The sequence below is a fragment of the Daucus carota genome, chromosome 6 (genome assembly GCF_001625215.2).
Source record: "Daucus carota subsp. sativus chromosome 6, DH1 v3.0, whole genome shotgun sequence".
NCBI lineage: Eukaryota > Viridiplantae > Streptophyta > Magnoliopsida > Apiales > Apiaceae > Daucus > Daucus carota.
The window spans coordinates 5,350,046-5,422,134 of record NC_030386.2 but is presented as its reverse complement, the minus strand read 5'-3'; the positions used below and the strand labels follow the sequence as shown (position 1 = coordinate 5,422,134).

The window sequence follows — 72,089 nt, the reverse complement described above, 5'->3', positions numbered from 1 at the left end:
GACACCTCAGACGTTTTCTTGGAATTTAGCTTCTCAATATCCTGTTTCAGTTTCTTGACTTCCTTTTCCAGTGGTTCCTGCACAATAACACAACTATGAGAAAGAAACGCGTAAACACAATATAAAGTGAATGATATGACAAGAAAAAGAAGTTACTTTGAGCTCAGCACATTTCGGAGACAGTAAGTCAATCCATTTCTTAAGATCTTCCAGATCACTCTCAGTAGTTTCTGCAAATTCATTCATGTAATATAATCAAATATAAGAAACTAAACCAACAGCATAAGAAAAACAAAGAGAGAGGGAGAGAGGGGGAGAGAGGGGGAGAGAGGGGGAGAGAGGGAGAGAGAGAGAGGGAGAGAGAGAGAGAGGGCAGCACCTGATACAAGTTTGTGCGTCAAAGAGTGGGTTTGCTTCACAGACAGAAACAACCGGGCTTTGGCGGACTCTACAACCCGCTCCATCTCCCGGACTTTATTAAGCCTCCGGATCTGAAATTACATAAAAACAAGTGGAAATCAGAACCCTAAAAATCAAGAAGAAGAAGAAAGAGTGAACGAGAAATTACCTGAGAGCGTTGTTGTTTGATGCGATTAGCATCAGAAATCCGGCTTTGATTTAGCAATTGAATCCTGTCTTGAAGAATCTCAAGCTCAGATTGTTGCTTACGAATCAATGATACAAGCCCATTATAGATTACATTCCATTTTTTGCGGTTCGAATCTTTCATTGCTGCCATCGAGAGAGAGAGAGATGTATATATGCGTTGTATGTAAATTGATGTTTTCAGATAGACGGAGAAGAAGAGCGTTTAGGTATTTCAAAATTGGTTGCAACGGTCGGAATCAAAAGGATCCGGGTGAGTCCGATTTTATATCTTTGGTGGTGCAGAGCCCACTCATGTGGCTTTTTAATATATTTGTATTTGTATTTATATATAATTATTAAAATTATTAGAATATGGTAAAAGGTTATGCGAAATTTGTATATAAGTATTAATCATATGTAATATTTTAATTAAGAATAAAATGCGTTGAAGTAATAAAATTTTTGTAAACTTCCTACGATTTCGGTTCAATACATATTATGTATAATAATCTGTTAAGAGTTTTTAATAAATTAAAGATACTCTGAAATCAATTAATATTTTATTTTCATCGTTATATATATAAAAAATTTTAATTTTTTTGACAATTTTAAATACAAATATACTATGCATATTTATTTTCTGAATATTTATTACATATGATTATTGAATGAATTATATTTCAAAATATAAAAAAATTAAAATTTAATTTATTTTTAAATAGGTGGTCATGCCTGATCCCCGAATACAATGCTAATCCCCGACCCGAACCCCGGACGGGGATTATTTTGATCCCCGAATTCAACGCTAATCCCCGACCCGAACCCCGGACGGGGATTATTTTCCTCCCCGATCCCCGCCTCGAACGGGGAACGGGGAACCCCGCAGGGATTTGGGGAATTTTATTTTTTAATTAAAAATAATAACTCTACAATATATAATATATATTTTAAATAAAAACAAACTACTAACTCCTAATATACTATATTTTCAATATATTTTCATAAAAATCATATTAAAATTGATTTTTAATATATATAAATGATAATTTTTAAATTATAAAATATATTATATTACAATATACTTATAATCGATCAAATAGAAATAAAAATATATTTTTTTAATTTTAATAATATAATAAAAGCTATCTATTTTTAATAATATATTTAGTATAACGTATATAAATATATTATTATTTATATATATACACAACACAATCGGGGTCGGGATCGGGGCAAGGAGACAACATTCTCCGACCCCGACCCGATCCCCGAAATTTTTATAAAATCTTCCCCGTTCCCCGCCCCGTCTCCGAATTTTTTTTCGAATTCCCGAAAAATTACAAATAAATGTAATTTCATTTCTTGTTTTTTTTTTTTCTTTCACTGCAAGAGCAACTACGAGACATTGTTGCCTCTCGTACAACCAGACTTGTCAAAGGAAAGAACAAGCCAAACACAAAGGGAAGGAGAAATTGTAGGTTCAAAATTGGGGGTGGACGAATGTGATTGCAGAGAAGAAAGTATTATTAGAGTTGGACGGTGATATGGTGTAACCCGAGTCTTGCCTACCCGGGTTCATACATGGGCCCCGACACCAGTAAGACCGACTACCACACAGGGCAATCGAGGCAATCCCCAATCTTACCCGGGTGCACAACCACGGCAGGACTTCTTACCCGGGTATATCGAAGCTTACAACTTACCCGGGCACACCCGTACCAGCCGACACTTGCTGTACAAGGCACAGACTGACACGATAAAGACAAACATAACGGTCAACTACTGGCGATAGAGACAAGCCAGAGAACATTCCAAAATACTACTTCTACGCTGACACCTGGACACGTGTAGGGGATCAAACCCCTACACGTGTAGGACCAGGATCCAGGTACGCACCCCTGAACCCTAATCCTTGGCCTATAAATAGACCAAGGATAAAGAGTTTAGGGGTTAACTTAACTTCACTCTTTACACTCATATCCTCACACACACTTACACTCAGCATACATTAAAACACTCTCAGTCACCAGCCACCAGCAACCACCACACATACACCTTCACCCACCACATATAGATAACACACTTTCTCTAGTCTTTATCCTTCCGAAACCTACGCTTACTCTCACGCCGGAGGCGCTTTGGGGCAAACCCCCCCCCCCCCCCCCGCCGGCGTTGTTTTGTAGGCTCCCATCCAGCAGCTGCACCACGGAACCACCAGTCACGGCGGAGGAAGGACCGGGATCGGAGATTGGCGTTATCATTTGGCGCTAGAAGGAGGGGAAGGTGTCCTCTGTCCTGTGGTCACGGTGCCACTGGACTCATCTTCTTCAACAAACCCCCGAAACGGGGGTCCGAATCACACCAGTAAGCTTTCATAAAACACCCAGCTCCTCAAAACCTTCAGCCATGGCTTTTCTTGATATGTGCATGATAGAAAACCTCACCTGACCAAAACCCTAAATTTGTCTGTAGTAGAGCATGTTAGCAAACCCTGTCTGAGCAAAACCCTAATCTTGTCTGTAGCACATAAAATCTTTTGTCTCACACCTGCACACATTTTGTCACTTAACTATTTGTGGTATTTCTGAAAATAGTAAGTTGACTACTCGTGCACACTATTTTTGTCATCCTGTCACTATCTATTGATAAGTGGTATTTATACACACTTATAGGCCTTCATTTCCACTTAAATTGGTTGGTTGTACTTAAGTGTTTAGTGTCTTTTGATGTGTTTTTAGTGTTTTTCTGTGCAGGTCACGAGTTGAGGTGATGAAGTGATTTTCTATCATTTTAGGTTGTTTTTGGTGCATTATTTGCAAGAATGGAGAATTGTGGATTCATCACGACTTGGGATTTTGTGGGTACATCTTCTACAAACCCTCACGAGAGCACACTCGTCCACTAGAGCTATCTAGGGGTTTAAAGGGCTTGTTGCATGTGCTAAATGCAACCGTGATCACCTACGGAAGTGGTACTAGAGCGAGGAAGGGCATGCACGCGAGAACGAGCTAAAAAATGAAGAAACGGGCTGCCAGTGGCAGACAGTAGCGCCCCCGCGCTAAATCTTAGCGCGCCCGCGCTAGCTACTGTCCCACTAGCGCCCCCGCGCTAAATCTTAGCGCGCCCGCGCTACATTGAAGCCAACTAGCGCGCCTGCGCTAGTTTAGCGCGGCCGCGCCCAGCAGAGTTGTTCCGGGCTGATTTTTGGAGCTTTTCTGATGGATTTTAGCAGCGGTCAAGGCCCGGTTGACTTGGTCAATGCACTTTATAATTTCTCGTGTGTAAAACCCTAGCCTCCAAGCAGTTTTAGTAGAGAGAACAATATCATAGTTTAGTTTAATCATTCAAGCACATTATCAGTTTGTATTGGATCGTTCTTCGCGAGGAAGTGACAGTTTCGAGCGAGATCGTGAACATCAAATCTGTAACGTTGTGTTATTTATTATTAATTCAAGCATTTTTATTCCGTTTAATTCTTGTCTTTTATTTATCATGCTTTCATTGGAACCCATGATGTCGATTAGTTCGATTATGAACTAACCGCCTTCATGGGATTCTAATGGATTTATCGATGTAGTCTAGTAACGAATATTAATTACTTGATCTTGCGACGTACGTTGATTTCTTTGCATGAGCCGTGCTTATTCTTCTTAGGAGCGTAGCTAACTTTTAAGTTGTTTGTTAATTCTTTCTGAAGCGAGAGTGGATGATTGAATTTAGAACTTTGCCATGTAAACATAGGATTATGTGAATGAAGCATAATTTGTGGTAGACTTGAACTATTTTTATCACCCTGTGTAATCACGATAGATGACTTGCTTTTAAACCTCTCTGCTTACACTACCGCTATAGAGATATAGGGTCTGAGCTTTGTTGGTGTCCATGAAATTTCTGTCTTAATTGCGGATTTTGATTGGTATGATATGTGTGCAACGAGAGTTGGCATGTATTACTTTCGTGTTGTCTGATTAGGATCAACAGTCACATGTTAATCAGTAATTTCAATTCTAGATGAATTCGATAATGAAGTTAGAATCCCATGTGTTTTCCTATTCTGAATTTGATTAGTAAATTTAGCTATTAGTATAAAAGAACACATCCTTGTTAATTGTCTTAGCAGTGAAAATTACTCATACATTGTTGCATAGGTGCGTATTCTTAATTCACCAGTCTCTGTGGGAACGAACAAATATATTACTTGTGATCACGTGCGCTTGCGTGTAGATTTTTGCGAACAAGTTTTTGGCGCCGCTGCCGGGGACTCGGTGTTAATTAATTAGTTTATGTACTTGTCATCAGTGTGCATTAAAATTCACTGACTAGGATTCTATTCTCTTCTCACTTTTCTTCTTTTCTTTATTTCAGGTACTTGAGTCGCGTTTATGCTCACACGTTCTAGAGCTCGTAAGGAAGCAATTGATTCATCTTCTTCTTCTTCTTCTGATTCTGAAATAATGGAGTGTGCAAGGACAACAGTTGATGAGGCGTCACAGGAACTTTCTCGTTTGAATATCAATGATAATCAGGCTGACACGATTGAGCCAGCGATATCAACCAGGGGTATTCGAATTAAGCCATCAATCATTCTTAGGCTGCAGGATACTATTCAATTTGGGGGGTCTGTTCTTGAGGACCCAAACCTGCATCTAAGGAATTTCGAGGAATTCATTATTGCATTGGATTTCAATATCGGACCTAAGGATCTGGTGAAGCTGAGACTCTTTCCGTTCACGCTACGTGATGTAGCACGATCATGGTTTTTATCTCTCTCGGCAAGCACTACTAATAGCTGGAACCAGTTGGAGAAAATATTCTGTACCAGGTTTTATCCTCTAATTAAAGTATCAGCTATCAGAAACACCGAAAGTAAATTCTCTCAATTCTCGGGAGAATATCTTTGTTTAGCTTGGGACCGGTTCAAAAAGATTCTCGCAAATCTCAATGAAGATGGCATGCCTCCTGGAATGGCAATTCATTATTTCTACAGGGGTCTTAATGATCAATGTAGAGCAGAGTTAGACGTGGCAGCTGGAGGAAACTTGTGGAGCAAAAGCTTCGAGGATGCTTACGAACTGATAGAGAACCTGGCTGCTGCTGAGCACAGAGACCTAAAGTGGAAAATTCCAAAAGAGGAAGAATCAGAGAATGATGAAGCGGTCGAAGTCACTCAGGAAATTCAGATGACTAACTGGCACAGAATTAGAGCTCACTCAAACTCAATTCCTAATGCATGTGGAGACACTTGTCCTCTACTCTCTAGCAGTGCGAGTAGCCAATCTGTAATTCAATCACCTGCTGATTCAACATTGAATGAAGTACAGTACCGAAGGATAATCCGGCGTATTGATGCGGTGGAAGAACGAATTGGTCGCTTTGCTGATATATTAACGGACTCTCTTGTTGAAGCATTCTTGGCATTAGATGTTAATGTTACTTGGGATTCGTTTGGTTATGGAACGAGGTATCCTCCACAGGATACTTCATCAGAATCGGATTAATTCTGGACTTCACGTCGAGCTAACGACGTTAAACAAGCGCTTCGTGGGAGGCAACCCACGCATTGGAACCACATTGTACCATTGTAGACCTCAAAAACACAAAAATCGAGAAAAATCAGCCCCCGGTGTCAGACACTAGCGCGCCCGCGCTAGTGTCCAGCGCGCCCGCGCTAAGTTGCACAGCGCGCCCGCGCTACACTTAGCGCGGCCGCGCTACTGACTGTCGGGGTTGGCGATTTTTCTCCCAAAAATATTTTCTTTTCGTTTTTAAAAGCCCACAATCCTAATTTTGCATGCCTAGCCCGAAATACATCCCATAAAACCCTAACTCAGCTCTCCAATCCTTATATAAACACAAAACCCATCTCCAATTCCCATTATAATTCTCTAAACCCTAATTATATATACACATCCATACACACAACTACCTCCAATTCTCTCAAACCCACTACACACAAATCTCTTGCAACTCTAAATCTCTATCAATGGCGCCCAAAAGAGCCCGAAGATCACAAGGACCAAGCACCCAAGCCCCTACATCTAGCGATTCTTCCTCGATGGGTGAGGTTGAGTTCACTTCCGATGGTGCACGAACCGAATTTCAACGGCTTATGAATAAGTCGATAGTTAAGGAGAGAGGATTCTTACCCACGGCGGAAGATGGTGAGCTCTTGAACATGATTCAAGAACGGGGTTGGGAGTCTTTTTGCGAGGCTCCGGAGGCGGTTCCCTTGGCTATTATTCGAGAGTTTTATGCTAATGCCAAGGAGAATCGCGATGGATTCACGGTGGTGCGGGGAATCCGTGTTGATTATAGTGCGGAGGCGATCCGTAGAGTTATTGGGGGGCGTGCCAAGCGCCGTAATGAAGAAGATTGGGTTGTGGAGAGGATCGGGCGTGCCAAACGCCGGTTTGATGATGATCCGATAGATTTTGAGCGGTTGGTGTATGACATGTGTGTGCCGGACACGACTTGGAAGATGACTGCACCTCCTTTGCCGGCACATGTTTCTTTTCCTGCAGCCGCGTTGAACCGGTATGCGAAGGCGTGGAACGCCTTCATCTGTGCTAACATCATGCCATCTTCACATGGGCATGAGGTGACAGTGGATAGAGCTATTCTGCTCTTTGGGATTGTCTCGGGCAAGTATATTGATCTGGGACATGTTATTCATCAGGGGATTCTGAGGTTCTTACAGGGAGGAACCACTGGTGCCATTCCATATGGCACAATTGTTACGAAGCTCTGTCGATCGAGTGGTGTGCGTTGGCCAACCAACGAGCAATTACAGTTGCCGGCAACACCTATTGATCATTCGGCGATCAGTCGGATGACGGAGTGGGATGGAGGAGTTCCCCACCCTCGAGGCCTAGGATACATATATGATGAGATGCCAGGGGGACGTCCAGCATTTGTGAGGAGGGAGCAGACTAGAGCTTCTGGAGCTGGTACTTCTCAGACGGAGAGGAGCTCCGAACCGATGGGAGATGTTCATTATCGCCGACTAGCGAGACGGATGGACACCATGCATGACATCCACCAGAGGTTTGCGTTTGACTTGACACAGGCTCTAGGTAGTGCTTTCCAGGCACAGGGGGTCACAGTTCAGTGGCCAGTATTCGGAGCAGGGATGCAGTACCCTCCACCTGATTCACCTCCAGCAGAGGAGGGGGAGGACTCGGACTCCGAGTAGGTATGTGGGTGCTCTAGCCTTTTTATCACTTTCAATGGGGACATTGAAAATTTTAAGTTTGGGGGTGGTAATCTAAGGAAGAGCATATATTATATTTTATTGCATGTGTTAGTTAGTTCATGTAGTTCACGTTTACTTTATTTTTCTCATGTTTTCTATATTTTCTCATTTTTTTATTTATTGTCGTAGTTAGTATCACGAGCATTTGCATGAATTATGAAGTTAAGCCAAGTTAATTGCCTATGATGAGTTATGTGCGTAGTTCTTGATTAGTAGTTTCAATTGCAATGCTAGGTTAGTACTTGGAAATTACTTGTGTTGGAAATTGTAATTCACATATGTTCTTGAGATAGGATTTAGACGAAATTCCATGAATTCTAGGATTGAATTGAACACCCTTCAGCTTAAGTCTGTAAATCTTAAGTTTGGGGGAACTGAGGAGTAGATATGCCTTTCTAGAAAAAAAAAAAGAAAAAAAAAAGAAAAAAAAATAGTAGTAAATAAATTCACTAAAAAAATAAGTGGTAGAATTAACTAGGTTGAGCTTATTAGTACTCGAGTAATTAAGTCTGAGGGGACTTTGTGCCTAACAACCTAAAGCCCTTCGTGGTTTGGGATTGTTGACCCAACGCTCGCTACATGGGTACTAGTGCATAAATCTTTAGGGATCTCAACCATTGCACGGTTAAATAAACCACTAGAATAAAGTGAATAATTGGTGTGTGAAGTCTTGTGGTGTTCGTAACGCATTTACACTGCGAAGCGCTCTGACCTTAGACCGAGCAATTAATCACCAATAAAAAGAGACAAAAAGAAAAAAAAAATATAGTGAATAAAATAGAAGGGTGTGGACATTCTTTGGGACCTTGGCTTTAGTTGGACTTGAGTGACGGGGTGTTAGTTTAAAACTTTTACGATTCTTGATTGGGATTCTGTGGGAGTAGTAGTTTTTGTCTTGTCTCAATAAAAGAGCATGCTTGCACACATTGGCACTCCACACTTGTAAATAGAAGAGTAATTGACTTAGTAGCGAGAGAGATGAAATTCGAGAACATTAGCACAATCTGAGGTATTATAATTGGCAAGGCAATTACTTCATAGTTTACTCATTCATCACGTAGTTGCATTCATGCATTGCATTGTATTATTGTATAGTGTCGTTGACGCTTGAGGACAAGCATCAGTTTAAGTTTGGGGGTGTGATAAGTGGTATTTATACACACTTATAGGCCTTCATTTCCACTTAAATTGGTTGGTTGTACTTAAGTGTTTAGTGTCTTTTGATGTGTTTTTAGTGTTTTTCTGTGCAGGTCACGAGTTGAGGTGATGAAGTGATTTTCTATCATTTTAGGTTGTTTTTGGTGCATTATTTGCAAGAATGGAGAATTGTGGATTCATCACGACTTGGGATTTTGTGGGTACATCTTCTACAAACCCTCACGAGAGCACACTCGTCCACTAGAGCTATCTAGGGGTTTAAAGGGCTTGTTGCATGTGCTAAATGCAACCGTGATCACCTACGGAAGTGGTACTAGAGCGAGGAAGGGCATGCACGCGAGAACGAGCTAAAAAATGAAGAAACGGGCTGCCAGTGGCAGACAGTAGCGCCCCCGCGCTAAATCTTAGCGCGCCCGCGCTAGCTACTGTCCCACTAGCGCCCCCGCGCTAAATCTTAGCGCGCCCGCGCTACATTGAAGCCAACTAGCGCGCCTGCGCTAGTTTAGCGCGGCCGCGCCCAGCAGAGTTGTTCCGGGCTGATTTTTGGAGCTTTTCTGATGGATTTTAGCAGCGGTCAAGGCCCGGTTGACTTGGTCAATGCACTTTATAATTTCTCGTGTGTAAAACCCTAGCCTCCAAGCAGTTTTAGTAGAGAGAACAATATCATAGTTTAGTTTAATCATTCAAGCACATTATCAGTTTGTATTGGATCGTTCTTCGCGAGGAAGTGACAGTTTCGAGCGAGATCGTGAACATCAAATCTGTAACGTTGTGTTCTTTATTATTAATTCAAGCATTTTTATTCCGTTTAATTCTTGTCTTTTATTTATCATGCTTTCATTGGAACCCATGATGTCGATTAGTTCGATTATGAACTAACCGCCTTCATGGGATTCTAATGGATTTATCGATGTAGTCTAGTAACGAATATTAATTACTTGATCTTGCGACGTACGTTGATTTCTTTGCATGAGCCGTGCTTATTCTTCTTAGGAGCGTAGCTAACTTCTAAGTTGTTTGTTAATTCTTTCTGAAGCGAGAGTGGATGATTGAATTTAGAACTTTGCCATGTAAACATAGGATTATGTGAATGAAGCATAATTTGTGGTAGACTTGAACTATTTTTATCACCCTGTGTAATCACGATAGATGACTTGCTTTTAAACCTCTCTGCTTACACTACCGCTATAGAGATATAGGGTCTGAGCTTTGTTGGTGTCCATGAAATTTCTGTCTTAATTGCGGATTTTGATTGGTATGATATGTGTGCAACGAGAGTTGGCATGTATTACTTTCGTGTTGTCTGATTAGGATCAACAGTCACATGTTAATCAGTAATTTCAATTCTAGATGAATTCGATAATGAAGTTAGAATCCCATGTGTTTTCCTATTCTGAATTTGATTAGTAAATTTAGCTATTAGTATAAAAGAACACATCCTTGTTAATTGTCTTAGCAGTGAAAATTACTCATACATTGTTGCATATGTGCGTATTCTTAATTCACCAGTCTCTGTGGGAACGAACAAATATATTACTTGTGATCACGTGCGCTTGCGTGTAGATTTTTGCGAACATCTATACTATTTGTGGGCACTACCACCAAAACAGCAACCATATACCCTGGGTGAGTTCTTGAAACCATGGCAAAAAGAACACGCTCCCACCTGGGTCTTCCCTAGAACCCGGACAACCCTCAGACAGACCAGGATAACCCGAACCAGGATCATGCCTCAGGACCCCTTTTCACCCATGTGAACCCGGACGAGAACCAAGCAATCAACCCCAATGATGCCCGGGTCACGATCGAAGCGAACCAGTACAAGTACACCGACGTCCCGGTCACCACCCTCCACCTATCCCAACTCACCAATGTAGAGTTGGCCGAAGCCATCCGGCAGTACCATGACCGCCGGGAAAGCAACCGCAGACTTGAGGACATCGGTGAATCCGAGGACTCCGGGAACAGCCGTCAATCCCGGGGTTCCGTATTCGACCGGATCGGAGACAAAGCAAAGAAAAAGAAACAAAAGGAAAGTGAGGAAACCCGGTTGAAAATTTTGGCTGAAAGGAAAGAACAGATCCGAAAAGAGGAAGAGGAAAAACTTGAGCAAAAAATCGCCTTCCGGATCCAACTCGAGGAGGAGAAGTTAACAAAAGGATCCCGGTCCAAGCGATACCGGAAGGAGACAACACCCGAACTCATCTCTGATGAAGAGGATGAGAGACCGGGGCAAACCAACTTGAGAGACATGATCAATGAACTCAACCGGAAAATCGGGAATGATGCCGGGCTTGAAATTGGGGGAACCCTGACTCCCTTCAGCCACTCCTTGGAATCCATACCCCGACAAAAGGGTATGAAACACTACAACTTTGAATCTTTCAATGGACTGGGAGACCCGGAGGAACACCTGCACTACTTTGAACAGATAGCCCAGATCTACTACTACAATGATCTGACCAAATGCCGCTTCTTCGCATCCACATTTAAAGGGGGGGCCCAGAGATGGTTTAGCCGGATCCCCTCCCGAAGCATTGGGTCCTGGAAAGATTTCAGGGAAGCCTTCCTCAGAAGGTTCCGAGCAAACAAGACACACGAACTCCATATGCATGTGTCACCTGGAAACAGTTCGTCAGTATGACAATGAGGCACTCTCAGACTACATGAAACGTTTCCAGGAAGCAATCAACAAAATTTCCAACCTGGATGAGCGTGAGGCTCTGAGCATATTCCGAAGGAACCTGGACCCGGAACAAAATGAGAGATATGTGGTCGAGTTGATCAACAAGGAACCCCAGAGCCTGGCAGCTGCCTATGCCATGGCCGCAAAATTCATCAAGGAGACCGATGTGCTCCAAGCAATGAGGATGACCCGACAGGGAAGTTCAAAAGGGAAGCAGGTCGAGGATAGACCCCGGAAAGAATATCACCAGGATAAGAAATTCAAACCGGACAGACAGACAAACTTCATCCAGCAATCAGGTTCCAAGAGGACCAGCCAACAGGGATCCGGGTCCAGAAGTGACCCCGGTCCAAACAAAGCAACCAGGGAACCAAAACCAGAGCCCGAATGGACTCCTCTAAACAGATCCCGCGAGGACATACTCAAGGAGGTCAGGGAAAAACCCTTCTACTACCCACCAAAACCCATGCAGACTCCTCCTGAAAGCAGACCCACCAACAGACACTGTGACTATCATGGCACCCATGGTCACAAAACCGAAAACTGCATATCCCTCAAGTACTTCATTGAAGAGCAGATCAGTAAAGGAAACATGGGACAATACGTAGCCCGGAACACGGCTGACAAAACAGGAGGATCCGGGAAGCAGAAAAACGTTGTCAACGTGGTACTGGGCGGATCCTGCTCCCCTCCCCCCAGCCCGAACTCCTGTCAAGAAATCATGTCCATCCAAGCCTTCCCCGAACAAGTCATCTCCTTCAGCAGCAAGGACTTCGAGGGAGTCACCCGGGGTCACAATCAGGCCCTGGTGGTAACCTTGGATATAGCCGAGAATGAGGTCAGACGCATCCTAGTCGACAACGGCTCTTCAGCAAACATCTTGTTCAAACATACCATGGACCGAATGCAACTAGGGAACATCCGGATGAACGACTACAGGGAGGACCCTTTATATGGATTCGGGAACAGCATTGTCCCGGTCCTAGGAACCCTTTACCTCCCGGTCCGTTTTGGCACAGCCCCAACCCAGGTTGGCAGATATCATCTGCGAGATCAAATACCCGGAGTGGCTAGCTAATGTAGTCATGGTAAAGAAAGCAAACGGAAAGTGGAGGATGTGTGTCGACTACACGGATCTGAACGCTGCATGCCCCAAAGACCCTTATCCCCTACCTAACATTGATCAGCTTATTGATGCCACGTCAGGACACCTGATGTTAAGCTTCATGGATGCTTTCTCCGGATGTAATCAGGTTAAGATGAACCCAGCAGACATAGCCAAAACAGCGTTCATAACCCATCGAGCGGTCTATGCCTACAAACTGATGCCTTTCGGACTAAGGAACGCCGGGTCTACCTACCAGAAGGCGATGAATGAAATTTTCAAAAACCAACTTGGAAGAAATTTGGAATGCTATGTCGACGACATCATATCCAAATCCACATCAATCCCGAGTCACATTTCAGATCTCAGAGAATGTTTTGAAAACATGAGGAGAACTAAGCTAAAGCTCAACCCGGACAAGTGCACCTTCGGAGTAGAAGCCGGAAAATATTTGGGTTTTATGGTAAGCAACCGGGGTATCGAAGCCAACCCGGAGAAGATCAAAGCTGTACAAGAGATGCAACCACCTCGGACTCAGAGGGAAGTCCAAAAGCTAGCAGGGTCCTTGGCGGCACTCCGAAGGTTTGTCTCCAAACTCGCCGAAAGATGCCTACCATTCTTTGAATTGTTAAAAGGGGCAAAAAATCAGAAGTTAGTAGAATGGAGCCCGGATTGCCAAAGAACTCTTGACGAAATAAAAGCATACCTGTCCAAACCCCCGATCCTGACAAAAGCCTTACCCGGAGAACCTCTCTATCTATACCTGTCAGCCGGACCTTTGGCCGTTGGGGCAGCCCTGATCAGGGAAGAAGCCGGGCAGCAGAAGCCTGTCTACTATGTCAGCCAGGTCCTCAAAGATGCAGAGACCAGATACCCCAACTTAGAGAAATTTGCTTTCGCGCTGATCACCGCCTCCAGGAAACTCAGACACTACTTTCAGGGAAGAGAGATCAGGATTGTCACAGACCAACCTCTAAGGAAAATCATTCACAAGCCTGACATCTCCGGGAGACTAGTGAATTGGGCAATCGAACTTAGCCAGTTCAGCCTAACATTCCTACCCTGAACAGCAGTCAAAGCCCAGGTCCTAGCCGATTTCGTAGTGGAATGCAACTTTCCAGAGAACCAGACAACCCCCATGGAAACTGACCTGGAAGCCCCGGGAGAACTCAACCCGGAGTCTTGGATACTTCACGTCGACGGCTCCTCCACAACCGAAAGGTCAGGAGCCGGGATAATTCTGAAAAGCCCGGATGGGTTTGTAATCAAAACAGCAATCTCCTTCAACTTCGCAGCAACCAACAACTAAGCAGAGTACGAAGCCCTGTTGGCGGGATTAAAATTGGTCCGGACCTTGTCAATCCGGAACCTTACCATCTACAGCGACTCGCAAATTGTGGTCAGGCAGACAAACGGGGAATACCTCGCCAAAGACCCAATTTTGACCAGATATCAGGCCTTGGTGAAAAGCTACCTCACTCTAATCCCCGGGTGCAAAGTTTTGCAAGTCAACAGGGAAGAAAATGCTGAAGCAGACAACCTCTCCAGGTTGGTCCAAAATTCGGCGGACCTGGAAAGCTCAGTCTATTTCGAAGAGTTACACAAACCAACAATAGAGCAGGAAGAAATCTTTGAAATCAACAACGACCCTACCTGGATGACTCCCCTGATCAACTACATAGAAAAGGGAGAGTTACCCGGAGACAAAGGAAAAGCTCAAAGACTGAAGGCTAAGGCAGCCAAGTTTTTTGTTGAAGGCGGGATCCTATTCCGACGAACTTACTCAGCCCCGATCCTGAAATGTATCGGTCCAGAAGAGTCCGAGTATTGTCTAAGAGAAGTCCACGAAGGAATATGTGGAGACCACATGTCGGCCAAAAGCTTAGCCTACAAAATCATCAGACAGGGGTACTACTGGCCGACTATCCACCAGGATGCAATGGAATTTGTGAAAAAATGCAAGAACTGTCAGCTGTTCAGCAACGTACCCCGGGTAAGCCCTGTCCTACCTTCTTCAGTTCTATCCCCGATCCCTTTTGCTGTTTGGGGGATAGACATCATGGGACCTTTTCCCCGGGCTAAAGGAGACCTCAGATACCTGCTTGTCTCCATTGATTATATGACCAAATGGGTCGAGGCCAAGGCAATGAGAACAATCAACCAACAAGATGTCATCCGGTTCATGGATAACATCTTAATGAGATTCGGGCTACCAAGAGTCCTGGTCTCAGACAATGGACCCCAGTTCATAGGGTCGGATTTCGAAAGCTACCTGGCCGAAAGGGGCATCAAGCACAAAAAGTCTTCAGTCGCCTATCCTCAAGGAAACGGCCAGGTAGAAGTTACTAACCGGATCCTCCTGAGAGGAATTGAAAAAAGGCTAGAAGAAAGCAAGAGCAAATGGCCAGAAGAACTACCTCATGTCCTCTGGTCATACCGAACTAGTCCTCGGACAAGCACCGGAGAAACTCCCTTCAAATTGGCCTATGGAACGGAGGCAATGCTCCCAATCGAAGTCGGGTCACCTTCCCACAGAGCGATCAACTTTGATGAAATTGCGAATGAAGAAGGACTCCGGGTCAACCTGGACTTGGTAGATGAGGTCCGAGATCAGGCAATCGCAAGAATGGAAAAGTACAAAGAGAAGACCCAGGATCATTTCAGCAAAAAATCCCGGGTTAGGAATTTTCAAACAGGAGACCTGGTCCTACGAGACACCGAAGCCTCTGATCCAACCAACACTGGCAAGCTGATGCCTAAGTGGGAAGGCCCTTACAAAGTCAAAGAAGTCCTAAGGCCGGGCACCTACAAATTGGAGCATATGGACGGGTCAGAAGTACCCAACACCTGGCATGGTCTTAGGTTGAGGAAGTTCTATCAGTAAAATCAACGAGCAGGAAGGATCCTAGAAGACAACCATATATCCCTAAAAAGCAATCATGTACTTTTGATCATTATCAAAGCTGTGTAACCGTCTGAATATCAATGAAGTCTTTTGCTACTAATGAATCTATATTGTTATTTACTTAGAAAATTTCTAAGACAACCAAAAACATATTAAAGCAATCACCCCGGGAAAGATCTACCCGGGTCCATCCATTTCATTTACTTGGAAAAAATTCTAAGTCAAACATATTTAAGCAATCACCCCGGGAAATCAACCCGGGTAAGCATTGCCCGGGTCCATCTATTTTATTTCCTTAGAAAAATTTTCTAAGTGCAAACACATATAAAGCAATCAACCCGGGTAAGGATTGCCCGGGTCCATCTATTTTTATTTACTTAGAAATTTCTAAGTGCAAACACATTTAAGCACTCAACCCGGGTAGAAGTTACCCGGGTCCATCCACTTTTATTTACTTAGAAAAATTTCTAAGTGCAAACATGTTAAAGCAGTCAACCCGGGTAGATGTTACCCGGGTCCATCTATTCTTATTTACTTAGAAAATTTTCTAAGTGCAAACACATTTAAGCACTCAACCCGGGTAGAAGTTACCCTGGTCCATCCACTTTTATTTACTTAGAAAAATTTCTAAGTGCAAACATGTTAAAGCAATCAACCCGGGTAGATGTTACCCGGGTCCATCTATTCTTATTTACTTAAAAAAATTTCTAAGTGCAAGCATGTTAAAGCAGTCAACCCGGGTAGACGTTACCCGGGTCCATCTATTCTTATTTACTTAGAGAAATTTTCTAAGTGGAAACATATCCAAGCAATCATGTAAAACAGATAAAAGCATCCACAAGGCAAAAAGCACACATGAGTGAAAATGGCGAGACAATATTTGATAAAGAGCATCAAAACAAACATCCACAATCCCGGGTCTACAAAGACCTCGGGCAAATATTCAAATCCAGCAAAACAAATTCAGAAGTACAAAAGATCGTTTCAGTGAACGTTTTCAAAATCAAAGAAGACAAGGACTAATTGACAGGAGGGTCATTCGCCGGGGGAATGCTGACATTAGAACCCGGGTCAACAGGAACATCCGAAGCAGTGGAGACATCCGGGTTGGCACGAGCAATAAAGCTAGGGGATGGGCCTTCGTAAGGCTCAGGTTCTCCCTTCCCGGCTTTTATGTTATCCTTCGCAGCAAGATATAACTCAATGAAGCTCTGAAGGTTAGCCCCCGGGTCAGATTTAATATGTCGCTCGGCCACATGCCAGCACCGGATCACCTCGGCCGCTGCAGCCTGGTTAAGAGCATCAGCATAGGCTGTCGACTTCTGGAACTCAGCGATGACCACCCCGGCCTCCTTCCTCTCCTCTAAGATCTTCTTCAGGGTGCCCACCTCCTCCTCGAACCCGGACGCCTTCTTTTCGGCATCAGCAGCCCGAGCCTCGGCATCGTCTACCTTCTTCTTCCACTCGGCCTGCATCCGGGTCTCGACCTCCTTCACCCGCTTATCCATCTCAGATTCCAATTTCTCCTTTGCCGACCTCTCCTGAGCTAAGCTTGACTCAGCTTTCCGGGTCCTCTCCCCGCACGCATCAGCAGTATCCCTTTCCGACTTGATAACATCAAAGGCCATGGTGTTAAACCCGGCCAGCCGAGCCCCAAGCTGCAAACCCGGATCCATAAAGTTAATAAAGAAAACAGAGCACCAACATAAAAAGAGAAGGAAAGCCAAACCACATATACCTGCCCCCAAAGACTCCCGATCTCCCGGAAAACATTCACCAACCCGGTGTCATCCATCTTCACCCAGTCCTCATCAGTCGGGATACCAGACATCAACTTGATTATCTCCCTGGCCGAGTACTTGCCAGCACCAAGAACAACCCGGGTATCCTCCCTCTCCGGGTCCTCACTCTCATCAGTGTCAGACTCGGACTCCGCCATTATCTCCTTACCCCGGCCAGCCTTGGCCTTAGGAACCTTCGCGGGAGCCTTCCTCGCCGAGGGTTGTTTCCTCTTTGTCCCCCGGGTAACCAGATCCGGGCTGCCAGACTCTTCGACCTCCACGGCCACCCCGAGAGCAACCTTTTCCGCAGCAACACTGGACTCCCCACCGGTCACTTCTTGCCGGGAGGATCCGGATTCATCGTTTTTTCCCGATCCAGATTTGGACTTAGAAGCAGGTTTTGGAATTGTATGGGTCCCCCCCAAATTCCTTAAAGCTACAGCAAAAGAATCGTTCGCCATCTTCTTCCAGGCGTCCTTAGCAAAGTACGGCAAGCCTGCAAACACAAGTAAATACCCGGGTCACATAAACAAGTATAGACAAGCAAGTAATCAAAAGACACAAGTACGAGAGAAAGAAGGGATAACCCGGACAACAAAGATGCCCGGATCGCCAAGGAGGGGCCGAAATACAAATAACAAAGCAACACTCCATTTAAGCAACCAACCCGGGTAAACATCACCCGGGTCCACCTGTTTCGTTCTACTTGGGGAAATTTTCAAATGCAAGGTACAACACACAAATACAAGAATATAAGGAGACAGACAAGGGAAACTTACATCCCCATTCATGCAGCTTATCATATTGCATAAAAGTATCCCGGGTCAGTTGCTGCCCGAGACACCCACAAAATTCCATCAGCTGGTCTCGGAATTCCCCAGAAGCACCCGGGGCCCCGAAGTTCGTTTTCACTAACTTATCATCAGTTACCAGATACGGCATATAATGAATATCAAGACCCTTAAGCATCAGGATTTCGCGATTCCAATTCTTCAAAGAAGTCTGATGCATCACCGGTTTCAGGAACCCGGGTCCCAAACCACATTCCTTGGACCGGAACCGGAGCTCATACAACGGCTTTTCCCCGGACTTCTTAAATTGGAAAAGCATATGGAACAACTTGAGAGTAGGCTGATACCCCATTTTGTTACAAGCGCAAAGAAACCACGTCATCCATTTGATCGCGTTAGGAGTGATCTGCATCGGGGAGCATTTATACTCATACTTGCATAGATGGCGAAAAAACAGATGCCACCTAGGATTCCACCCGGATCTCAAGTGTTCCATCCACACTGGAACAAACCCGTCAGCCGGCCGGTGGTAGATCCTCTCCTCGGGTTCTGGCCACCGCCATTCGACCGTATCCGGAAGCTGAAATGAGACCCGGATCAATCGATCCTGAACCTTCCAAGGCAATTCCCTAAAGGAACTCCTAACGGGATACGGAGCCCGGGCAACAGCGTATGTTCTAAACTCCTCGTCGAATTTCTTCTTATCATAAGGGCCCAGAGGACCGTTGGGGTGCTTAAACTTATAAAAAGACGCGATTCCCCGATAAAACTCCCTCTCATCCGCTAGAGGGGCCTTGGTGATGAAGTAGGACTTCGTGTCCATCCACATGCCTTCCGGGGTCATGATAACCTGCTTCCCCTCGGTCTTGGATATCTTCTGGAACTCAGAGACAACCCCGGATGAAGCTACCTCCCTCTCAGCCATTTTTTCACGGGCCCGGTCCGCAAGAGACTGATTCTCGTCGGTTTCACTGTCACTTGAATACTGTCCGGGTACACCAGAAAAGGCAACAATATCTCTCCTGACCCTCTTATGGATCCGGACCATATACCTAAAGGAAAACGAGAGCCCAGGTCAGTTCAACATTCAACCAATTTTATTACAAATTTTATATAGGTCCGGATCCTGTCCTAAACCTATGTGAAATACAACCAGCCAAGAAACTACTAGGGTACGACTATAGCTACCCGGGTTCACCAAGGAAGCATATACACCACAAAAACCTTACAAACCTACCCGGTCCCTCCCCTTTTTCAAATTTATGTGGGGAGGAGAATACCACATACAGCAATGGCAACCGGGTACACATATTCAGCACAAACCTTGTGAATGAGCCTTAAACAAAGCAACCAAAACTCCCACACGGATCCTAATACCCGGGTCAAAAGCCCTACCATGCACAGTTATACACAACCAATAAACACCTAAAACAGCTAAGTCCTAAAGCTACCCAACCCGGGCACAATCACCCTACCCGGGTTCAGTTCGAGACCCCGCGAAACCCAACAGTCGCAAACAGACACCACACAAAATTCAAATCCAAATCAAGAATCAAAACTGAAACCCCCAACCGATATACACATATACACACATATACACTCAAGAACATTCATGCTCAAACCCAGACAAACCGAAACCAAAAACCCAAAACCCCCCGCTCCAAACACAGATTATAAGCCCAAAATCCACCAAAAACACATTCAAACATAAACATATTTGCAAACTAACATTTTCGCAAAACAAATCCAAACACAAAACACAACATTCAGGATCGGAAGGCTACAAGCGGTTACGATTCAACGGATCCGTACATGCATATACTCGTAAAGAAAATGGTCGAAAAGGGAAGAAGATGAGGCATAGAGGCTTACTTGAGTGGAAACCGAAAAGAGGAGATTGTAAAACTCCGGCGGCAAGATGTCAGCAAAGAACTCCGGCGAAAATCCCAACTACGAGTCCCAGAGAAAATGAGAGCAAGAATGAAACGAAGTGAAAGTAAAAAATGATATGGGGGGTTAGACCCCCTACTTATAGCCAGTACCGCCTACGTGGCAGGAACCCATTGGCTGAGCTGCAATTATTACAGTTGTAATAATAACTCCCTCAAAAGGCGCGCCACTCCAATTTTCAAAAAACAAAACGGCTGCAGACCCCTCGACTTCCGAGGAACAACAATCGGTTCGACTCCCCTCAAACCCGAGTACAACCCCCCCCACAAGACCCGGACCCAACCTCGACCCCGAGAACTCAAGGAAGAACTCAGAAGCAAAAACCTCCAACCCTCCACCCAGGTCTACCCGGACAGGGGGGCAAAAACCTCCAACCCTCCACCCGGGTCTACCCGGACAAGGGGGCAAAAACAAACCCTCCACCCGGGTCTACCCGGACAGGGGGGCAAAAGCAAACCCTCTACCCGGATTCACCCGAGTACAGAAACATGAGCAAACCCCCTTACCCGGATGCCCGAACAGAAAAGCAAAAGCAGCAACTCTACTCTACTCCCTCACATAGGAAACCTATATAAGGGAGTGGGGGGCAAATGATATGGTGTAACCCGAGTCTTGCCTACCCGGGTTCATACATGGGCCCCGACACCAGTAAGACCGACTACCACACAGGGCAATCGAGGCAATCCCCAATCTTACCCGGGTGCACAACCACGGCAGGACTTCTTACCCGGGTACATCGAAGCTTACAACTTACCCGGGCACACCCGTACCAGCCGACACTTGCTGTACAAGGCACAGACTGACACGATAAAGACAAACATAACGGTCAACTACTGGCGATAGAGACAAGCCAGGGAACATTCCAAAATACTACTTCTACGCTGACACCTGGACACGTGTAGGGGATCAAACCCCTACACGTGTAGGACCAGGATCCAGGTACGCACCCCTGAACCCTAATCCTTGGCCTATAAATAGACCAAGGATAAAGAGTTTAGGGGTTAACTTAACTTCACTCTTTACACTCATATCCTCACACACACTTACACTCAGCATACATTAAAACACTCTCAGTCACCAGCCACCAGCAACCACCACACATACACCTTCACCCACCACATATAGATAACACACTTTCTCTAGTCTTTATCCTTCCGAAACCTACGCTTACTCTCACGCCGGAGGCGCTTTGGGGCAAACCCCCCCCCCCCCCCCCCCGCCGGCGTTGTTTTGTAGGCTCCCATCCAGCAGCTGCACCACGGAACCAACAGTCACGGCGGAGGAAGGACCGGGATCGGAGATTGGCGTTATCAGACGGTGGTATATACAAGATATCGTATATGAATCGAGGTGGGAGGGGAGGTCGTAACGGAAAAGCGTAGGGGAGGTCGAATGATTTAATCGACAAAAAATGTGTGGATAATGAGCCTGTTTGGTTTAACGAAGCGGTTTAACTTCTGCTTTTTGACCTGTTTATATGAATAATTAGAAGCAATTTTAAGAAGCCGAGGATACCTAGCTTTTATCTCACAGCTTCTATTTCTTTCCAAAACATTTTATTAACTTATTTAATTCTCAATTCTACTCCACTTCCTTAATTTAAGTGAAAAATCACTTTTTTTAAGTTAACTCAAACGACCCCAATATAATTGTATTAATGTGATTGTTTTTAGAGTTGTATTAGAATTGAAGTTCCAATTTTAGTTTATTTGATTTTTTTGTTTTTAAGAATTAGTTGTATTAGTTGTTGTTTGATGAATATTAGAGATTTAATTTAATTATTTTTTGTTAATTAGTCCCACGAGCGTACTCATTTTAGTTGAATTTGTGATTACTTTCAGTATAGTTAGTTGGATTTGTTTTCAATAATGTTAAGTTGTATTTGTGATTGCATATATGGTTGCTAGTGGAGTTGTTTTCAATAATTTTAAGTTGTATTTGTGATTGCATATATGGTTGCTGGTGGAGTTGTTTTCAATAATGTTAAGTTGTATTTGTGATTGCATATATGGTTGCTAGAAGTTGGAGAAACGGGTGCGAATGCAACGTCTGTATTGTTATATTTCTTTAGAAAATGATATTTTACAAAATTTATTTGAAAGATCATATTTTTACATTTTCTAAAAATTTATAATATTTTATAACAAACGTTGTAGACTTAGATATTTATGAAAAATCTCCAGGTTAATATTATTTCTTTATGAATTAAGTATTTATTATTTTAAGAAATAAATATTTAACATAATTTTTCAAGAGAAGTGACTTATGTTTGTTTGTTTTTTTTTGATTAAAAGTGACTTATGTTATTCGTATATCTCCCAACCCTACATTTTCAGCCGCCAAATAAAGAAGGCTCTTGTACTGAGCCGGACACATATTTCAAATTTTCAAATTAGGTCTAAACACAAACGGCTCTTTCTCTCTCCGAACACAAACGTCTCTCTCTCACGCACACACACACAATGGAGAAAGCAGGGGCGACGGTGATGGATCCAGAGACGGCGTTCTTGGCCTCGAAAGAAGAGACGGGCAACGAATGGGAATTATACAAGGAGAACGTCCGGCCATTGAAAAGAGGACGTAATGTCACTCTTCTTAACCACGCTCTCAGATCTCAATCCAATAATCATCTCAAGAAATCACTTGTCGATCATCGAAGGTCAATTCAATCATTTTCTTTCTAACTTATTGAAAGCTCGACTTTAATTTTGTGTTAAATTAGTTCTTTCATGAAATTATAGGAAGTTGATTGAAGCTATTAATGAGTACGACGGTGATGATCCTCTCCACCCTTGGATTGAGTGAGTGTTTTTTGCATTTCACTTTATTTCTTAATTCTAGGGTTTATATATATCCTGCTTTTGGGTCTGATTTGATTGCCTGGTGGATGTCCAAATACATACCTGTTGGGTCTGATTTTGATTTATTTTTTTCTTATTCATTCTTTAGTTTGTGGGCAACACTTTTAACTTTTGCTTGTCAGCTGACAATGTTTAATGTGTCCCACTTCGAGAGTTATTTTTAATCTTTGGGTGAATTTTGAGTTGATATGTCACTTGCTCGGCTTCCCTAGTACGAAAATCATTAGTTTTGTGGTATTTTTTATTTACATATTAATGGGTTTGATCAGTTCTAGTTTGATATTTTTTCGAAGGTGCATCAAATGGGTTCAAGAGGCTTTTCCTCCAGGGGGAGATTGCTCGGGGCTCGTCGTGATTTATGAACAATGTGTGCGTGCCTTTTGGCATGATACACGCTACAAGGATGACCTTCGATACCTCAAAGTGTGGTTGGAATATGTATGATCTCAACTTATTGGTGCTCTTACAATGCATGCTAACCTATATTGCTCATGTGTTGTGTTTAAAATGGCATTGCAGGCTGAGAATTGTGTTGATTCGGAAGTAATATTTAGTTTTCTGGATGCTAATGAAATTGGACAGACACATGCGATCTTCTACATATCATATGCTTCTCAATTGGAGGCAAAGAACAAGATTAAAACTGCAAACGACATATTCAATCGCGGTCTATTGAGGTACGCTCCTATCTTAATATGGATACATAATTTCTCTTGGCCATTTAATCTACTGATTTTTCAAACTTCCTATTCTATTGTAATGCTTCTTACTCTTTAAAAACCCAATATAATAACACTTCGCCCAAATATCTAATAAGTTCTATTAATCCTTAACTTCGGGTATATCACTTATTAATTAAAAAAGATCAAAGCTTAATCTACTCTTGAAATAGTGATATGATGTTGAGTTCTTTTCACTTTCCATTGCGGATATCTCTTTCTGTCCCTGCGAGAATTGATCTTCTCCATGGACTTGAAGCAGTTACTAAACTTTCTGTATCTTCTCAACATTTAAATGGCCGTGTTTCCTCACTGGTAGCCGGTTATAACTAGTTATATTGATTGTTTAATGGGTTTTTTACTTCTGAGTCTCTGTTTACTGAATATGAAACTTCCTGTCCTCTTTCTGGGCATAAAAATGTTATTTGGTACTGAATGTGCGTATGTCATTCATCCCCCCTTGATTTCATTTCCTGAGTGCAACATATCAACATATGTAAGAATATATTGTTCGAGCGAGTAATTACAACAATTATAGCAAGTTTATTTCATATTGCACTGAAGTTGCTTGTGTCATTGGCTTTTCTTTGAAGTTCTTTTCCTTTTTACTGATAAATACCTGTATTAGTTACCCATAATCCAGTCTAATTGTGATTTTCTGTCTTCTAAGCCTTTTAATGTAACTTGTTATGTACTAGGAATGCTCAACCAATTGAGAAGTTGAACGAAGCATTCAAAAAGTTTCTTGCCCGTTCAATGAGAAGCCCTAAAGCTACAGAGGTGCTTATGTAATTTATTAAGTTGGTTATGTCACTCCAATTTAGGTTGCCTGTAATTTATTCAATCTTTTACTTGGGAGAAAGGAGCTTACTTTCTTTAAATTGTTAAATTCCAGGAAGATTTTACAGAAAATTGTCTACCAGTTCGAAGCTTTGGAACAGTCTTGGCAAAGGGAGAAAACCGTAAGTTAAAATTTTGTCTTGCTCGCCGTTCTTAAATTCCCAGCTCATATTCTTTCTTCTTCAGGTATTCAAACAACTGGGAATTCTGGTCTTTCTAGAAAACGGCTGAAGCAAGATAGGTGAGCATAATTTATAGAATACAAAATTTATTTTGTAAATCAACTAAGGTTCCATGGAATTTTTCATTTGTGTGAGCAATTATATCATTCGCTTACCTATGTCACTGATAAGATTGACAACATGTCATTGGTGATAGCTTGCATGATATGCTTCAAAATCCGATTATTTATTTTGCTTTCAGGGCTCAGGGAACTTCATTATCTGTTTACACAGATGCCAACTCTGCTGCCAGTTTTGGTCATCAATCAGAGTTATCAAAATCAGAAGTAAAACCGTGGCACACTCTTGGACCTCGAGCAGAGAGAAATAAAGAGAATAATGCCATCCCTACCAAGTGGACAGCAAATAAGGTTGCTTTAGCTTACTAATTTTAGTTGTCATTGAAGCCGTTTACTTGGTATAATACTTATCCCCGCACTTCTTTTTTCTTTTGCTAAACCATTCTTGTTTTTTTTTTTTTTTAAAAATTTTCAGATCCCAAAATTTAGTCATACAATTGGTGTAGCAACTGTCAAACCCTTCATTGAAGTCTTTGTGGATGAGGAATGCCAAGAGTGAGTAATAATGTTCCTGTGTATATATACTCTATATACTCCTTAAAGTATCTCTCGTTACGGTTTACTATCATCGGTTCATTTTAATACAACTAATTGTCACCTTTATCAGTATTATACATAAATATAATATGCCTAAAGCTCCAACCTTACAATACATACCAAGTAGAATACATAACATAATATTACTGTATGTTCTATGACTCTTTTCTAATTTCTGGTTGCTTGCTAACTGTTTAACAGGACAAATAACGCGAATAATAAAGATCAGAGGCCATCTGCCCTTCGCCTTAAAAACAAGGACATTAAGGACCTGAAAAAGTAAGAATCGGTGTATTACAAAGCATATTTTCTTGTTGACAGCCTACTAATCAACTGTGTTTTACAGGGAGACAGAACTGTTGAGAGAACGCCCCTTGCGTCATTTTCCTCCAAGCTGTCTACCTCGATGATCAGTGAATAGTGCTTTTTTATTTGTGTTGAATTACTACAGTCTACATTTGATCAGCTTTAATCTTGAAAGCTCGATACCCTTTCTATTGTCATTACATTCGTTGCTTGAACCATATATTTTTCATGTTGTATTGAGCAACTTTGATGGATTTCTCAGTAATCCACATGTAAGATGGTAAAATGCAGCTCTGCTGTTGCTGATAGCTATATTGTTGAGTTTGTGTAATTGGGTACTCCATCCAAAATCCATAGTTTTAATTGCTTAAAACATAGGAGAAGTTATTGAATAGCGCTTATTTTTTGCTCATTTTGTTGGGAAGGCTTGTATCGAACATGCCATTACAGGATGTGCAATATTTTTATGTGAACTCTGCAGATCACAATTGGTTAGGGTTTGTGAAGAATTTGTTTACTAAAGAAGATTTACATTTAAATAACTAGACAATTTTGGATTAGAATAGGGACAAGAGCATTCCTTCACAAAGTGGAGGGTTTGAGTTGTATAGTTAAGGGTGACATGAATGGATTGGTGGATGAAATGAAATTATTACACATTTAACTAAATTATAGTTTAAATCTCTATCAATTCCCTCCATTTTCATTCACCTTAACCAAACACAACACAACATTAACAGATTGGGAAAAATTGTTGATAACTATATATAGAAATGAATAACTAAATTGAGATAGAAAAAAGGTTTTCAAATAGGACATCTAAAATGGAATGAAGGAGGTAACCGGACTTCTAAAACGGAATGGAGGGAGTAACTTAGGATAGCTCTTGACAAGATTGGAACTATTGACTATGAAACTTAACTCAACTTATCAAGAAATAGTAAAAATCAAATTTTTGATGCAAAGTATAAATTAGAATAAATAATACTTTTAAGAAAAATAGAGGCAAATGTGGAATTTCCAACTGAATTTATTTCTATATACGTACTCGGATAATACTCAAAAGAAAGAAAAGAAATGTTTTACTTATGAGGTGTTGGAATTGAACAATGATTATTAGTAACATATATCCGACATAAAAAATCGCTGCACGACAGAAAATCCTAAAATGAGTCCGTTTTCTGCTCGACATTGTAACGACCCTGTGTATGCATCAAAATCTTAGGATCAAGCCATCAACAATTTCTTTTCGCTGATAGTATGAACTAGTATAGGATTATCATTTGTCAGGACCTGAACCTTTGTTTACCCATTTACAAATATCAGTTATGTTTTGACTGTTCTTAAGGTAGTATAAATAAATTATCTCAACTGCAGATACAATGACCCTCTGGTATAGAGCTCTGAAGGTACTTGAGGGGGGCTACTCGTTACTCCACAACAGTGGACATGTGATCTGTTTGCTTTATATATGATATAGTTTTCTAGACATCCTTTAAATCTTTGTGCTTTAACTAAGCAAGCACTCTTTGCCGGAGACTATGGGCTTCAGGGTCTTCACATTTTTATTCCTGTATATACTGCTATATCTTATTCCAAGTATATATCTTCTTTGGCATTTCATTGCGGGTTGTTAGGGACTTCAAATGAAGAATCGGGGGCAGGGGGTAAGCAAGCGAAAGAACTGGCATGAATATTCTGAGTGGACACCTAATCAAATGTCATCAGCTGCCCCTTATTTGGTTGAAGGTGGTCTGGATCTGTTATTTGCAGAGCCGGGCCTGAGGGTGTGCGGGGTGTTCAACGGAACAGGGCCCTCAAATGATAAGTTATTTGTAGGCTCATTAGCTATTGATAACCTCTTACCTTCTGGCATTTGATTAATCCAATCTTCAGCCCCACTCTGTGGGGATCAGGTTTTAAAAACTTGGGGCAATATTAGGCTCATTGTTCGGCAATTCTTAAAATTTTGTACAACAACGGTTCTCAGGTTTTTCTGGTTGTCATATGAACTTCAGCTTTACTTGTGCACTTACGATTGTTATGCTTGAATAATTTTAGTACCTGTGAGACACTACTTAATTTTGTTGTCCCTCTTTATATGTTAATTGTACAAGGATGAGAGGAACATTATTTTAATTACATGAATCCTCCTTCCAGATGCACAAGCTCTTTGTTTTAAGAGCAAAAGTTTTCTATAAAATGATTCTTTGTTGTGCCAATGAGTCTCTGTTCCGGTGAACGCACACAATTAAAAATTGCCTATATAGAAAAGGATAAGAGAAGGTAAAGCCAAATAATGGGGCCGTTTGGGGAGCTTAAAATAAGTATTTCTTGCTTAAAATAAAAAAGTAGAGTAGAAGTTAGAAGCAAGCTAAGACTTATAAGTGATTAAAGTGTTTGGGAAATAAGTAGAAGTCCCGAAACAAAAGCTAGCATTTCTAGCTTTTTATAAGTGCTTCTTGACTTTTTACACAAACAGTAGAAATAAGTGCTTCTAACTTATAAATCAGAAGTTGAGCTTAAAAAGTGTAAACAAACACCCCCAATAAGTTTGCACACTAATGGCCCTGAGCTCTACTTCTCTTTCTTATAAGAAGTTAGCAGCTAAGAAATCGCCACTTTATTTTGAATGTTCCGGTCAATGCACTATTTTCATATATGAGAAAATATAATAAAAATTAATATCTCCATCTCCTAGTGGGGATTGTTTGAAATTAAACAGATGAAGAAACTAACCACAAGAAGAAAGTACACCATAATGTGAGTGAGATAGAAGCTAAAGAATAAGTCCACAGCATAATAACAGAGCATTCAGTTTCACCAGATCCAAACATCTGTGTAATGGTACCTGCGACGTAAAACAGACAAGTTATGGCACCAAGTAAAGTGACATGGAGATTACGTCTAAATAAGTCTATCGCTAGAATAGACTAGAATACGAGGTTGATTTTTTTAAGTGTCAACAGATGTAAAAACAAAAACAACATGGGACAACTATTCTATTATCGAAATCATTAAAAGAAATAACAACTGAAAATAGGAACTCCCACAATGAACACTGAAAATATTTTGTCCAAATGGTACAGAGTTTTTAAGAGAACATTTATAGCATATAATTGACTCATACCCATATTCATAGCAGGTGGAACTGCGTACTGAATCAAAAGCACGAACTCGTACAAAGGGTCTGCCTTCACCAAATTAAGCCGCATTAAACCTTTGACGATGCCAATGCCTGCTAGAGGAAGGGCTATATAACGAGCAACCACTATGCCAAAAACCATGGATTTCTGAGTTCCTGTTGCGCGTAAACCTAAATTCATGGAACATCACAGAGTTCTTTTATTAACATATACAGCAGGAAATTATGTTGACATAATAGGCTAGCTAGTTAGTGATCAACAGTAACAACTTTTCCCGCTACTTTTTATTTTGCAATTAGTTGTATATATTAATAGAGCACTTGTATAGTTGAAACTACTTGTAACATTTTGCTTTCGAACAATAGTAGATGTAAATTTTCCATGTTGTTAATCACATATTTGCTTGATTAGTACCAGATTAACAAATTCACGGACGGAAAAATTGAATTTATGACGCTTATTACCTCTGAGAAGGTTTGCTCCAATTATCAAACTGAGAGCTGGAATGGCTCCCTCCCTGCATCCAATGAGATTATTGGAATAAATTTAGAATAAAGGAACACAAGGAATCAAATACAACTTTTTGCAAGTTAGAAATGGACTAGATCAAAACTAATCCATACATGCTTGGAAACTTTATGAAACTATACTTTTTTGTAATCCTGTTTTGGTCCTTTGGTTCTAAACAACTTCAATAGAAATCATAGTAATATAAATCATCTACTACAAGGCTAGATTATTTGATGCAAATGCAATTAAGTGGGTGAACTTTTACCCTAGTAAAATAGTGGAGTCTTCGATTACACGGAGAGGAGCTGTATCACCAATCATCAATTTTCGGAGCCAAGGTACAACTCCAACTACAAAACCTACAATCTGGAAAAGTGAAATGCAAGTATTATATTGCTACCTGAAGTATTGTATTGTCCAATCTATAACAATATATATGTTAACATATACCATCGAGTCATATGTGTAACCTACACTTTATAAGATGCAAAAATTATTTGATTCTTACCGCTGCATTGGTTGAAGGAGCAAATAACTTCTTCAAATTGAGAGTTTGTGATATTTCCAACATATAATGCTTTATTTTATCTGTGAGTGACAACTATAAGACAAAACCTCAAATAAGTATATCTCCTTCTAAGAAACATATAACAGTTACAATAAAATAAATTTACAGGACGCAAACAAAGATTTACATGTTTTCTTAGCAAACATGTGGAACCAAGATCATTATATTTTAACATGGTCGAACAAATAAACAGTGATAAAATAATGTTTTTTCTTTCATTCATGAATAAGCGTCAATTAGTATTCAAGTTACCAGAGTACAGCCTCTTCTGCCATGTTATAGTTCTAACAATGCTTCTATAGTTCTGATAATGCTAGAAAGCAGCCTAGCAATATCATATTAGGATTACACCTTTGCATAGCTTGGTCAAAACCAAATATTGGGGAGTGACCTTGTATTCTTAATTGTTTTTCTGATGGTATAAACTGCGCTGCATTATAGACATAGTTAGGTATATGTATTTTGATCTGGCATGTAATGTGCATAGGTGAAACATGATTTAATAAGAAGGATCAGACATCCCCAAAAGTGAATGCAGATATGATTTTCCTTGTTTCAATATGTTATATTTAGTATAATTTAAACCAAGAAAATTGACATAAAGAGAGTTTAAAACAGTGAGCAACCTGATTCTTTTTTTCAAACCTAGCGAGAGGCAATGCTTCTGTGTTGTGTTCAATTGTTACAGCGTCAACCTGAGAAAGCAGTGGTTCACTGAAGCCTATCGGCTCTGTCATGGATGATGCTATTGAAGAGTTGCCGACAGAAGACCCATTTTTCCCTACTTGTTTTAAACTTGCCTCTACAGATATGCGCACAACGTTATATGCATATACCCAAAGATAAATAGCTCCAATCTGAAACGCAACAAGAGAATGACATTGATATATGCTTCTTGCCATAGTGCAGGTAATGCACCTGCATGCTATTTAAACTTCAGACTTATGCTTCTTGCCATATGTATATGAAGGAAACTCTTCTTATCATAATAAAAAGAGGCATAGATAGTTTAAAGTTAGATAGACATATGTGTTTACAAAATGCATACATACCGCCATTGATAGTGAAGCATAAGCCATTGCGTATGTACTACAGACATCAGCAGCTCCAAAAGGGGTTCCGCTTTCTTTACAAACTGCTGGGATGATAATGATTAGAATGTTTCCCAGGTTTCCTGTAATCATCAGATGATGGAGAATTCAATGGTAATTTCAAATTAACTAGTACAATAAAAATGTGTATAGCTAAGCCATTCAACCTTTTGATCATATAACTGTCAAAAAAAAAAAAAAAAAAACCTTTTGATCATATAAGCAATTTTTAAGTTCAGCTGTTGACAATCACATTTACAATCTAGAAAATATAAGTCATAATCTGAAACACTAATAGTTGCCGGACAAGTGCACTACAACTATATAGTATAAGCAAAATTTTCAATACTAAAAAGGGCCTCTATATTTTGGGGCCGAGGCGATCGTCCATATTGCCCACCGTTCAGGGGCAGCCCTGTTTGCACCCCACATGTAACTCATCTTTTAAACACTATTCGTGTTTTTAATTATGCAGTTGTGAAAAACAAGTCGCGTCGTCTGGTTACCAGGAATCGGAACCATAAACCCATGTGTTAGTGTTTTGATTAGCCATTTTGTGGTATGGAATGGAAACTCCATTCCCACTTAATGGGTAAATTATTCCTTCCACACCCCATGGGATACTCAATCCCATACCCTTCATTCTCGTACCCCTCATTCCCATCTACCATCCAAACACCCCCTTAATAACATCTCCCCTAGTAATGTTTCCCTGGGTTGTACAAGTTGGTAGCATAGCTTGAGACTGGTGAGATTGTGTAAGTGTAGGTTATCACACACATGATCCTCCAGCATTTGTATATTGCTGCACTTCTAATCTTCAGCCCTGTAGTTGTCAAATGTTTCCCAACCTCACGAATAAACTTTTTTTTTGGATGACAAAATGACAGTGAAACAATTATTCCTTAGGCAGGGGATTCTAATATTAACACATTCTCTATCTCCTCTGCAACATAGCTAGATTGATATTATTACTAGTACACGTAAACTTTATGAACCAGTAACCTATAATTTTTTTACATTACTAAATACATCTTCATCTTCTCAAGTAGCATTAAAAAGAAATGGCTTTACCGGCAGCACAGCAACCTATAACAAGTCCCCGAAGATGCGGTGGAGGTTTAGTCAGCAGATTAACCATCCAACCAAGGCCAGAACCAACAATAAATGCGAAGAGGATATTTACAGGCATGAACCACCTATAGATAGCAAACAAAGCAAAGCAACTAAATCAGAAGAACTTACTCTTAATTAGTTTGATTAAAATCAAGAATTTAAATGATAATTCCTTTGATTGTAGCCTAATTGCTTTCAAGTACTAATCAATTTTATATATGTGCAGAGACTTTGGTGGTGAAAAAGAAATCATGGTATGTGAAACTATTAGTGAGGATCTAGGTAGTCTGTGATGACAGAGGGTCACAGAGAGTCCAACTCGAGTCTCCCATCAGGCTAAACTCTGATATCATATTAAGTGACCGATTCCTCCAAAACCTCGAGATGTTGGGAGGAGGTCTTACCAAGATCATATCGTATTCTAACAGAAGACACATGTAGCAGCAAAAGAAACTCACAGCTTAATCATGCTTTCATATGTAATAGTGTTTGCCAAGTTGCCACCGATAAGTGCTGGGCTGAAAACATAGAATACAATCTGTGCACCAACACAACTATGAAATCTGTTAAAATAGAAACAAGAAGAAAATTACTAAAAATAGAATTCTGTGTACTTAAACTTGCCCTGTTCATACTATTACGAGCATCCTCTCCGAGTAAATCGATGGTGTCTAGTGCTAGAAACGAGCCGAGTGCAGTTAGAAGTAGCACCTTGAGCACCGGCATTGAAGCAGCAACAAATAGGTTTAATAGCTCCATCTCTGTAATAATTTTGATGAATTCAAGAATATTGTGTAACGCTGTGAAATATGCTGATTCGAGCTGTCCTTATGATCTATATATTCAAGTGCTGTATAACAAAGCTATTGAATTATGCTAGTACAGTGCTACTAAGAATTATGGCACGGAAACAACTACGTCCAACAAATTGGGAGCATACGTACATGAAAGTACTCTGTGTATCAAAATACACTTAATTTAAATATTTTAAACGTAAAGATGATAAAAGATATTTTAAGACAAAATTTATTTTATTTTTTTAAACAAAGATATAGATGTTAAATTTTTGTTCAAATTTATTTTTTGAAATATAATAAAAGAAATTATGAATGGTACCGTTGTGTAATTAGCTTCTCCAAATGGTACCATTTCGTGTTTTTGACTTAAAGGTGGTACTTAAAGGTGGTACCACTCAGTTTATGATCTTTCAACGATACTACCATTCCGTCCATCAAAACGTTAAAAACGTTAGTTGACCAATTTATTTTATATTTTCCTTTAAAAACACATAAAATACAACTGATATCCGTATTTTTTTTTGTGTTCTTGAGTTTTTGAAGATTAAACAATATTTTGATCATGTTGCCGGTGTCTGTTATAAGAGTATGGGTAACTAAATCGAAACTTGAAACGAGCTCTATCCATCACAGCATTCATCATCGCGTAAAGCTTCGTGATCACAATCAGACCATAAACATAAAGAGAGGTCGCGGGACTACACCAGACCTTTGGCATTATATATGAAGCTTCGGAAAAGCAACAGAACTCATATTTAGCTTGGGAATTCAGCTGGGTATAATTCAGATCATCATACCCTTGCCACCATGCTTAAGTCATGTGCTGCTATTTCAGACATTAAACCAGGCAAAACCCTTCACAGTCTGGTTGTCAAGCTAGGTCATAATTCCTGCCAATTTGTTTACAAGGCTATTCTTAACATGTATGCTAAATGTAATGTTTTTGATGACTGCCTAAATAAGGTCGAGAATCATATTGACATAATCAGAACACAATAAAATCATCTAAAAACACTATCTTAACTAAATAAACAACCAATGTTACTTTGCAAGGTTTAATCTTTTTTTGTTAATTTCATTTTGATAGAGCTCGTCTTAAGTTTCAATTTGATTACTCATGCTCTTAAAACGGACACCGGCAACATGATCAAAAAGTTATTTAATCTTCAAGAATACAAGAACACAAATATGGAAAATACGGATATCAGTTGTATTTATGTGTTTTTTAAAGGAAAATACAAAATAAATACGATCAACTAACGTTTTTAACGTTTTGATGGACGGAATGTTAGTATTTTTAACGGATTATATACTGAGTGGTACCACCTGTAAGTCAAAAACACGAAATGGTACCATTTAGAGAAACCAATTACATAATGATATCATTCATAATTTCTCATATAATAAATAAAAATTATATTTTTTACATCTCAAAATATATTTAACAGTCAAAATAACATTTAATTTGGGAATAAACGTAAATTATACTCGAGTGAGTTTGTTAGGCGGAGTTGTAGTAGTACAAGACAGAAAATATCTGCGCCATTATTGGATTTGATGTTTCTATTCAGTATTTACGGTGCATGTGAAAACCACAAGATATTTTAGATTACTTTATCACTTGTCTTCTCATAATTTGCAATTCAGATATATAATTGATAAATTAATACTCTAGTAATATGTTGAGAGCATTCCATTTAAACATATACTCCCTCTGTTTTTTTATATGACGCTTTGATTTTTGGCACACATTTTTAAGTGCTTTGACCGGGTAGTTAAAAATATTATTTTTTGAATTTTTTCTTTTTGAATAAAAATTTTGATTATATATAATTATTCAGAAAAAAAAAATTCAAAAAATAATATTTTTAACTACCCGATCAAAATATTTAAAAATGTGTGTTAAAAGTCAAAACGTCATATAAAAAAAACAGAAAGAGTATATATTGAGTGATCATTCCATTTAAACTGCCTATTTTCACCATAAATTTTCAACTGGTAAAACTATGACCACGCAGTCGTATGACATCGGTTACCAAACGTACGGAAACTCTTTAAAACTCTTGATTAATAATTTTTCCTTGTTCTGTGCACTCGCCGACCAATAAACAAAAGGAATAAAGTGGCTAGTTTTCTTTTTCTCTCTTCTCTCTAGCCGCCTCCCTCTTTTCATTCCCGACGGGGCTTCCATCGGTTTTCCGGTGGAAAGCCTCAAATCTTTTTGTTTGATTGCTAGTTTTTATTGTTCTTGCTTTTTCGTTGATTTTCTTAATAAATCTCCTTCTTCAAGAGGGAAAATTTCTTAGATCTATATCACCGGAACTTTTGATTTTCGTTCTTATTCGCTTCAAGAGGGTTTTTTGGATTTGTGGGTGGATCGATTATCTCCTACGTGTCGTGGTGCAGATCTAATTGCTTTAGTTTTTAGTTGGATTTTCTCTAGTTTGTTTTGATTATAATTTGATTTCTCTCCCTGGTGAGAGTGTGTGATTTTTCTCTCCTCTTTTGTGAGAGTTGGTTTGGATTCATCGATAAAAGCCTTCGAGAATTGCATTTGTGGTTGATAGCTCAAATGGAGTTTTTGAAAAAGATGATGAACACAGAGCAAGGATCTATACATGTACCATCGTCAATTTCAACATCGCTTATTTGTCTCATATTGGCTATGAAGACAGGCATGTTAATGTTTTCTATGTTTGTTCGACTCGATCATTCGTGTAGATGCCGTATGGCTATTATTTAATGAATTAATTTCTTTTTTTCAAAAAAATAAAATAATTTTTCCTTGTTCTAGAACCACAAACTGCTTAGAATTCGAAATTGGTATTTTGCGGTCCTAGGATCATATTTATTAGAGAAAACTATCTAGAATATACTATTATTTATTTTAAAGTTTAAAAATATTATCATGAAAGTGTATTATAACTTTTTAATTCTTTAAATTTAAATAAAATAAAATCATTAAATTAAAATCTTACAGACAAACACGTCCTTGATTTATTAGCGGTACGTGTTTTTATGGGTTGGGAAAAAGAACACATGTGAAAATGTGGATTAGTCGTAGTAAAAGCGACGGTACTGGTAGCGGGACCTTGCTTGAAAAGGGTATCACAGGTGCACAAGGAAGAGGAAGCTCACCTTCAAACACTCCTTTTTGGCTGAGGAAGGCCCGAAGCTTCCTTTCTTGGAAGATTGTGAAACTGTGGTGCTCACTTGCTCATCAATCATCACTGGGGTAGAGCAAACCTCCGCTTCGGAAAACCGAAACCGCAACCGGTTTTAAAAATTGAAAACCGCAACTAAATCGTTGGTTTCGATTTCGGTTTTAAAACTCTGGTTAAAAATTCGTTCGGTTTCGATTTTAAAACCAGAAAAAGTATAATCAAAAACATACTTTTAATTTAATAAATAAATTACTCTCTTCGTCCTATTCATTTCTATACAGTTTCTATTTTAGGATGTCCCATCATTTTTATACATTCCAAAAATAGTAATCTTTAATAATACCAAACACTATTACACCAACTATTTTTTTCCCCCTATCTCCATTCTATAATATTATAAACATTATTATACTCACTACTTTCCTCCACTATCTCAAATTTATTATTAATATAAATGGGTCCTATCACTATACCCATTTTCCATCTAACTTTATTTATTTTTTACATTTTTTCTTAGTTTAGGTGTATTGACCAAATGTATACAAATGATTAGGACGGAGGGAGTAGTTAACTAAATTGTTAAAAAGAAATTTTGAAATTTAGACAATCGACTGAAGAAGGCTTTCAATTGTATGCAACGTAAGGAAAGTATAAATAAAAAATTAATCATATAAATCAACGTAACAAGTGTTAGACGCTCTTTGGCTTAATTTATTACTAAGTATAAAATTGCTTATAAGTGAAATATTACTTTAACTGTGTATTAACATAATTTTTTATATTTATAATTTATTTGATATATAAATTACTAATATAATAATAAAATATTATGAATTATTTTTTGAAGTGATTTTATACATTCTCATATATTCAAATTATAAAAAGTCACTTGAATAAGCTACATTTATAAATCAGAGATCGGTTTCTGCCAGGAGAGTGTTGCAAAGTCACAACAAGAGGGTGGCATCGTCATTGGGTTGATCCAGATATATTTAGATGCCTCAAAATCAGATGCAGGATGGATTGGGCTTAGAATAGTGGCCAGGACAATGATCAGCAACAAAATGAGTTCGGGTTTGGTGGTCTGTTGAAATTGCAGCATGCAAAGCTCTCGTGTGGTTTTATTCATCTATATATGTTTACTCCGTGACTTCAGAAATATTGAAGTGGAGTCTATTTCTCAGGTGCCTATTTCTCGACTCTCAAAAGAGACATCTTTCTCCATATTAGCTCTCTTAATTATGTTAACAAAGTTACATCTTAGAAGAGAAGGTAATACAAGAGCATCTCCCACTGTTAAAAACCCTTAGCTAAAATGTGAGTTAGCATACTTGAAACAAAAAATTTAGCCAACCGCACGAAAAACTCATACTCCAACCATGCTCAACTGTTATTTATAATTTTAGCCAACCTACTATAGATGGCTAAATTTGTCGAACCTCTACAAGTCTGTAACAAATATGTAAGAAGATTGCACATCATTTATTACCATATTGAACTGATATATTCTATTTTAACAATCTAAAATATTAATAACATACTATTTTTAAATTATGATCAACCAATATAGCCAATACCATTGAAGTAAAATGTCTTACACGTTTCGCAAATTTTACATAATATCTTACATGTCTCATTTGGCCAACGATTATAGCCAACGCCGTTGGAGATGCTCTAATAACTCATTAACCAAATAATATAGTGTGTTTTGGGATAAAACAAGTTTAGAATAATCATTACCCTGGAGAGTTTCTTCCTCACGTGTTCTGGGATAGAACAAGTTTGAAATATTCATTATCCAGGAGAGTTTCATCCTCATGGGGAGGAAGCCATTTTCACATTTTATTCAATCATAATAAATAAATTATATATTATAAAAAATTTACATTAACTTTCATTGAAATTAACAAAATTTACCATGTAATCAGATCTAGGTTATTTTAATCTCTATTATTAAAGTATTTAGACATCTATTATCAAAGTTAGGGTCTTATCTGAATCATGTTTTTAAGAATGCTTTCGCTCTCTCAGAGCATTTACAACGGTTTTGTCTATGGGTTGTGTATTGGCAAAATTCTAACATGTAAGACATTTATGTAAAATTTGTTGCAATTATAAGACATCGTGCTTTGACGATATTGATTATAATTTAACAAGGATATATAATTATTCTTGAAAGTTGTTATAAATCGAATACATTATGTGCAATCTTGCCTCTAAAAAGTTGGCTAAATAGTAAATATAGCGAAGAGCGAACACTAGAAGGTTGGCTATCTATAAAATTATAGACAAGATAAATGCTCATTAGAAATCTTCATATATATTGTTCATTTATTATACTCCCTCCTTCCCATTTTAATTGTCCAGTTTGACTTTTAAATGGTCAAATTGACCGAACTTTGACTGAAATTTACACATATAATACAATTCTAAAAATTAAAAAAATTATATCTTTATAAAGTACATACAATATATTATAAAATGTAACTTTTACTTTTTTAAAATAATAACAAATTTGTTCTATATACTTGGTCAAAAATTAGTCAATTTGACCGTTGAAAGTCAAAACAGGACAATTAAAATGGGAAGGAGGGAGTATGTATTATTGACTTTTAGTTAAGAGTTTTACATGGTTAGTGAAACTCTTAACTAAAAGTCAATAATACATATAATAAATGAACAATATATATATGAAGATTTCTAGGAGTGTAAACAAACCAAACTGTTCGTAAACTACTCGAGTTCGGCTCGTAAAATATTTGAATTTGGTACGGTAATAATCGAGCCGAGCTCGAGCTTCAAATTACTCGGTTCGTAAGGTTCGCGAGTCTTATCGAGCCTCTACTATTTTCAATTTTTTTATTATAAATATAATTTTACAAATATATTTTAATATTTTATTTATAATTCATATATTTAATCGAATCGAACTCGAGCCAAACCAATCATATTTCGAGTTTTTGTCAATATTTAGTGACTCGATTCGAGTTTTCTAGCCGAACTCGAGCCTATCGAACTGTTTACGAGCCGAGTTTCGAACTTGAAATTAAAGGCTCGGTCGAACTCGAACTCAAGCCCAAGCCCGAGCCCCAGACTTTTCAGTCGAAATCGAGCCGAGCCTCACGGGGTTCGACTCGGCTCGGCTCGATTACACCCCTATCAGTGATCCTCTAGGCCTGGTCTGTAACTGGACTCTAAAGAGGCAATTTCCATGCCAAATTACACAAACCTTGAATCAGAAAGACTTGATTAGTACATATTATAAGCAAGAAGAGTTGGATAAGACGTACACTAGCTAATTAGCAGCTGCCTAACTAGGAGTAGTATTTACCAAAACTTGAACCCTTCCATCTTCTCTTTAAGCTACTGCATAACTTTGGAAGTTCATCTCACTAATCAAAAACACCAGATGATTTTTATATTGGCGGAACCAGCAGTACTGGGAGAGGCATGCTACTTAGTTGTTTCTGTTTCTCCATATGTTACAATTAGTCTTAGCCCTGTCACATTGGCCACTCAGTACGAAGGCGGCCTTGCTGCAGCTACATTACTATTTCCCCCTGCCCATCCAAGCAATTCCGCTGAATTGTACGCTGCTGGATAATTATTCGCAGGGTTTCCCACATTAAACAACGAACCACCCCCACCACTTGTTACACCAGAAGACGGTGAAGCCGTCGATTGAACCTGGTTATTATTATTGTTACTGCGATCATCACCACCGTCGCCTCCTATAGAAGGTGTAACATTAACATTAACATTAACATCTTCGGCCTGATCTTCCAATGGCAATCGCTCAAACACCGCATTGGCGAAAGAGGCCGCGATCAAAACAACCGGGCCCGAAGCCAATAGAGGGCCCACCACACTCCCCCCAACCACCTGCCCTTGACCCCCTGACAAAAAAATGGATAACCCTCCAGCGCCTGGCGGAGCCGGGGGCGGAAGCACCGTCCCCGAAAGCGAAAGCAGCTCAAACCTGCCGTGCAAAGTGATGACACTCCCGGAAGGAGCCGCCGGCTGGCGAAGCGTGACATTGGAAACCGTGCCGGTCCCACTGAAGACACAAACCCCTCTTCCCCTCTTTCTCGCATAGTTGACCACACTCTCCATGACATCCGCGTTGGGCGAGACTTCCAGAACGTGAGATCGGAGCGCGTTGGGAGTGTCACGAGTCACGATGATCGGCGGCTTGGGTTTGTTCTTCGACCCCGGTGGCCGCCCACGGACACGCCTCCCCGAACCACCGCCTGAGCTGGTGGTTGTGACGGCGTTACTCTCATCTTGCTCTCTCGTGTTGTCTTCGTGACTTTGAAGCTGTGGAGTTTCGTAACTGGCCATCTAATTGTGTATTATTATATCTAATATTCCTGGGAGTTTCTGGCAGAAATAAGAATAACAATATAGTATCAGTATTTAGATCCAAGAATACTGCAAACATTAAACATAAACAAACTAGAAATAAATCCAAGCAGTCTATATCTATGTAATGTACCTAGGGATGACAAAACATATAATATATACAGAGATCAAAACCCTAAACCAAGTTGCAGATGAATAAAAACGAGTCAAACTTGTGATATATAAATGCAATATATATAATATAGTCGGATCTGTTCTCACCACCACAGAGATAGAAGGCAGAGAGAAAGAGAGTAGGTAATTATTTTAAGATGGGAAAGGAAGAAGATGGAGAAGTGGTACTTAAGAAAGTGACGGATGTATATATGATAACAAAGACAATTGGTGCTAATCTTCCAAACAAGGTCTTGAGCTATCAGCTGACATTATACACCAAGATGAAGCAAAGGAAGTTACTCGAACTGTACTACTAATAATAATACTCCCTCCGTCCCTAAATACTTTTCCTGTTTGTACTTTTCACGTTTGCCAGCACACACTTTTGATCGTTAATATCTTTCATTACGTAGTAGCATTAAATATAAAAACTTCACCGTATTAAAGTACTCGTGAATACGAATCTAACAAGATCACTCATGACTATATTTAGTTTTATAGATTAGATGTAAATTAGTTGTTTGTCTCATGTTATGAACAGTACCGACATTACAAATAGGAAAAGAAAAAAGATACGGAGGGAGTAGTATAAAGTAGTAAAACGCTCTGTTCTAAAAGTCACGATTAATTACCGATTAATACTTGTTCCGTAGTTCACCGAACTAATCAAATCTTCGATTAATCACCGATCAATCCGATTAATCTCCGATCAATTCAATTAATCCCCGATTAATCATTGTTCCGTGATTTCACCGATTAAGTTCGATTCCCACTTTTTACGACACTGACTAAAAGGTAAAAATAATTTATTATTATGAGGAAATTGAAGAAGAGGAGTAAAGAATATGTAAGTTGCTTGTGCCACCCGATATGATTCCTGACTCTGTGTCCACGCTCCATACAATCCAAATGGAGCCGCTTTCAGTTTGCAGTAATGAAGTAGTGCTAAGACCGGGTTGTGGTAGTAGTATTTGAAAATTTGTCGAGTAAAGAAATGAATTAAAAACGATTACCGACGCAAAAGCAAACAACCGGTAGGAAACAAAGCACAAGTTCCTTTCCCATTTTACAATACAGTATGTCCACTCCTTTTTCTTACCGTCTTGCACAAACTTACAGCCCCTTTGTTCAATGCCGCTCTCTCGCATTTGCATTGCTTCACAGTCCATCACTATTCACTCATATACAGTGTTGTAAAAAGCGTATTAAGCGGCCGCCTAAGCGGAATCGGCCCTAAAACGCCTCGATTTTGTATTAAGCGGGTTTTTAAGCGTTTTTGAAAATTAAACGGACTATTAAGCGGATTAAGCGGTCGTTACGCGGATTAAGCGGTACTTAAGCGGTCAAAATGATTTTGGCTTACTAATTTTTCAGTTTTAAAATATTTTTTATATAATATAACTATAATTATATTAAAAAATTAAAAAATATGTATTTTATTAAAAATTTAAATTCTTACCACAATATAATATTATTTTTGAATATATTAATATTATAATTAAATATTTAATTATATTTTATTAATCCGCTTATTGGACCGCTTAAGATTCCGCTTAAGCGTCCGCTTTATCGCTTAAGCGCTAGAAGGTCCTTCCACCGCCTAGAGCCGATTTGCGCTTTTCACAACACTGCTCATATATTCTCACGTCAACGCACTCACGAATTACGATAGCACCAATAAACTAGTACTCCCTCCGTCCCAACAGGAAGTTTACATACACTGTTTGCACGTATTTTGAGGCTCTCGTAAAATATAGTTCTATAACATATTTTTGATTTTTTCTTTTTTTGAATAAAAGTTTAAACTTCAAACTTTTTTTCAAGAATTTTTCTAAAAATATATATATAATGTAAGTATACTTTATATGAGCCTTAAAATGCGTGCCAAAAAGTAACGTAAAGAACCTGGTGGGACGGAGGGAGTAGCCTGCTAGGCTGCTACAGTTTATGTATATGTTTAACTTGCTCATATAAATTGTCAGAGTACTCCGTCCGTTTCAAAATAGTTGTCCACTTTCTAAAAATCAGTTTTAAAAAAGGTTAATGTTCACAAATTAGTGGCATTAAATGACTATGATACGATAGAAAAGGGGCCTTGATCTATATTCTCTCTCAAATTACGGTTTTGAGAGTCGACTCCCAAAACTAGCCGTCACTTCTTGATTCTTCACCTTCATCCACCAAATCCTTTTCGCTCTCCCATCTTCTCCATTATTTACCAGTTTTTTGTTTTTCAATAAAATCGAGTGTTGCTTAAACCTTGAAGATTCCAATCGAGTTTTATTCTCGGATCTGTTTCGGATTTGAGCTTAGACTTGATTGTTTTCTGAATAAATCAGATCTTCTGAAATCAAAAATCCGATTGTGTTTTCCCGTTTCGCCTTTTGGCGTGTGTTGATTTACTACCCAATTTTTGAGTGATTCTGCGTTGTTATATTTGTGGTTGTTATGTCTTTTTGTGTTATCAATGAGAATGATTGGGATGGAGTTTTGGGAGATCTGGCTTATCGCATCATTAATACTTTCGACATGTTTATAGCTGGATCCCGGCATGTAGATAGTTGGGGTATGCTTGGAACGGTGGCGATCGTATGTGCTCACCTTTCACAAACTATAGTTGTTCATTATTCGAGGACTCTTGTTCCTCATTACTAAGTTTTTACAACTGAGTCGCCTGAACACCGCAACAGCCATGGAACTATTGTGAAGATCAATTGTGAAGCTACTATTTTCGGGATTGATGTAGGCTGGATTACTGGAGAAACCTTTGTATTCATTTTTAGTATCAAGAATCCTTGGATTCAGTGTGTTAAGTAATCTGGAAACAATGCGGCTATTTGTTTAGCTCGTTTTATTGTTTATCAACCTGATTGCATTGTCAGTTGGGGATTTGTCCCGATTAGACTTGTTTTAATTTAATGGAATGAATTTGCATTTTGTCAAAAAAAAATGACTATGATACGTGAAATGAGATTGATCCAGAAAATATAAATAAGAGATGTGTGGAATAGAAATTGACTTTGGAAATATGATTTTCCATTGAAAGTTAAAGTGGACAACTAATTCGAAACAAAATATTTTCCTCAAAATGGACATGTAAATTGAAATAGAGGGAGTATATAATAGTATCGCCAATTTAAAGGTTCTATCCTCGTGCAAGCTGTCTTTAATTTTATGTTTTTGTGATAATCATGATTTTGATAATTATAATGTCATTAATACATATTTAAAAAATTCTTTAACTAATTATATTAAATAGACCATGATACATTAGTTTTTCATAAAAATTTACTGAAATGGGAAATAGTAAATCTCAAAAATATAAATGTCCAACTACAAATAATAATATGTTTATTTTTTTACTTTTATGTTATTTGTATTTATTTAATTATCAATTAAGAAATAAAATATAAATATTCATGACTACAAGATAATATTACTTTTGATTTCCTAACGAAAATTTTTGCTAGTTTATGTGACATTGATTTTTTTCGTAAATAAATTGTTAGGTTTATTTAATAGAAGTTTCACAATCTATTTTAGTTTATACTATTTTTTAGATGAAATTATAAATTTTAAACTTTAATAGGAATCTATGTGATAATAATTATTTAATTTCCATAATATTGATTTCGCTATCTTAGATATCTTATGAGATACATTTTATTTAGTGTAATTAATAAAATATGCCAATTAGAGCATTATTCATACTTTCCATCCAATTCTATTTTCAGATAAATTAAAAACATAATGATGATAAAAATATTTCAAACAATGATATAATATATCATTTTAAAATTATATGCATACATACATATATCAAACATAATGATGAAAAAACAGACACGCGCACATATTTCAAACATAATGATGATAAAAATATTTCAAACAATGATATAATATATCATTTTAAAATTATATGCATACATACATACATATATATATATATATATATATATATATATATATATATATTGTTAAATTTCATGGAGGTCGCTATTTTATCAAACACCGTGTAGATGATTAATGTTCTGCGTTCAAAATATTACAAAATGTATTATATTATAAATTATATGATAGGAATATTTTAAAAGTTTTTCGATTAATATATTAAAAATGTTTTTTTTCCCACTAAAGATATAATATAAAAATTGCTTTTTTTCATTTAAAATCATAAAAATCATGTATGTTATATAAGTAAACATATTTTATAACTTGCAAAGTATATTTCGTAGAACAATACGTTTTGTAACACTTTTCATACAAAACTTACATATTTTGTAAGATATTTAATGAAATAGTGTTTTTCTAGCATATAATAAAATATTCTATAATGTTTTTCATGTAGAACATACATCAAATACCAAGTTGAGTTGCATCATTGCTACCAAAAGTGATCATATGACAGCTAAGAAGTTGCGTCATCCATAATTGGAGTACCATCTCATCGAACTGACTTTAAAGTGGAAATAACAAGTTTTAAGGGTGAATCAATATTATCTTCAACTATAAATTTATATACTGAAGTATCCGAGTTTATCCTTGATAAATCAAAAGGCTACTAACACTACAAGTATAACTTTTTAGAATTCTGAATTGGGTCAAGTCTTTAGACGAGATGGTATGCAGTTCATCTCCAGAAGTTCCAGTTAAAAAAATGTAATCGTGAGCTCGTAATTACAAGAAAGCATTATTTCCTAAAGCATTCGAAAAACAGGATCGAGATATGGTCATTAATGTCTCAAATACATAAATTGACACCATGACCTTTGACTCATCGTCATATGTGGTGCATGGTTATACCCAACAGATAGAGATTCAAGGTGTAATAATCCATCTATATCTGGTAGCCACTAAAATACGGAACTTAGGAGGGTTCAACTTGGAAGGGTATCGAATTTGAAAAAGAAGTTTTGATGAGGACTGATATGCATTTTTATATAGATTTGTGTGGGATTGTTAAAAAAAATAAAAAAAATTGGAGACATCTTATTAATATGTTCTTGTTGTAATTTCTAAAAAACTAATAATTAGAGGTTGTTCCTTGCTATGATGACTTTGACTTTCATATTTCGATTTAAGACATAATTTTAGCGTATCCATATATAAATTGAGTTGCAATGGCTATCTTGAAACAGGTTATGTGGTTGCTTAAATTGTAGCAACTTGAATACAACAATTGATTCGATAATGAAAGATTGGTGATTTATAGTACATCACATGAAAGTGTAGTTTACAACCACTAAGGTGCATGAGTGTACATGATGCTAGAGTGTGCTCCATATAGTGTATCATGTGTCTTGCGCGCACCAGCCTTCGTCGCCTCGCCACGTCACGATATGCCTTGGCTCGAGTTGAATCGGGTCGGATCGAAGATCGATTTATGATAATGTCTCGGCATCTTCCATATAGGAAGCGACTTGGACGAGGAATTCTATTACGTATGAAATTAAAATTATTATAAATTTAATATTATTTTAATGTGATATTTATATAAGAATTATTGTATATTATATATACAAAAATGTGTCCATTATCGTAACTGATATATTGTTGAATATTTTATATTAAAATCAATAAAATGAGAATAATTATATTTAATGTTATATGCATTGTGAGCGGACTACTGTATGTTGTTTTTATCTTGAGAGCCATATTACAACAGTCTATCACAACGTAAGTGGTACAATTATCATTTCAAGAACAGTTACGTTCCGAAGAAGGCTTAACAAAGCATCTGATTTCTTATTTGTTCCTCTCTCTCCATTCATTTCAATATAGTTTCCTCTTTGAAATGTTCCACTCAATTGTATATATTTCAAACGTAATAATAAATTTTAATTACATTCACTACTTTATTCAACCACACCTACTTTATACATTAAATATTAGTTGGTCCCACCACTTTAATCTTACTACACCTATTTTATACTCCCTCCGTCCCACCAGGTTCTTTACAGTTTCCTTTTTGGGATGTCCCATCCAATTCTTTACATTCCAAAACTTACCAAAATAGTCAATGGGTCCCACCACTTCCCAACTTTTCCTCCCTTTTCACACTACTTTTACTCCCTTTTCACACTACTTTTACTCCACTATCTCTCTTTTATTCATTAAAAATTGATGGGTCCCACCACTTCACCCACTTTTTTTCCTCTTTTCCACTACTTTATACATATTTCTTAACCTCCGTGCCCAAACCAAACGTAAAGAATTGGCTGGGACGGAGGGAGTAGTACATTATTAGTTGATCCCACCACTTTATTCCCTTCTTATTTTTGTTTACTAAATTACATTTTTTTTCTCTTAATTTTCATGCCATACTCCATATATATATATATATATATATATATATATATAGAGTCTTACTCCACTACAAACCATCTTATTCTACAAACTAAAAACTCAGCTGCAATATCACTAAATTCTGAATACAATATCACTAAAATTTTAAACAACCCCACCTCCACCTCCATCTTCTCTAACTCCACCTCCATCTTCCCCAGCTCCACCTCCACTTCCGGCAACTCCATGTCCGCCGCTCTCTCCACAATTGTCGCCGCCTGCGGCCCCATTCACGTCATCCAAACCTCAGTCCGCCTCCACCACCAACTTCCACCCAACTTTCACCTCTTCCACCACCTTCATCTCGACCTCTGCCGCCACCACCACCACCACCTTCACCTCCGCGCGCTATCTCATTCCTTACTTCTGCCATACCTCCACCTCGACCTCCACTTCCACCTCCGGCATCTCAACCCCACTCCCGCATCCTCCATGCCCCCGCCCACTCCATGTTCACCGCTTCCATCTCCACCACCGCCATCATCACTAGAATCAACAAACAAGAACAGATCTAGAGGTTTGCATCAAGTTCTGGAGATTTTAACGAATATCACTAATTTCTATAGCGAATATCACTAATTTCTAAAGCGAATATCACTAAAATATACAGCTAATATCACTAACTCGTACACCAGAATAGCTACGATTTCTGTAAGTATATCAATAGCAGGTGGCAGGCGTGACAGTCTGGCAGAAGTGGTGACGATGATGGTGAATCGGAAACAGTGACATGGGTGGAAGTGTCGGCAGAGATGTGGTAGCAGGGGTGGAGGAAGAGGAGAGAGACGAAGTGGGTTTGATGGAAGAGATAAGGTGGAGTTGTTGGGTTGTATAAAAGGAAAGGTTTTTAGTTTTTATTTTAAGATTGGTTTGTATTTGATCATGAGCCTATATATATATATATATATATATATATATATATATATATATATATATATATATATAGGCAAGTGCTCAAATGAGAACCCTAACTAATGTGAGATATGAGATCTAATCTCAGCCCCACATTTTTATCCCTAAATCAAATCACAACCACACATTTGAACTCTTATTTTATAATTCATTTTTCCATTCACCTCCACCACCCAACCCATCCACCAGCACCAACACCATTTCCGCGCAATCAGATCTCTCCTCTCTCTCTCCCTCCCCCTCTCATCTCCAGCCCCGCTCTCTCCCACTCATACCACCACCACCCACCAGCGCCGGAAACCCCTTCGCTGCTCCGCCCCCTATTTCTCGGAAAAACACAGCGCTACTTCCTCTACAAACGACGCTGTTGAACTGCCTTGGTTTCCGCTACCGCTCGTGCTCTTCCCGACGCTATTTTGCGTTTGCAAATCTTCGAATATAGATACAGAATGATGATGCACACTCTTTTCAATACTGATCTTCGATCCGACGTTATTTACACTAACGCTGCTACTAGAGTCGCCGGCGCTACGAGCTGCTGTTATCTGATTGGCTTGTGTTTTAAACTTTAGTGATTTTACTTTGTTTTTTGGTGATCTGATGGAAATTTTAGTGATGGTAATTGTATTTTAGTGATTCTAATTTTGGTGGTGATTTTTATTTTTTCGGCACTGATTTTATCTTTCCAGCAGTGATTTTGTCTTGTAGTTGGTGGTTTTTTCAGATTTGGGAGTGGTGGTGGTGGTTTGTAGATGGTGATGGTGTGGTGATTTTAATTTTCTGGCGTTGTTTTTTGATTTTATTACGGTGATTTTTAATTTTTCGGTGGTGATTTTATGTTTGCCGGTGGTGATTTTCTGGTGGTTGCCGGAGGCGGTGGTGGTCGCCGGAGATGGTGGTGGTGGTCTGGTTGAAGGTGATAGGTAGTTGAATTAGAAGATGGTGAAATAATAAAATATTAAATGAATGGTGAGAGATGAATATAATGTATTTAAATGAGTGGCTGAGATTAGATCTCATATCTCACCATAAAATTGGTTCTCACTGGAGCATGACTATATATATATATATATATATATATATATATATATATATATATATAGGCAAGTGCTCAAATGAGAACCCCAGCATGTGAGATATGAGATCTAATCTCAGCCCTTTATTTATAATACAACTTTTAATCACACCCTCACATTTTTTCTCTCCTAACCACGTGCTTGACTATTTATCTTCTCATTTCATCCCCAATCCCCACACCACCGCTTTTTGTCGTCGATAACATTGTTCTTCACCTCCGACGTCAATCTTCAATCAGACCTGTTCATCCCCTCCACTGTGCTCTCCATCTCTCTCTCCATTCTCCTTCTCCCGTCATCTTTGTCCCTTCCGTCTCCTTCTACCTTCCTCGACCCATCCACCAGCGGTGAAAACTTCGCCGCCTTTACAGTGACACAATCCACCGGCGGTGAAAACGCCGCTGCCTTCCCCAGCGACACAATCAGGCTAATCAGCAACTGTATTGGTGTAGAGCTTCTTGGCGATGACGATGAAGGAGCCGGTGGAGGAGAAGGAGGTGGAGTTGAAGTCAACGAAGATGAAAAAGGAGAAGACAAGATCGGAGGCGAAGGAGGAAACAAGGGAAGAAAGGGTTAATCGGTGGTGGAGGGGTGGTGTTTGAAGGTGGAGATGCGTTGAAGTGGGTGTTGCCGTTGTGTCGCTGGAGACGCTATTAATTGTTGGATCTATTTTGGCGTTGGTGATTTTATTTTTCTGGTGTTGATTTTTTCCTTTACTGGTGGTGATTTTTTGTTTTGCGGTGGTGATTTTTGTTTTTTGGAGCTGATTTTACTTTGTAGTTGATAATTTTTCAGATTTGGGGGTTTGTAGATAGTGGTGGTGGTTTGTAGATGGTGGTGATGTGGTGATTTTCATTTTTCCAGCGGTGATTTTTAGTTTTCCGATGGTCATTTTCGGTTTGATGGTGGTGATTTTATGTTTGTCGGTGGTGATTTTCCGGTGGTCGCCGGAGGTGGTGGTGACCGGAAATGGTGGTCGGCGGTGGTTGAAGGTGGCAGTGGTGGAATTAGAATGAAGATGATGCTAAAATATTTAGAAATTAAAAATTAATGTGTGATGAGAGATTGATATAAGGTATAAATTGTGTGGCTGAGATTAGATCTCATATCTCACACTAACATTGGTTCTCACTGGAGCATGACTCTATATATATATATATATATATAGGCAAGTGCTCAAATGAGAACCCCAACTAATGTGAGATATGGGACCTAATCTCAGTCACACATTTTTATCTCCAAATTAAATCCCAACCGCACATTTAAAGTCAAGTTTAATTTTAATCCACCCCCACTCTCTCACAACCCACCCACCCATTTCTCTCACCGCTCTAACAAAACACCCCCTAACCTAGCTACTGCTCTTTCTCTCGGCGGCAGCTCCGCCGCGCCGACAGTCCCCCAGCCACCACTGTCGCAACACCTCAGATCTCTCTCTCTCTCTCCTCCTCCCTCCCTCTCCCTCTCCCTCCCTCTCTCCCCTTCTCTCTCTCCCTCTCCCTCTCGAACAGAAGGTTATCCGGTGTTGTGCACACACAGGCTCAAGATACGCAAACACTCTGGCGACTCCGGCGGTGGCATTGATTTCGCCGCCGCGTTTTGTCCCAACGACGACAAAAAGCGCGGATCTGCCACCTCCTACCTTCATCCGCCGCCGCCACGCTGCTGTGTTCGCTGAAGATGCTGATCGTGGTGGTGTGATGAGTGGCGGTGGTGTTGCTTATGTAGTGATTTTTGTTTTTACGATGGTGATTTTCATTTTCTGGTGTTAATTTCTCATTTACTGGTGTTGACTTCTCATTTTTTGGTGGTGATTTTTGTTTATACGATCGTGATTTTTTTTTGTAGTTGGTGGTTTTTCCGATATAGGGGTGGCGGTGGTTGTTTGTAGATGGTGGTGGTGTGATGATTTTTGTTTTTACGGTGGTGATTTTTTTTTCTGGTGTTGATTTCTCATTTTATGGTGGTGATTTTTGTTTTAACAGAGGTGATTTTATTTTCTGCCGTTGTTTTCTAGTTTTTTTTGCGGTGATTTTTAGTTTTCTGGTGGTGATTTTATGTTTGCCGGTGGTGATTTTCTGGTGGTCGCCGGAGGTGGTGATGGTCGCCGGAGGTGGTGGCGCTGGTCAGCAGTGGTTGAAGGTGATAGGTAGTTGAATTAAAAGATGATAAAATATTAAAATATTAAATGAATGGTGAGAGATGAATATAATGTACTTAAATGAGTGGCTGAGATTAGATCTCATATCTCACCATAAGATTGGTTCTCACTGGAGCATGACTCTCTCTCTCTATATATATATATATATATATATATATATATATATATATATATATATATATATATATATATATAAGTCCATGGAATGGAGTGAGTCATTTTGTTGTAAAATGATAGCGATAAATGCGTCCTTTAATTATATCTCTTTTATTATAATTTCTGATTATCGCTTGTATATGATCTGCATACTTATTTTGTTAACTATTTCTACTAGCATGTTTTTATTAATATAATATTACTGTTCTATGTATCCTTAATGTGATATTCTATTTTTCTCCAAGACTATGTTCATCATCAACTGTCATGACCAAAAAATTACTCTCTCCCGTCCTTTCCCGTCCTTTTTACATGTAATCTTTGATCAAAAAACTTGTCTCAAAATAGGTTTCATTTATCTTTTCAAAACAATTTTGTGAATATTTTTCCAAAATTACCCTTTGAATATAGATTTTTATTTTGACTATCAAATATATACACATAAATCAATTCAATTCAGTACATTTAATAGAATAGACAAGAAAATCAAATACTTAATTAATTTTTTTTTACGATAAATTTTTCAAAAAGTACGTGTAAAAGTAGACGGAGGAATAATGTACTCCCTCTGTCCCATTTAATTGTATACGTTTCTTTTCAACTGTTCGACACGCATTTCAATGCTTTTATAAAACATAGTTCTGTAACTTATTTTTGAGATTTTCTTTTTCTGAATAAAAATATAACATTCAAACTTTAATTCAGAAAAAGAAATTTTTAAAAATAAATTACACAACTACGTTTTATAGGAGCATTAAAATCCGTGCGCGTCCCCGTCCCCCAATGTATACTACTCAGGGGGACGGAGGGAGTAATTACGAGTTGTGCCTGACGTGTGGTCAAAGGAGTATTTAGAGGTACAGCTACTAGACCTCGTGCAGGTTGTCGGAGCATCGGAACTTGGTCAACCTTATCACTTTCTAGAAATGTCCATCCACAATTCCACATTCATTAACCTACGTATCCATACATTACCGCTTCTCTCTATATCGCTGTACCCCATCCATTTCTTAATGTCTGACATTAAATTCATCTTAATGCCCATTACTCCCGCTGTCCCAGTGAATTGTATACAGTTTTCTTTTTGAGATGTCCTATCAATTGTATACATTCCGTTATTTTCTTCCGCTATCTTCATTCTATAATAATATAAACACTATTACACCCACTATTTTCCTCCACTATCTCAAATTTATTATTAAATATAAATAGGTCTTACCACTTTACACACTTTTCATCTAATTTTACTCATTTTTTACTTAATTTCTTGATCTCCGTATCCCAACCATTTGTATACAAATGGCGGGGACGGAGGGAGTATCTCTCTCCCATCTTCGATTGCCAATACTTCTACAGCTGCTGCAAACAAATTTCCTCGTCAGAAGGAACAACATTTATATTGATGATTCGCTATCACCCCCGTCCACACACTACACCTACGGCCCCACCCATCACTGTCACCGATTAACTTCCTTCCATGTCTCGCATACAAAATTATTTTTTAATATTTGTCTTTTCATATTTTTAAAATAATATTTTAGATACTTTTAGAAAGAATATATTTTAAGTATAATATAAATTTCAATATTTAACTATTATATATATATATATAGATATAACTCAATTTAATTCAGTATGATCATTAGAAGTAACTAACTTATTTTTGTTAAAAAGAATGTAGTTTATCAAAAATAACATGTAAAAGAGGGTAGATGGAGTATAATAAATTATAATAGTCATATTTGACTTATATTATTTTTTTTAAAAAGTCAATTATTTTTAGAAGAATTAAGTAAATATTTATTTATTTTTCCTAAAGGTAAGGGATTTTTTTGTAAATAAGAAATTCGATATCTATTAAATATTCAATATAAAAAACTACGAAATTTTCTCTTAAAATAAGTTCCAAACGAGGCTACATAAGTTTAACCAAATACGGCAAATTTGCAAATTCATGTTCATCTGGAACATCTTCTCCCCTGTATAATCCTTAACTAAAAGTGGAATGCCGATTATTAAATTTATTGATAATATATATTCTTTCTGTCCTTTTTTACTTGTCACATCTCTATTTTTATTGGTCAAATTGACTAACTTTTGACCAAAGATTATAAATCATTCTTTCATTATTTTAAAAAACTGAAAATTACATCTTAAAGTAGATTAAAATTCATTTTCGGTGACATATTATTTTAATTTTTTTAATTGATAAAATAGTAATAAATTTCAGTTAGATTTTGGTCAATTTGACCGGCACAATACGACAACTAAAAAGGGACGGAGAAAATATTTTTTACGAGCCTAATGATTCCAAATCATTATAATTATGGTTAACCGCTGGATACTTATAGAAAGATTACTGTTATTATATTAGAATAAATTGTCTATTTATTCCACTTAAAATAATAAAATCATTTTAAACATATATTTAATCAATATAATCACTTCCATCACAGCACAAAATTTTACATGTTCCATAAATTCTACATGATACCTTAGAGCATCTCCAACCATCTAAAACTCTTGGCTAAAATGTGAGTTGGCTTACTTAAAATGAAAAAATTTAGCCAACAGCTCCAAAAACTCAACTCCAACCATGCTCACCTGTTGTCTATAAATTTAGCCAACCTCCTGTGGATGGCTAAATTTGTCGAACCTCTACAGGTCTGTAAAAAAATCTGTAGGAAGATTATACATCATTTATTATCATATTGAACTGATATATTCTATTTTAACAATTTAACATATTAATAACATACTATTTTTAAATTATAGCCAACCAATATAGCCAGTACCATTGAAGCAAAATGTCTTAGAGCATCTTCAACGGTATTGGCTATAATCGTTGGCTAAATTGAACCTGTAAGACGTTATGTAAAATTTGCTGAACCTGTAAGACATTTCGCTTCAATGGTATTGTCTATATTGGTTGGCTATAATTTAAAAATAGTATGTTATTAATATTTTAGATTGTTAAAATTGAATATATCAGTTCAATATCGTAATAAATGATGTGCAATCTTTTTACAGATTTCCTACAGACCTGTAGTGGTTCGACAAATTTAGCCATCCATAGGAGGTTGGCTAAATTTATACACAACAGGTCACTATGGTTGGAGTGTGAACTTTTGAAGTGGTTGGCTAAATTTTTTATTTTTGGCATGACAACTCACCTTCTAGCTAAGGGGTCTTCATGGTTGGAGATACTCTTATAGGTTCAGCAAATTTTACATAATGTCTTACAGGTCCAATTTAGCCAACGATTATAGCCAACGCCGTTGGAGATGCTCTTACACATCTCATTTAGAGCATCTCCAACGGCGTTGGCTATACTCGTTGGCTAAATGAGATCTGTTGGACATTATGTAAAATTTGCTGAACTTAGAGCATCTCCAACGGTGTTGGCTATAGTCGTTGGCTAATTTGGACCTGTAAGACAATATGTAAAATTTGTTGAATCTGTAAGACATTGTGTTTCGATGGTATTGGCTATATTGGTTGGTTATAATTTAAAAATAGTATGTTATTAATATTTAGATTGTTATAAATAGAATATATCAGTTTAATATGGTAATAAATGATGTACAATCTTCCTACAGATTTCTTACAGACCTGTAGAGGTTCGACAAATTTAGCCATCCATAGGAGGTTGGCTAAATTTATAGACAACAGGTGAGCATGGTTGGAGTTGAGTTTTTGGAGCTGTTGGCTAAATTTTTTTATTTTAAGTAAGCCAACTCATCTTTTAGCCAAGGGTTTTAGATGGTTGGAGATGCTCTTATTAGACATTTTGCTTCAATGGTATTGGCTATATTGGTTGGTTATAATTTAAAAATAGTATGTTATTAATATTTTAAATTGTTAAAATAGAATATATCAGTTCAATATGGTAATAAATGATGTGCAATCTTCCTACAGATTTTTTACAGACCTGTAGAAGTTCGACAAATTTAGACATCCGTAGGAGGTAGGCTAAAATTATAGACAATAGCTCGGTATGGTTGGAGTATGAGTTTTTCAAGCTGTTTAATTTTTTTTTTATTTATAATATGCCATGTCACCTTTTAACTAAGGGTTTTCAATGGTTGGAGATACTACTATTTTTAACCTTAATCAAAACCGCACTTTTGGAGATACTCTTACATGCACGCTTTGTTAGTCATAATCAACTAATTAATATATTTCATTTTTCAATGGAATCATAATATTCCTAAAAAAATTATATACAAATAAGTCAATATCATATCATATTATACAAATTAGTCAAAATATATACTACAAATTTGATTATATATAGATAAAATTTTCTAATTTATAGATTTAAAATACTTTTATACATCTTTAGTAGATGTTCTACTCATTCTTATGTATTACAATACAAAAATTGAGAATGAAGTCGAATTCTACTAAATTAAAATATTAAGAAATGTCCAACAATTGGCACTTAAAATAAAATAATATATATTATTCAGAACTTTGTTTAAATTATATTCTTAGTTTTCACTGTTGATTTGTTGTCAACTCAATATAAGTTACACTATAGATTTTTTATTTAAATTTAATTATCCAATCATTTCTGAAATGTATATAAATATTATAATATATATTAATTCTAAATTTTTATAAAACAATTCAAAATTAGAAAAAAAAATATTTTAGTGTAGTGTCCGATAATTACCTACAAATAGAAGATGATAAGTAATATTAAGGGAATTTATCCAAGATACGTGTTTTTAAAACTTATTTGCACAAATACGTTGTCCTCAAATACATTGCATATATACGTATATACGGTCTCCGGTCTTGTTTTCTCTAATAGTACGTTTCTTGTTCTCGCTGCTTCGTGTTGTTACTTCCATTTCTCTGTCTTTCTCGCAAAATGGCACAGAAAGAAGAAACCATTGCCTCCTCCACCGTTGACACTTTTTCTGCCGCGAATCTCTTTCCTCCCTCCCTCTCCTCCACCTACTGTGCAGTTATTGACCTCTCTTCTCCATCCGTCTCACATCGAAACCATCGTAGATTCCGGCTTGTCTCCCCAATAAAACCAAATCCTAAACTCAATCCAAACCTCAATCAATCAATTGAATTCAAAACTTTGATTTTACTCTATAAACCCAAAGTTTATAAACTGGGGAACTACTTTTTGAATTTGCAAATGTGTATATTATGATTCAAACACCGTTACTCATCTAACAAACATTGGACTCGCAATTCAACACAACAAATATCAAACACAAATAGAGCCACCAGGGTGTTACGGGGATTATAAAGAGCTTTTGAGTTGATTTCTAGTTTGTGTTTTAATTGTTTTTTAGGTTGCAATGTTGATATTAGAATTGGCGCCGCATGAGTGTTTTTCTGCCTTTTGCAACCAGTTGCAATTTATTATGCAAATAAATATAAATTTCAATTTTTTTTTCTAAAATTGTATCTATGGTTGCATAAAGTTGCTAGCAGTTGCAGATATGGTTGCTTATGCAACCACAATATTTTTACAAATATTTTCAGCAATATAGTATTTTTGCAATTTGTTTTAAAAAAATGATAGTATTTTTACAAAAATCCTATTAAACTTGGTTATGTTTAAATAAGAATATCTTCGTGATTAATTACTAAGGTACTCTTTGAGTTTTATTTTATGTCACATTCCCTGTATTTTGAGATTTATGAGCCCATTTACTAATTTTTAGATAGTTCTTTAATGGGTTAATTATCTAGTTGGTCACTGAAGTGGGCTTAATGTATCAAATTGGTCACTGAACTCAAAACGGTATCAAGATGGTCACCGAAATGGCCATAAATATCAAACAAATACCTTGAAATATAAGTTCAAGCAGAAAAAATATTATTTATAAAATTTTATGCATTATTTTTGAATGTTACCAAAACCAAGTAAAAGGTTATGACTTCTAATATTTATGATAATATATTTAGATTTTATCAAGTTTATTTATTATTTATTTTTAATTAAAATAAAAAAATAACTATATAATAAAATATAAATAATAAATAAACTTGATAAAATATAAATATATTATTTTAAATAGTAGAAGTCATAAACTTTTAGTTGGTTGTGGTAACATTTAAAAATAATGTGTAAAATTTTATAAATAATATTTTTACTACTTGAACACATATTTCAAGATACTTGTTTGATATTTTTGGTGACTTCAGTGACCATCTTGATACCGTTTTGAGTTCAGTGACCAACTTGATACATTAATCCCACTTCAGTGACTAACTTGATAATTAACCCGTTCTTTAATTGTTCAAGCTCGATTTGCTAAATATTTGAATTCAATTCATTATTAATCGAGCCGAACCTTTCGAACAATTCGTACATTACATCGAACCGACTCCGTGTTTAGAAATGTTTGTTACGCAGAATTCCGAGTTTTAGTTTTATTTAAATAAAACTAAAACTCGAATGTTCCTATATAATTTACTGTTATTGATTGTCATATTTAAGTATTAAAATCTCTGATATATTCATATAATCTTATCTTTTCTCTTTAGTCTACTATGCGTCTCCACCCGCTCCTTCCAGTACGATACGAAGATACTACCTCTGTTTTTTTTTATATGACACTTTAACATTTGGCACACACTTTTAAGTGCTTTGACCGGCTAGTTAAAAATATTATTTTTTTGAATTTTTTTTTTTGAATAAAAATTTTGATTATATATTATTATTCAGAAAAAGAAATTTTAAAAAATAATATTTTTAACTACTCGGTCAAAAAACTTAAAAATGTGTGTCAAAAGTCAAAGCGTCATATAAAAAAAAACAGAGAGAGTAATATTATTTCTATGTTTTTACAAGTTGCTATATTTTTATTTAAGATTAAATTAACTCAATCAAAATATTGAATTTGTCTTTTAAATTTCTATAAAAAACGGTTAATTTGATGTTTCAAACCGAACTCGAGCTTACCAAATATTTGACGAATATCAAGTTTTGAGCTCACAATTTTCGGACAAACTCGAGCTTGAACCCAAGCTTCGAATGTTTCAAACGAGCCAAGTTAACTCAAGCATGTCGATGTTTTACTCAACTCGGCTCGGCTCGTTTATATCACTACCTGCTTTTACGGGTTTTACCATTCAACTCAAGACAAATTTTACTTCCTCTTCACCTGCTTTCCTCCGTGTTTATAATTTGGGAGCGGGGCCTAAAACTTTCAAATTCACACTCCCAACCAACCATTCTGATCATCTAGTCAAATAATTCATGCAGGATGCTTATCAAGCTGCAGGTGTGCTGGCTGATTTTGATGCCCACACACTCTCTCACAGACACAGCTGATGCTGGAAGAAGAGAGGAGCCTTCGATTGAACCCAGGGAAGGAAGTGAGGGAGGGAAACGCAAATGCTTGAAAAAATGCGAACATAAAAAAACATGCATATATAGCTGACAAACTCCATCCCATCCACGAGTTTATCATAGTCGTCCCACTTGTCCCACGGGACCATTCCTTGTTGATGCATGAACCAATTTGTCTTTGATTGCCCACTAATTTGTCTTTCCTCATCATACATATGGTCACTTTCATAATTAACCTTATCAGATTAGAGCATCTCCAATAAGCTCTTTATTTGAGCTCTTAAATTAAAAAATAAAGAGCCATGTCAAATTTTGAGCTCCAAGAGACTCTTAGAGGCTCTTTAAAAGCTTAAGAGTCTCTTCTCTCTCCTCAATTGTAGGAGCCACTAGATAGCTCTTAACTAATATTTTATTATAAGTTTGTTCCACTTACTCTCTTTCTTTCCACTTTGTTTTGTCTTTTTATGAGTTCAATGTACTTTTAATAATATAAAAACAAATAAAGAGTGGATATAAAGAACATTGTTGGAGTACATGTACACTAAATTGCTAAGAGCTAATAATTTATATTATATTTAAGAGTGATTTTAAGAGTCTATTGGAGATGCTCTTATTCTCATATACTCCAACTAACACTACACGCTAAAGCAACTTGTGCTTTAAGTTCCTAGTGACCCCCTCCCATGATGAGCTATGTGTTGAGAGAAGCTTGCAAACTTCCAATCGGGGACGGAGGCATGGGGTGCAGGCACCACGCGGGTTGGTCGACAGGTGCGGCCGCCACCCAGACTTCAAATTTTAACGTGAATTAGTTATAAAACTTACTTCCTCCATCCCCTCAATTTTTTACTCGGATAGGACTCGGCATAGATTTTAAAACTCTCATAAAATACAATCTGATAAATTATATCAAACTTTTATTCTTCTCAATAAAAGTTTATTGTTTAAATTCTTATACACAAAAGAAATTCTTTATAAAAAAAACTTGTGAACTTATACTTTATATGCATCTTTTTTTAGTAGAAAATCAATTTAATAATGAAAAGCCATACAACATCTACAAAAACAATCGCGTCAACAAACATAAAACGAAAACAACCGCTGATTACTCCATTCTTCATGAAATCACGCGATTTGTTGAAGATGAGATATTTACAATCACTCACTTCTCCGCATCTAGTTTGAGTTAATCCTGTTTAAGCTGTCGACCATAATTGCAATCCCTTGACAGCTTTTATCACTAAATCAAATATTATACTCTCACCAACAAAGGAGAGAAAAACCAAAACTCTCACCAAAGAGAGACTACACCAAACTAAAATAATAACTATAGATAAATAAACCTTAGATCTGAAGCGGAACCATAGAAACAAAAGAAATCGAACTGACAATCCACCCGCCTGAAAGAGAGAAAAAAGACAACGAAATTTTCGATGGTTTTAGATCTAAGAATTCTCCCGAAAATAGATCCGGAGCAGAACTACAAAAACAAGATAAATCGGACTGAAACTCACCTTCTTGGAAGAGAGCCAGCGAAATTTCCGATGGTTCTAGATCTAATTTTCCCGAGAAGAATTATTATTCTAAAACTAAGAAGAAAACAAAGTAATTAATTGATTGGTGACTTTCCACCGGTGAAAATCGATAGAAGCCTCAGGCTAGAGAGAATTAGGATTAAGAGAGAGGCTAGAGAGAATTAGGATTAAGAAAGATGCTAGAGAGAATTAGGCTTAGAAGCATACGGCTGAAGAGAATTAGGCTTAGAAGCATCTTCAAATATGTGTCAAACAGTTGAAAAAAAGTATAAAGAAATAAGAGGAACAAAAGGACTATAATTTTATTCAGAACTTGGTTATACAAGGATAAATATAATCTAATATTTAACTTCACCCCCTCAAAAAGATGTATCTTTATGAATATATTATGAGGAAAGGTGTTAAAATCGATGTAATTTATTTTTCAATTTGTGAATTTAACACTCATTCCTAGATTTCTTGAACATGTAAAATGCAAATGTTACTAGTACTTGAACCCCTGCATACAAATTTGTAGCATATTTAACTTTCACCTGCCTAGCTTCATTAACAGATCTGGCCACTTGGCTGTAGTGAGGTTGCGGAATTAAACTAACGTTTGACCCGTAGGCTGTGAGTTAAAACTAAGGTCTGATCCGTAAGATCATGCATAGTTATAATTGATTTGTATAGCCACGATAATAACTAATTTTGCCAATTCAGTAATGCAATGTATAGCTATACTTAGTTTTATAAATATATAAAAGGATTGTTATTATATGTTTAGGACTAAGGAGAGGTAGTCCGTCTGAAAAGGACTCTAAGATAATGCTAATACTCCTCAAAACAGAACAGTTGACAAAACCACAACACTATAAAGTTTGTGTGCTTATTAAGTATAGTTTTATTGTCATTTCCAACATCCACCCTTAGTTATCATTGTTTCTTGAAGATGTGTTGAAAATCTTAATCAATTTGTATCTCTCTTCACAACTAGAAAAGCATTATACAAAATATAGACAAGCCATCCAAAGAATAATTCCGCAAAATTGAAACAAGCAAGGTTATTACACGGTATGGCGCCCATTGCAGCATTTATATGATTAGCACAAGGATTATATGTAAATTTTCAGTTATATTTTTTATAGTATTATTAAAGCTGTTCATATCAATGTCCTTGTTCACGCCTGCAGAACTTCTTGTTATGCACTTATACCTAGGCTCCCTAACAAAGCAGCCAGTGAGTATTCTGCAAGAGTATAAATAGAATTAATTATTCAATTCCGATATGTTAAAAAGTATCATTCAGGAACTTTTTACTACAAATAGATGATCTACAAGTAAGATGCATTTAGATGATAATGATCTATGCCACATGCAACATCTCAATCGTTTATCTTCTACTATTAGCTGCCGCTGGGGTTCTATTTTTGGTTGCACTAATAAATTTTAGGGATTCCCTAATCATCCAAAAAACAAATCTCCAATATCAAGCAATGTTTAAGCATGCATATGTTTCAGACCACACATTTGCATCACTCACCTGTGGACGCTATAGCCAACTAGCAGCAATTACTAAGAACATTTGCTATCACTTTTTATCAAAGGTAATTAATATAGATACCTCATCTAAACTAGAATACTTTAGCAAAAATTTATTCGTCAAAGATAACAAATGCTACAACTCCTTGCAGCGATTATCAAAATGTAGTATTGGAGTCTGTCACACTAGAAGATCTTGGAAAATCAAATTATTTGCAACTGTTCTAAAGATCCTATGTAGATAGTGATTTCAAAGGAGTCAAATGAGGGCAAGCAAGGAACGTATAGATTAGAGCATCTCCAATGAGTTCTTCAAACAAGATCTTAACTTTCAACTTAAGAAAGATGTGAAAAAATAGTGCTCCAATAAGTTCCCAGGGGCTCTTTAAAAATTTAAGAGCTTCCTCTCTCTCTACTCTCATTTAAAGAGTATCCAGGTACTTTTAACTTATTATTATTGACTTTAATATTCACTTTCCTCCAATTCTATTCAATTCTCACTCCAATTTTTCTTTTAAAAATAATAAAATATAAATAAAGAGCAAGTACAAAGAGTAGGCTGAAGTTGTCACGATATTCAATGCATTAACTTACTGGGGGCCATATATTGGCCGTGTTTGGAAATTAGAGGTTCGGGGTGTTTTATAAGTTTGACCATTTCAATCCGATAATGCTAGTGTTTGATGGTTAGTGGACTGAAATAGAGGTTTAGATCCAAAAAGCTATTTTGAGAAGCTTTTTGGGTTCGAGGTTTTAATATGTGTCATTAAAAGCTAATCAAACAGTTATTTATTAAACAGTATTACAAGAAACCGCTAATTCGAACCTTCAATCCGCTAGTCAAAACATCTATTTCAATTAGCTAGTCAAAACATCTAATTCAATCCGCTAACAGCTAACCGTTAAGTCCCAAACAGGGCCATTACATTGTTACTTAAAGAATGAGTTGGGAGCCCCGTTCGAGATGCTCTTATCAAACAAACATAAATATTAGTTGAAACACAATTTTATAACGTTTTTAAGTTCAAATTTTATTTACTTCCCCTGTTAATTTACCAACTTACAATTTTTTTCCCCTACGTGTTATGTCTTAGTTATCTGAGTATTCATGTTCAAAAAAACATCACCATTATCAAAAATAATGCATATATAAATTGTGCTTCAACATATTTTGAACTAGGGTTCAACATCGTGTGTTTAACATTAGTTATTATTGGGGTTGAATAAATTTATATTAATGCTTATACTATTCTTATGGAATTCACCAATACCTAACTATGATATAGAAACATAATATTGATTACATGTGAGGCCCACTCATGGACGCACTCAAAACCACTCCAGGCCAAATTGATCCTTGGTCTCACATGTAGCTCATCTGGATGTGAGGGAAACTGGAGTGTATTTAAGCTCGTAGTTACTTAAAACAACCTTTATAATAAGCCTCTCTAGTAACCTTCTTTAGTAAATGATAAGTCTTATTCTTATCATTGTACTTTGTTCATATAGATTCAGAGCAAGAAAAACACCAACTTCGAACAACAAAAGTTGAAGTAGCAACAAGTGTTTTGACCTCCATGATAAAATTGATCCCATCGTGTTAAACAATATTGATCATAGCAACGAGTGGTTGATTTAAATCTTTGACTGTAAAAGTTAAAATGTTGAGAATGATTATGTTTTTTCCAAAGCGGATGGATTAACTTATAAGGATGTTGCTAATGCTATTAGAGCCGAGGAGCCTTATTACACTACTAGGAGGTTAGAATCCACATATTAAATCATATTATGAACTTGAAACTTGTTAATAATTTAATTTCACAACATTTATGGTCAACACGTGCTTTTAAGGGATTCTAGCAAAGTCCAAGAAAAAAATGCTAATTGTGGATCATCATCTATGCATTTAATCATTGATGAAGTAATCTTTGAGGATGAAGAAGAACAAGAAGACTTTGTTGATGATTCGAATCATTTTAGTGAAGAAGAGGTTTTTGTGAATCCTGATGATGAGAAGAAATGGACTCACTTTGCATTTCTTTATCATTTTGGCTTTAAATTGTACCACTTTGAATTTATATGATGATAAATTATGTTGGATCAATAGTTAAATGCTTCTTATATACTCCCTCTGTCTCAACCATTTCTTTACACTTTTCTTTTGGGATATCTCATCCAATTTTTTATATTTCAAAACTTAACAAATATAGTAATAGTAAACTTTTATAATATAACAACCAACTATTCTCAATACTTTTCTCCACTATACTTTATACATTAAATATCAATCAGTCCCAACACTATCCTCGCGTGGGAATGAGGGAGTATGAATTATTGTATATGAATAATATTCTGCATAATATGCCATTTATATATGTATACTTATCTGTCTTTAATGAATCTGCACATCTCGTATTGCGGTTATGCTCCAGGGTGCCATTGCGCTCTGTGCGCAAATTTTGTTTACTAACACAGAGCCGCCTACCAGCGGATAGAAGAGTGACAACTGTTGTCATAGTGAGCTCAAAGTGCAGTAAAATCCGTGGAGCTGATCATGCCTTACACTTGTACATGGAGAGATAGGATGACTGCTCGTCTGCTCCGACTCTCACTCAGCTCCACCACCCAGAGGTGCAAGCTACTCTAGAATATTAACTCTAAGACTCAGTCACTCTACACATAAATATATTTCCCTGTGTCAAAATATTTTGTTCAATTCGATTATGCAGCCAGACAACTCTGGCACGTTCTCCTAATAATTTTCTACAGCATTATTTTAAACGAAAGGAGGCATCAAATATAACCGCTATCAAATTATAATTCAAGAGCACAAATTGTAATTAAACAAACCCGGGCGAAAACAAGTAAATTGACACCTGAGATCATGGAGTGGATTTTTGTTTTTTGTCGATATCGGCAGATGCTGCAGCAGCAGCAGTCCTCGCAACTCTGTCCTGAAATGAGAAACAAACAAGCACATCCCCCTCAATCAACAAAATAAAAGTGAAACAAATTAATAAATAATAAAGAAAGAATTAGAATGGATTACTTGATGTTCTCTTTTAAGGTCCTGTGAAGGTTTGACCCAGAGATAATAAGCGACGCCTCCTGCTAAAGCCCAAGAAGCTATATTTGATCCACGATCCAAACCTCCTCCGGCTAATGACCTTAGCTTTTCAATTCCTCCTCTCCAACCGCTACGCATTTTCAACCTTATATATTTCTATCTGTATCTATATGTGGTTGTGTGGCTTCACTAATTGTTTATTCTTAGGGTTTTCGATTCGATCTATCTTCCCCTGTCCAGATTCCGGGCCTCCGGTTGAATGAAATCGGGTCGGAATGTTTCAGAATTACCCACTTCTCGTACAATCGCCTGATCAATATATCCTTCAATCCTTCAATATAACAAATAACAGATACTCTCACTGTCTTATTTAATTTTATACGTTTCTTTTTAACTGCTCGACACGCATTTTAATACTCTTATAAAATATAATTTCGTAACTTATTTTTACGATTTTTTCTTTCTGTATAAAAATGTAACATCCAAACTTTAATTCAAAAAAAAAAAAATTTAAAAATCTGTGCTGCGTCCCCGTCCTCATGTATACTACTCAGGGGGACGGAGGGAGCACATATAAGCTAGTTTGTTTGCTATAATACCATAAAAAATCTTATTATTTGATAAATTATTACAATTACAACTATATATTAATATTTGCTATAATATCATCAAAAATGTTATTATGTGATAAATTGTTACAACTATATATTAATATAATATATTTAAATATAAAATAAAATTTATGTATTGGATGTTTTAATTCAAATAGAAGTAGGTTTTTCAAATATATGGGGTGTTTGGTTGAACATTAATTTGTATGGTAAACAGGAATGGAAAACCATACATAACATGTTTGATTTAAATTTTTAAGAGATAGGGAACGGGAATCCATGTACCTACAACCTGTTAACACAAACTTGACCTCCACCCTGAGTTGTCAAAATTCATTCATTCCCGACTGTTGTACCCAGATTTTGGTATGATAATATTGAGTTGTTAAAATTCATTCAACATGGAGGTTCTTGATTGACAAGGAACATGTATGAATGATAAGATGATGATCATGTCTAGGAAGCTCCTAAAATGATTGCGGAAGCTCATTAGTGAAGCTCTGTGAAGGTAACTCAGAGGTATGCATATTTGGTGAAATTGTAGGAAGGTTCTTGATGGCTTGAGAACTTATTTAGGTTCAATCATGAAGATGTCATCTTAGAGTTCTTGAGATGAGGATATGAGGTTATTTATGAAAGATACTTCTGAGAGATATGAGGTTCGCAGCAAACAGTTTCTCCTTGAGAGAAGAAGCTATTAGCAAACTTCTAATAAAAGAAGACTCAACTTCCTAATCTTTATAAACACGATTCTAAAGATATTATAACCCTTATCTACTACTGATTTGAGGATAATAACAAGGAATTGAGGATATATTTGAAGACTAGAGGTTGGATTCATCAAGGATTCTGAGATCCATAGTTCTAACTTCACAAGGACTCTAGAAGCTCCCCGAACACCATGAAATTAGTGTTTGGATGGGGTTATGTCCTAGAGATCTGTTCAGGAGGATACAAATACATGAGAAAAAACGACATAGAGTACAAGTCATAGAGGTTTGCTGAAATAGAACTACATGAAGCTTGATCCCTTATATAAAGGGTATGTAGGCGTTTTACATGAGGACACATCATTCTTGTGAGGTCGAGGGGCACCATACACTTGAGAGATACGCTTATCTGGTCGATTTAGAGTGGCTGTTCAGAGAGTTGCATCGCTCTATTCACTAGAATCTCGTAAACGCAGCTCTTGCCATTTTCTATACACAACCCGGGTTCTATAGAAGGGTAGCCGTGAACCTCTTTTGGACGGTTATTCTCTTCTCATTTTTCGTATATTCAGTTGAGGGTGTTGTACCATTCCTCTATCAACACTTTTTTGACACTAGAAAGAGGGGCTCATCAGAATAAAACGATGATGAAAATACCAATCCGGGGAGGCAACTCCCGTGACTAAGGAAGACTTTTTGAAAGCAATCCGTGACATGGCTACACGAGTTGGTAATCTTGAGAAGACTACAAAAAAGATGAGGCGCTGGAAGAGAAAGATGCGCGTTAGACGCGAGGTGACTCCATGAAACCTAACTTCGAGGAGGATGAAGATCACCATTGGAGAAGGTTCAGAACGACGTGAAGATGGATCCACGACGTGAAGCTTCGCCACCAAAAAGTCTTAGCGTCTTTGAGAGAACTGAAAAGAAACTTGTAGATGGGGACCTCCGCAACTGGCTTGATTTTATGGATCGAGAGAGAAGAAGCTAGTCTCAGCCTCGAGGTTCTCATTTGCCAAAAGCCGGCCATCCGAGAGGATACCATCTCATGGAAGGAGGAGCAGATTAGAAGGGACCAATCAAGGTAGTAGCTCATATCGAAGCTCCGCCAGAAGGAAGGAAAGAGCAGCTAGCCATAGAACGGCTACACACATTGAGGTAATATCAAATGAAGAAGATGAGAACTACTGGATGGATAATTTGTGGATAGCCTTGGAGAAACTCAAAGAAGGAAAGAGGGCTCATGCCGGACTAAATGCCACTTCTCCCTCTACTCACCAGATGTGAGGATCGCCTCATTCAAAAACCTACCTTGGTACAGGGGACCTCAAGTTCGATGGACAAAGAGACCCCGTGGAATTTATAAGTCTCTTCGATATAAGAACACATATCTGACCCTTATCAACTAACCTTATCGGTTTTTGTCATCTCTCATTTCCAAGTTGACTATCGTAACTTGTTTCAATTTTATTGTAAGTTGCAAAATACAACATGATAAAAGGTGGACATGTATGTCGTGATTATGCTTACCAATTTATAAAAGATTATCTTGCGATCAACATATTTTTAGTCACATAATTTTTCCTTATTTTTAAATTTGAAATCGAGTTTTATGCAAAGCAATACTCACATGTGCCATTCTCTTTTAATTTGTATTCCAAGTTTGCCATTATTTCATGTATTAATAATTTTATGAAACAAATGCTAGATTGATGGTCTATACTGGGTCTTGTAAGTGTTTCGACAATGAGGGTCTCTCTATTACCTAAATCATATAGACACATGCGTGTCAGATTTTAGGTTTGGATCGATTTTTAGATTTCAAAATAGATTTTGGGTTCGACATATACAAAATTCGAATTCATATCCAATCACAAATTTCGAGTTCGAAAATATCCAAGAAGGTCGAAATGGATATTCATCGATCTTGATTATTTTGTCAATCTAGTTCATCCTAGAATAATACTTCTTCTACTTCTTTAAACATTTCTCCTTTCATGAATGTCGCAGGTTTTAAAAAACTTTATACATATAATTAATTGCACAAGAAACAATACAACTAGGGGTGAGCATAACCGGATATCCGGTCCGGTTATAAAATATAAACCGGATATCCGGTTTTTCGGATCACTAAAATTTTATTCCGGTTCCGGTTCCGGTTTAACCGGATATCCGAATATTCGGATATTCTCTTAAATCGGATCGGAAACCGGATTATCCGGATCCGATTGATATATACTCATTTCTTATTATTTTTTGACAAATAATATTAAAAAAAACACTTTTATAGCCTACTATGTGATACCTTTTGCCTATAAAATCGTAAATAGATTCATATTAATATTTGATAAGTGAAATAATAAATAAAATGCAATAAGTATCATCTGACCTAAGTGAATAATAATAATAATAATAATAATAATAATAATAATAATAATAATAATAATAATAATAATAATAATAATAATAATAATAATAATAATAATAATAATAATAATAAGCTAGCATAACATGAGCAATAAATGTGTAAATGATGATTGAATTTGGAAGTCCACAAAAAAGTTATAAAAATACATGTACCATACTTAAAAATATAAAGTGTGTATTCCATATTTGCTTGGCAACGAGACTGAAATAAAAAAGCACTGACATATCAAAGCAAGAATTGGAGGTCGATATTAGCTAAATACATGTAAGCATCAGACTCAACTCTTTTAACTGTGATCGGTATACCGCGTGGGGTGTATTGATATTGTGATGTGTTATAGGAGTATTACATTGGCTGCTTCTAAAAAAATCACGTACTCATGCTTAAATGACGTGAAATTTACAAGATGTAGATTCTTTACAAAACTAAAAATTATTAATATATTATTTATAAAAAAATATTTTATCAAAAATAATAAAACCGGATCGGATTCGGATATCCGATTTCTTATATATATGTAATCCGGATCCGTATCTGAATTTATAGAAAAAAACCGGATCGGATATCCGGTCCGGATTATTCGGATCGGATATCCAAATTTCCGGATTTTTTCAATCGGATACCGGACCGGAAAATCGGATAATCCGGATTTCGGATTTTTATGCTCACCCCTAAATACAACTGAACAATTATATTATATGTTCAATCCACCACAAATGTTTTCAACCAATCAATTTACAAAGAAAAATACTGAACAACCAATCGGAACTTATCATTTACATAGACACGGATTGTGCGAGAATATCATACATATACAAACGTAATGTAAAAAGTAGTGGTATGAATAAGAATAAAAAATAAAAAATAAAAATAAAGAAATAAGATAGAGGAGAAAAAAAATAATAATAGTTTTCAAAAATAATAAAAATAAAAATAGAGGAATAAGATAAAAGGGGGTAAAAAAATAAAAATAGAGGAATAAGAAGATATAAGGGGAGAAAATAGAAGCGCAAGCAGAGATGGCAATGCCTAGTGGTCCAGCAGTAACACCACCGCCCCCGAGCGGCGCAGGTGCATCTAATAACGGCGATTCACATCTCAAGCTCCCCATTCTCACCCCCTCCCGTCCATCTGACGTCATCCTCATCCCCAGCTATTCCCGTAAGTGTTTTGTTTTGTATCTCACTTGTAATTTCTGTTTGGTTTTGATTTTGATTTGAATTTGTATTGTGTTTAGGATGGTTTTCCTGGAAAAATATTGATGAATGTGAAGTAAGGAATTTACCCGAGTTTTTCGAGGAGAGGTCAGCTTCGAAGAATCCTAGGGTTTACAAGTACTACAGAAATTCCATCATTCAAAGCTTCAGACTCAACCCTACCCGCAAAATTACTTTCACCGAGGCTCGCAAAACTATTATCGGGGATGTTGGTTCTGTTCGCCGGGTTTTCGATTTCCTAGAGGCTTGGGGTTTGATTAATTACTTTGGTGCCCCTTCTTCTAAACCTCAAAAGTTGGAAGACAAGGATATCTCAAAGTCTTCCAATGATGGTGGGGCAGTGCCAACTGCTGCTGACTCTACGCCCTCTAAGAAGAGAGTTTGCGGTATTTGCAAGTCTGTTTGCACCATTGCTTGTTTTGCTCGTGACAAGGTGATCATCTCATCTCTACTTGCATACTTGTGTTTGTAAATTTTAGCTTGTGATTGATTTCATATGGATTTTGGAGAAAATTGGTTTAATGAGATGTCATCATATAGTAATTGCCTAATTGGACCGATGAGTTGCATTCTTTATGCAATACACCTGTAGATGCGCCATTGGATGAGTTATTTACTCGGATTTTGAAATTTTGATATGCCATCATTATTGAGGATAATTTAATCATCACACCAACTTTTATGACATATGTTCAAAACCTCATTTAGATTTATTATATGGTACATTCTTTGTATTATTCGAAAAGGTTTAGATGCCATAATGCTTTGAGGTTTAGCTTGCGTTTATGATGTGTTACATATTACAATTATAATTATGTGGCATCAATTTCGGGTCATTTTTTTGCCATTCAAATGGATGTATCAATTATAGAACTACAATTGGTCGCAATAGACAAAATAGTAACAATATTGCTTGAAGATCTAGGAAGCATGAGTGCGGGTGTGAGTACTAGAGTGCGTTGTATGGGGATACGAGAATTTGGAAATTTTAAAAATTTGGAGATTCGGGTGTTTCGGCAAATATTAATATCTTAAATATATATATTTTGCATTTATTTCAAGATTTACATTTATGTATAATCAAATAATCAAATAAATAAGTTCCTTATCTTTAACAAAAATTATTTGATGGCACAGTTTTTGCATTATAAATTGGTTAACTGATTAAGTAATTGACTAATAACATAATAATATTTAACAAGAATTCCCAAGAATCCCCCCGCATGCAAGAATCCCTAAGAATCGAGTGGGGTGAGTGATGAATCCCTCCAAGACTTGAGTGGGGTGAGTGAAGAATCCCTGCTCTTTAGATGAAAATTATGTGCTAGTAAATCAAATATTGTAGTCTGTGACGTAATAATGTTAAAACAGTTACATAAATGACATGTGGTAGTTGGGACCTGCCATGATTGAGCTTCTTTATTTTAGTTCAAGCTTTGGCGCCCGGGATTCTTGGAATCGACTAGTCGACAAGTCGCCCGACTAGTCAAAATACATATATTTATTAGTAATTAAAATATATAATTTAGGTAAACACACATCAGTTTTATAGTTCATATAAAAGCAATAGACAATACGAAAGCAAATAAAAGCATAATACATGAGTGAAATGACTAAAATTCCTTGCGCAAAAACCATTTGATGAGCCAAACTATGAATTGTGGATGAAACCAGAATGCTAGGGTGTACATGAAACAACATATCGTCACTGTAATTTTTTGTTGTTGTGTCAACAGATTATGTTCTCATGGGCGAAGAGCTTGATTCTTATGTTATTATCCACCAAATTCTTTAGTTATTCATAGAATTGAACTATTTTTGTTTTCCGTGTTAACTTCTTTTGTTTCTTTACTAGGTTTTTTCTCTTCATATATGAAAAATCGAATATTTTTGGTTCTTACCAAGGATAATTTATCTGGACAGGACGACGTGACTCTTTGTGCAAGATGCTTTGTTCGTGGTAGTTACAAGGTAGGACCGGGGTCTTCAGATTTCAGAAGAGTTGAGATAAGTGATGAGGAGAAAACAGACTGGACTGACAAAGAAACACTGCACCTTCTTGAAGCTATTATGCATTATCGAGATGACTGGAAGAAGGTTGCAGAACATGTCAATGGTAGAACTGTGAGAGAATGTGTCAGCCATTTTGTAAAGCTTTCTTTTGGGGAGCAATTTGCTGGACCTCTAGATTCTGCTGAGGTCAATGATAATATAATTCAGTCAACTGGCCACACCGGCACAGAGCCTGTGTCACAAACCTCTACAGTCCCACCGGCCAAAAAGATGCGTCTCAGTCCCCTTGCAGACTCAAGCAACCCCATCATGGCTCAGGT

The 72,089-nt window shown here is 37.4% G+C and overlaps 7 protein-coding genes across 10 annotated transcripts in view; 4 read left to right on the top strand and 3 right to left on the bottom strand.

Moving 5' to 3' along the window:
- Nucleotides 1-882, bottom strand: part of LOC108225548 (uncharacterized) — a 3,737-nt gene extending 2,855 nt beyond the window's left edge. Inside the window, exons 1-4 of the mRNA XM_017400441.2 lie at nt 569-882; nt 380-491; nt 157-230; nt 1-77 (exon numbers count right to left, since the gene is read on the bottom strand). The exon at nt 1-77 is cut by the window's left edge and continues 403 nt beyond it. Of these exons, the coding sequence (XP_017255930.1) occupies nt 1-77; nt 157-230; nt 380-491; nt 569-739 (434 nt within the window). The 5' untranslated portion in view covers nt 740-882. The remainder of the gene's footprint in view (nt 78-156; nt 231-379; nt 492-568) is intronic.
- A 10,728-nt stretch (nt 883-11,610) lies between these two features.
- On the top strand, nt 11,611-12,762 carry LOC135147092 (uncharacterized). Its single transcript, XM_064079585.1, has one exon. The coding sequence runs from the start codon at nt 11,611-11,613 to the stop codon at nt 12,760-12,762; it is 1,152 nt and encodes a 383-aa protein (XP_063935655.1).
- Nucleotides 12,763-14,446: 1,684 nt separating this feature from the next.
- On the top strand, nt 14,447-15,673 carry LOC108225669 (uncharacterized). Its single transcript, XM_017400596.2, has one exon. The coding sequence runs from the start codon at nt 14,447-14,449 to the stop codon at nt 15,671-15,673; it is 1,227 nt and encodes a 408-aa protein (XP_017256085.1).
- Nucleotides 15,674-22,570: 6,897 nt separating this feature from the next.
- LOC108226525 (mitotic spindle checkpoint protein BUBR1) lies at nt 22,571-26,036 on the top strand. Its single transcript, XM_017401494.2, has 11 exons — nt 22,571-22,875; nt 22,958-23,017; nt 23,371-23,515; nt 23,597-23,754; nt 24,495-24,576; nt 24,692-24,758; nt 24,823-24,877; nt 25,060-25,228; nt 25,353-25,432; nt 25,676-25,753; nt 25,821-26,036. The coding sequence occupies exons 1-11, from the start codon at nt 22,679-22,681 to the stop codon at nt 25,882-25,884; spliced, it is 1,155 nt and encodes a 384-aa protein (XP_017256983.1). The 5' UTR covers nt 22,571-22,678; the 3' UTR covers nt 25,885-26,036.
- Nucleotides 26,037-28,198: 2,162 nt separating this feature from the next.
- On the bottom strand, nt 28,199-33,178 carry LOC108225175 (protein PIN-LIKES 3). 2 transcript variants are annotated; one of them, XM_017399994.2, is made up of 11 exons: nt 32,836-33,178; nt 32,670-32,749; nt 32,170-32,294; nt 31,057-31,178; nt 30,631-30,861; nt 29,945-30,037; nt 29,702-29,802; nt 29,391-29,443; nt 28,911-29,096; nt 28,520-28,631; nt 28,199-28,429 (listed from the first exon to the last, which is right to left on the bottom strand). In XM_017399994.2, the coding sequence occupies exons 1-11, from the start codon at nt 32,968-32,970 to the stop codon at nt 28,381-28,383; spliced, it is 1,287 nt and encodes a 428-aa protein (XP_017255483.1). In that variant the 5' UTR covers nt 32,971-33,178; the 3' UTR covers nt 28,199-28,380. The 2 variants fall into 2 exon arrangements, with proteins under 2 accessions (XP_017255483.1, XP_017255484.1); XM_017399995.2 differs by having other exon boundaries at nt 28,332-28,631; nt 32,836-33,177.
- A 6,224-nt stretch (nt 33,179-39,402) lies between these two features.
- Nucleotides 39,403-40,977, bottom strand: LOC108225124 (AT-hook motif nuclear-localized protein 27). 2 transcript variants are annotated; one of them, XM_017399939.2, is made up of 2 exons: nt 40,796-40,977; nt 39,403-40,552 (listed from the first exon to the last, which is right to left on the bottom strand). In XM_017399939.2, the coding sequence occupies exon 2, from the start codon at nt 40,511-40,513 to the stop codon at nt 39,689-39,691; it is 825 nt and encodes a 274-aa protein (XP_017255428.2). In that variant the 5' UTR covers nt 40,514-40,552; nt 40,796-40,977; the 3' UTR covers nt 39,403-39,688. The 2 variants fall into 2 exon arrangements, with proteins under 2 accessions (XP_017255428.2, XP_017255429.2); XM_017399940.2 differs by having other exon boundaries at nt 40,668-40,929.
- A 28,537-nt stretch (nt 40,978-69,514) lies between these two features.
- The window catches only part of LOC108227979 (SWI/SNF complex subunit SWI3B), an 11,515-nt gene continuing 8,940 nt past the window's right edge, over nt 69,515-72,089 (top strand). For both annotated transcript variants that reach the window (XM_017403407.2, XM_017403406.2), the window contains exons 1-3: nt 69,515-69,700; nt 69,777-70,189; nt 71,680-72,087. In XM_017403407.2, the coding sequence (XP_017258896.1) occupies nt 69,559-69,700; nt 69,777-70,189; nt 71,680-72,087 (963 nt within the window). In that variant the 5' untranslated portion in view covers nt 69,515-69,558. The remainder of the gene's footprint in view (nt 69,701-69,776; nt 70,190-71,679; nt 72,088-72,089) is intronic.

Bases quoted from the DNA above. Each gene is read 5' to 3' on its own strand.
- LOC135147092 (XM_064079585.1), top strand. From the start codon at position 11,611: ATGTGTCACCTGGAAACAGTTCGTCAGTATGACAATGAGGCACTCTCA.
- LOC108225669 (XM_017400596.2), top strand. From the start codon at position 14,447: ATGACTCCCCTGATCAACTACATAGAAAAGGGAGAGTTACCCGGAGAC.
- LOC108226525 (XM_017401494.2), top strand. From the start codon at position 22,679: ATGGAGAAAGCAGGGGCGACGGTGATGGATCCAGAGACGGCGTTCTTG. The intron at 23,018-23,370 runs GTGAGTGTTTTT...ATTTTTTCGAAG, and splicing joins CCTCTCCACCCTTGGATTGA to GTGCATCAAATGGGTTCAAG. The intron at 24,577-24,691 runs GTGCTTATGTAA...GTTAAATTCCAG, and splicing joins GAAGCCCTAAAGCTACAGAG to GAAGATTTTACAGAAAATTG.
- LOC108225175 (XM_017399994.2), bottom strand. From the start codon at position 32,970: ATGGAGCTATTAAACCTATTTGTTGCTGCTTCAATGCCGGTGCTCAAG. The intron at 29,803-29,944 runs GTAAGAATCAAA...TCACTTTTCCAG, and splicing joins CTCCTTCAACCAATGCAGCG to ATTGTAGGTTTTGTAGTTGG. The intron at 28,632-28,910 runs GTATGAGTCAAT...TTTACGTCGCAG, and splicing joins TCCACCTGCTATGAATATGG to GTACCATTACACAGATGTTT.
- LOC108225124 (XM_017399939.2), bottom strand. From the start codon at position 40,513: ATGGCCAGTTACGAAACTCCACAGCTTCAAAGTCACGAAGACAACACG.